Source organism: Lissotriton helveticus, chromosome 1_2, assembly GCF_964261635.1.
Source record: "Lissotriton helveticus chromosome 1_2, aLisHel1.1, whole genome shotgun sequence".
Classification (NCBI taxonomy): domain Eukaryota; kingdom Metazoa; phylum Chordata; class Amphibia; order Caudata; family Salamandridae; genus Lissotriton; species Lissotriton helveticus.
This window is the reverse complement of record NC_136058.1, coordinates 319,992,219-320,064,307: the sequence shown is the minus strand read 5'-3', so window position 1 is coordinate 320,064,307 and position 72,089 is coordinate 319,992,219. Positions and strand designations below refer to the sequence as shown.

Sequence of the window (72,089 nt, the reverse complement as noted above, 5' to 3'; positions counted from 1 at the left end):
GCCCCACTCCTTCTCAAACGTCTAACTGATCTTCTTAATTTATCTTTAAAAAGTGCTGCTTTTCCGATCATCTGAAAGGCAGCAAGAGTCAACCCCATCCCGAAAAAGCCTTCTATTGACCCGAAAGAACTCACTAACTATCAACCAATCTCTCTCCTCCCCTATTTCAGAAAGGTTTTAAAGTCCTTGGTCAATAAACAAATTACAACCTTTCTGGAGTCAAATAAATTACTGGACCATTCTCAATCGGGGTGCAGGGCTGCCCACAGCACCGAAACATCAATGATAGAGGTAGTTGACAGTATAAGCCTAGCCCAGGACAATGGGCAGTCAGCTAGGCTTGTCCTACTTGATCGGTCAGCGGCGTTTGATACCATATCCCACAGTACGCTGATACATCGACTGTGGGAGGAAGGGATCAGAGGGAATGCCCTAAACTGGTTCAGGAGTTACTTAACAGATCGAACCTCGAGGGTCCAAAGTGGCACCTTTGTTTCTAAAAGTCAGATGGTAGATAAAGGAGTCCCCCCCAGGGATCTATCCTTAGTCCCACTCTTTTTTATCTTTATGTGCCTCCCGCCCATGCATAGATGATCAGAACCTATGGGTTCGACACAGTGTCGTATGCTGACGACACACAAATATTGATCACCTTGGACACTGACCCATCTGACACAAAGCTCAGATTCATAAACTGCATGGCCTATATCAGTACCTGGATGCAAACAAATCACCTTCAATTAAACGCAAGCAATACTGAGATCATTCATTTCGAAAGGCTAATGAACACTGGTCTAAAGACTGGTGGCCTCAGAATCTTGGCCCCTGCCCTTCCCCCAAATATGTAGTTCGCAACTTGGGAATGATAATTGACAACAAATTGTTCATGAGAGACCATGTCAATCAGGTAGCAGGAATCTGCTATGGATTAATGTGGAGTCTACGCAAGGTTTTTGTTGTAATCTTCCTTTCCTCCTTTTTCCTTCCCTTGGTCCATCCCTGCCACCCCACTTCCCTATTTCCCCATTGACTCTCCCGCTAGAGTTCAACTTAGAATGTTGGGTATGCTCTGCAGTTGAGGAGAGTGGATGGCCAATTAAGATGTACTGAATCTTACCTCGGTTCTTGGGTGATTTGTACTTCCAACACTGGCGACTATCTACTGAGCAGGGGGCAGTTTTGGCCATTTCCCAGCCATAAACAATGTTCACGAAATAGAATCATCCTGATGCGCATGTTTATGGGCGTACCACACCTCACCCAATCCTGTGTCAGGAGTTTCCCCATTTTTCCCCGCAGAAGAAGGGAACCCAGCACAAAATGTAACCCCATTTGGTTGAGAGGTGGGCGGGCCGTGGGTTTTAACACCGAGGAGGGTTGAACGCCACCAAACCAAGTATAATAAGTGGTACGACAACAAATACAGAGTCATGGTGACATGGTGCAGGTCAAGAGGAGTGTAAAAGACTTGCACAACCAAAGCAAATTCTACCCTAGTCGGGTGTTCAAAACCTTAAAAAATGTGGTACTCTTGGAGAATGGATAATTCTGGAGTTGTGACAAGATTGCCAAATGTAACAGTGTTTTTCGTTAGGTAAATAACGGAGGTGTTCTGTAATCTTCCTTTGCTCCTTTTTTCCTTCCCTTGGTACATCTCTGCCACCCCTTTCCCTCTTTCCCCTTTGACTCTTCCGCTAGAGTTCAACTTAGAATGTTGGGTATGCTCTGCAGTTGAGGAGACTGGATGGCCAATAAAGATGTACTGAACCTTACCTCGGTTCTAGGGTGAATTGTACTTCCAACAGTTTTCCAATGGATTCCATCTGTATCAAGAAAACCGCTTGTGCAAGTTCCAATAATCAGTCGGCTTGATTATGGGAACGCTCTTATGGCCTCCATTAATGAAGAGCTTCTCACCAAACTTCAGGTACTACAAAACACTGCCGCCAGACTGGTTCTAAATCTACTGTCTCGATCTCCATCGGAGCCAAGTCTGAGAGCCCTCCACTGGCTTCCCATCAGGAAATACATTTGTTTTAAATCATCACCGTGGTTCATAAAATCATCTCTGGGAATGGGCCTAGTTATTTATCAAACAAACTCAAATGGTACCAGCCCAGTAGAACTCTGAGATCTAGAACCAAGTATCTCTCAACTCCACTCAGGATACGTACTTCCAGGTATGGTGGGAAATCCTTCCCACATCTTGCACCAACTCTGTGGAACGCTCTCCCCTTGCAACTACGCATGAACTCCAACAATCGCCAGTTTCGAAAAAATCTAAAAACTTGGCTATTCTGACCACTTTTTCTCCTCCACAGGTGTATTTTACCTTCTCTCCATGGTTTTGGCTAGCACTGCGAAAACCTTGGGTGATATGTGTGCTTAATAAAAATCCTATAACATAACAGGAGAGAACTGGGTAAAACTGAACAATGTCTTAATTTATCTCCAATCATTAAGAAGCATGTAAGGTCCATGAAGAGCTCTATCCATCTGGGCTTCATGGAACTATCTAGCGCTTTTGACAGTGTCAAGCGAGATAAATTATGGACTATGTTGGAAGGCATGGGTGTGGAAAAAGCATTAGTAACCCTACTCCGCAGTAGAGGGGGGAAAAAAACACACCCAACGATTTCTACGGAGTGAGTCAGGCAAGAATGCAACCTAGCCCCTTCCTGTTTTAAGTGATACAAATGGGTTGGAGGCTTTCTTATTAAGTAAGGAACTTGATTTTCCCAAAATTGTCAATAAACCTGTCCTGCCTTTATCTTATGCAGATAACGCAGTTTTATTAGCAAGAACAGCTGTCAGTTTGATGCTTTTACTGATTATTTAACCTCGCTTGATTTAAAAGTTAATTTTATCAAATCCTATACAATGGTAAATGGACCTAATACCACTAAAACCAAAACTTTTATTGTGCAGGTGTTGGAAATGGGATCCCCGGCTGGCCAGGGCTTTCGCCAAAGTCAGTCAGAGACCACCACACCCAAGTCAGGGCAAGGGAGTTACACGCCAAGATAACCCCTACTCACCCTCTAGGTAACGTGGCGCGAGCAGCAAGGCTAAACTTGGAGGCGATGTAAGTTAAGTATTTGCGCATGCACCCCAGCAACAACTCCCAGGGCCCATCACAAAGGAAACTCCACACAAGGTTATATAAAAATAGCCTTTGTATTACACCAAAACACATTAGATAAAACACACACTTTACAATGTGCCAGAGGCACGGGCAGAATTTACAAGGGATTATTTACAAGACAGGGCCACCTGGACCACTGTCAGGAATCAGAAGTAGCACTTTCAGAAATAGCACTTAGTACATAGAATATAGCACAAAATTAGCACACAACCAGTAATCACTGGTAACCAGGACCTCACTAGCACCACCTGTACTAGGGAGAAAACAACCACCTACACATCACAATACCTGTGGGGGTGGAAGCACATAACACATGATGCAATGCATAACATTCATTCAGAGGTGTAAGGGAGGAAAACACATGATGCATCACAATACATTCAGAGGTGCATAGAAAAGTACAATTGCGCCAAACTCACGTAAGTCACCCTCTGTGACTGTCCCTAGGCCCTCTGGCCTTGTTGGGGCTAGGACGCCCTGTGTCCAGTGTCAGGGTCCTAAACGTAGCAGTTGCCCACAAAGTGCTGGGCAACTGGCGCAACAATGTTTGAGCCTGCCAGGGCTCAAGAACAACAGTGGGGGCTCAAGAGCCTCTCTGGGCCCTTCACAACCACTTTGGCGCCTGGAGCCTCTCTCCGGGCCCTAAGAAATAAATGTGGCCCTCCAGAGCCTCACTGGGCTCTAAACACGAAATGCTGCCTTGGTGGAGCCCCTCACGGGGGACTCAACTGTGCAAATGCCCCCTGAGCCTCTCTGGGCTCCAAGTAAATCACAATGCCCTCCTTGAGCCTCTCTGGGCTCTGCAAAACAACTGGTGCCCCCGGGGCACCTCGTGGCTCCAAGAAAAATGCCCCTGAGCCTCGCAGGCTCCAACAACCAAATGCCGCCGTTATGAGCCTTTCTGGGCACTTGAAGCAAGACAGAGGCCCCCGTGAGCCTCCTCTGGGCTCAGAGAACAAAGAGCGAGGTCGCGCTGCCGAGGGGGGGGCGGACACCGACAATGTGTCCCGGCGCCCCTCCCGTGTCTGGTGCACTCACCGGCTTCTGCAGGCTGCGGGACTCTTCTCTGGTACTGCGGGCGGGGCTCTTCCTCTCCGGAGCCTCGCCGGTCAGCCTCAGTCTTCTCTGCTCCGGGCTTCCCTTCTCCGTGGAGCCCAGAGCACGACCAGGCCCGCCCCCGTCTTCCTGGGCTTTGCCTGACTTCCGGGTCGCGCTGCAACCAATAGCAGCGCGGCGCTGGGGGGAGTGGAGGCGGGACTTCCGGGTCGCCGTAGGCAGAGCGGCGGCCCGGGGGGGAGGCTTCACGATTCTGGGCAATGCCGGGTGGGCACCGGCTTCCAGTTAAAAATATGAAGCGAGGTGCCACTCGCTCGGCCGGCAACACAGCACGCAGGCCAAAAGCACCCAGAGCGCTCTCAAGCGCCACATGAAATTTAAAGCGCTCCCTGCGCTAAAATGGCAATTTCAAGCGCTATTAAGCGCTGGGTCACAGCAAAGCGCTCTCAAGCGCCAAAAGGCAATAAAAAGTGCTCCCAGGCGCTAGGGGCTAATAAGCCCAGCAGAAGTCCTCCTTGGTAGGCAGGGGGGGGGGGGCAAGGCTGGGCCAGGGGCCAGCTCACTGGCCCTCCAGGCAGGGAGGCAGTCCAAGTGGCGGTTCCTCCTGGCCCCAGCAGCAGCAGCCCCCTCAGGATCCTGGAAGAGAACAACTTCAGTGGGGACACAGCCCCATTTTTATACAGTGCATACCTTTGTTCAAGGGTGCAGAGTGGGGGCGGAACCAGTCGCAGCTGGTTCTTCGGTACTCTGTTTACCTCAACCACCCTCTCTATTCACTGGCAGGGCTTGGGTCATTAGACACACCACAGGGGGGCGGAGCCAGCATTGTGTGGGGAAAACCCAGCCCATCCAGGACACAGGTACACTCCTCCCACACATCACTCATGCTAATCTCCCACTCACCACCGGGCAGACCCATCCAGACTTCCTGGAGCCTGGCATGCCAGCCAGCTCCAGCCAATCACACGCCAGCACCCTCACCGCACACGTACAGCCATGTCTAGAAATGATACTTCCCCACTAGACACATACAAGCCGCACATACCGTTGCGCAGCATTCATTCTCACGAGTTCACACATACCAGACTCAAGCCTGTACACCCCACGCATCAGGAACTACCAGGGACACATACATTCCCCATGCATTCCTATGGGCGGGCAGGCCTAGCTCAGCACATGCACTCAGAGTGCGCACGCACTTTCCACTGGGACACAGTGAAAGTGCGCAGAATCCCAAAAATCAACATTGCCAGGTCACCATTTAAAGCAAAAAGTCTCGGGGTGAACCTGCCCTAAGGGCCAAAGTCCAACATAACCCCCTTCCAGCCAAAACGCAGGGGAGACCAATCACCACCGTGATGGACTTCCCTGCTTGGGGCGATAGAACACGGACGCAGGCCCGCAACTGCAGGGACACCCTCCTGTTCTACGCCACGGTGAACCCATGGGATTCCCTCTAAACACACTGTCTGGACCAACTGGGCTACCCCACTGGTACTCCCGAGCTGTCCGCGGCCAGGACCAGGCCCGGGGCCACCCAGGTGCCACTGGTCCATGCCAATTCGCAGAGCGGGGGGTAGTAACCCCTGGCAAATAGGAGCCATTCTCCACTCTTCCTGTCTGCAAGACAGGACTAGACTGCCACTGGTACTCCAGCCTAGAGCCTACAACCTCAGGCGGACCAGGAGTCTCAGGGAAGGCTCTCCTCCCCCTACCTCTTCTCCTAGGGTTCCTCCTCCCTCTGCGAGGGGTACCCCTAGAACGCCATTCCAACCCAGGGCTTATCCACTCAGGTTGCACCGGGGTCAGAGGTGGGCTCTCCCACCCTCTGCACCCCCTTCCAGAGGTCTGCCCTCTCCCACCTGGAGAAGTTCCTCTGGAAGAAGAACTGGTCAGGACACTGGTTACAGTCGTCCTACCCTTCAGGTCAGGCTGATCCTGAACCTGGCCTTCCAACCTCTGGTCTAAAACCTTCGGTGGAACAATTGCCTGGCACTCCAGGACTTCTGGGGACTCACACACAATCCCCCTGAGGCTGACACATGGCCCATGTGTCGTGTGACTGTCTGTCTGGCGCAGATCTCCCGCCCTCTGTCCACCTAACAGTGCGTGAAGATCCCCCAGACCAGAAGTGGTGTCACCATGGTCACTACACGGGAACCTAGCCCAACTGGGTAGTCCCTGACCCACTGGTCCAGCCACTGGGGAACTCCCCCAATCACTCCTCACTCTGGACTCCTGTACCCTCCCTACCGGAGCGGTACTGCCAGCATCTAGAACCACAGGAGCTCTGTTTACAGACACTCCAGGTCCTCTACTCACTAGGAGATCTTCCTCAAGTGGACTAACAGGACAGCCTAGGTCCCCAACCTGGTGTTCCCTCAAGAAACCACCCAGGTTCTGAGACAGGGCTTCGGGCCTCTGGGGGCTCTCAGCCACCCACTGACTCCTGCTCCACTGAGCCAGGCAGTCAGCCCCTCCACCCTTCTCACTATACTGGGACCTAGCTGGGCTACACTGAGCCTCTTCCACCACGCTGGGCTGGAAGATCCCTGACCCACTACTTTTGGAGTCACTCACCAATGACTCTACAGAACCTCTGGTCCCTTCCCAGCGGTCTGCTTCCTCTGCCAGCTCACATGGTTCAGACAATCCACACCCTAACAGGTGTTGGCGCAACCCTGGTGAACAACAACTGAGCAACTGCTCTCTGAGAAACATATCGAGCAATAGGTCCCAATCACATTTCGTGGGCTCCCGTACCCAATCACGCAGGGCTCCACAACAGTCATCTTCAAAGTCTTCCCAAGACTGATGAGACGGTTTCCTAAGGTTCCTAAACCTCAACCTATTCTCCTCCTCTGGGGAAACAGGAACCATACTCTGGGAACTGGGACTTTCTAGACTGAGATTTAAATAGCTGCCACCACTGGACCCAACCCTCCCTGGGGGATCCAGAAACTCAACACTGCGCGCAGGGGATAGTCTACCCTCCAGAGCTACTTCGCCTCTGGTGGAGGCCCTCTCAGCCTCCTCTATCCTTTCCTGCGCTAAGACCCTCTCGGTCTCTAGCTGTTGCTTCTTAACCTCCAGCTGTTGCTTTCTAATGCCCAGCTGTGCCATAGCCTGGGCATGCTCCAACCTGAGCCTCTCTAAAGCCAGCTGGTGCTCCCTTTCTCTCCTCCTATCTTCCAGCTCCTCTGGGGACAGGGAAAGGGATGAGGCGCTGCCTCCTACGCTGGACCCAGCAAGGGACTCCCTATCTATGGGGTCCTCACTATCTGCTGGCGTCCCTGTGCTATCACTTTCTTCCTCCTCCTCAGACTCTTCAGGGCTCCCCTCTGACCCACCACCCTCATGGTGTGAGACCCGGGCCCTCTCCTCACTGTGCTCACGCTCCCAGTCATCCTTCTGCCATTGGATCAGGTTACCCCTAAGTTGGGACTGGGTGTCTGACTCATTCACTGCAATGTCTCTCTCTTCGCAAAACTCTCTCAGTTCATGCAAAAACAGACCCCAGACATTAAAAGCAGACTCCATCTTGGCAAGATGCTCACAGACACGTGCAACACAAGGGACCTAGCAATCTGAAGTAAGAGTACACAATTCCAAAACTTCCACACTCTCCTTATCAAAGAGAACTCACTCATGCGTCCAGGAAAACACACCATTCATCCACACACACCCTCCCCTCGGATCGGTAAGGCAGTTTCTACCACCCCTGACTTCTCAACCTGACCAAAAGCGACACAGGTACCAAACTCTGGAAGCAGGGCGGGGGACAAATGTACTGAACACAATTATAAAATGACACTCTTCAGGAGAAGAAACAATGGAATTTCAAAAACAATCCCCTAAAATGTGGTCATCTAAAATGCAGAGTTTTGTGGTATGGCCAGTTACTACTAAGGTACAAGGCAAACACAAATCCTTATCCTTCCGCTGCTGCCAATGTTGGAAATGGGATCCCCGGCTGGCCAGGGCTTTCGCCAAAGTCAGTCAGAGACCACCACACCCAAGTCAGGGCAAGGGAGTTACACGCCAAGATAACCCCTACTCACCCTCTAGGTAACGTGGCGCGAGCAGCAAGGCTAAACTTGGAGGCGATGTAAGTTAAGTATTTGCGCATGCACCCCAGCAACAACTCCCAGGGCCCATCACAAAGGAAACTCCACACAAGGTTATATAAAAATAGCCTTTGTATTACACCAAAACACATTAGATAAAACACACACTTTACAATGTGCCAGAGGCACGGGCAGAATTTACAAGGGATTATTTACAAGACAGGGCCACCTGGACCACTGTCAGGAATCAGAAGTAGCACTTTCAGAAATAGCACTTAGTACATAGAATATAGCACAAAATTAGCACACAACCAGTAATCACTGGTAACCAGGACCTCACTAGCACCACCTGTACTAGGGAGAAAACAACCACCTACACATCACAATACCTGTGGGGGTGGAAGCACATAACACATGATGCAATGCATAACATTCATTCAGAGGTGTAAGGGAGGAAAACACATGATGCATCACAATACATTCAGAGGTGCATAGAAAAGTACAATTGCGCCAAACTCACGTAAGTCACCCTCTGTGACTGTCCCTAGGCCCTCTGGCCTTGTTGGGGCTAGGACGCCCTGTGTCCAGTGTCAGGGTCCTAAACGTAGCAGTTGCCCACAAAGTGCTGGGCAACTGGCGCAACAATGTTTGAGCCTGCCAGGGCTCAAGAACAACAGTGGGGGCTCAAGAGCCTCTCTGGGCCCTTCACAACCACTTTGGCGCCTGGAGCCTCTCTCCGGGCCCTAAGAAATAAATGTGGCCCTCCAGAGCCTCACTGGGCTCTAAACACGAAATGCTGCCTTGGTGGAGCCCCTCACGGGGGACTCAACTGTGCAAATGCCCCCTGAGCCTCTCTGGGCTCCAAGTAAATCACAATGCCCTCCTTGAGCCTCTCTGGGCTCTGCAAAACAACTGGTGCCCCCGGGGCACCTCGTGGCTCCAAGAAAAATGCCCCTGAGCCTCGCAGGCTCCAACAACCAAATGCCGCCGTTATGAGCCTTTCTGGGCTCTTGAAGCAAGACAGAGGCCCCCGTGAGCCTCCTCTGGGCTCAGAGAACAAAGAGCGAGGTCGCGCTGCCGAGGGGGGGGGCGGACACCGACAATGTGTCCCGGCGCCCCTCCCGTGTCTGGTGCACTCACCGGCTTCTGCAGGCTGCGGGACTCTTCTCTGGTACCGCGGGCGGGGCTCTTCCTCTCCGGGGCCTCGCCGGTCAGCCTCAGTCTTCTCTGCTCCGGGCTTCCCTTCTCCGTGGAGCCCAGAGCACGACCAGGCCCGCCCCCATCTTCCTGGGCTTTGCCTGACTTCCGGGTCGCGCTGCAACCAATAGCAGCGCGGCGCTGGGGGGAGTGGAGGCGGGACTTCCGGGTCGCCGTAGGCAGAGCGGCGGCCCGGGGGGGAGGCTTCACGATTCTGGGCAATGCCGGGTGGGCACCGGCTTCCAGTTAAAAATATGAAGCGAGGTGCCACTCGCTCGGCCGGCAACACAGCACGCAGGCCAAAAGCACCCAGAGCGCTCTCAAGCGCCACATGAAATTTAAAGCGCTCCCTGCGCTAAAATGGCAATTTCAAGCGCTATTAAGCGCTGGGTCACAGCAAAGCGCTCTCAAGCGCCAAAAGGCAATAAAAAGTGCTCCCAGGCGCTAGGGGCTAATAAGCCCAGCAGAAGTCCTCCTTGGTAGGCAGGGGGGGGGGGCAAGGCTGGGCCAGGGGCCAGCTCACTGGCCCTCCAGGCAGGGAGGCAGTCCAAGTGGCGGTTCCTCCTGGCCCCAGCAGCAGCAGCCCCCTCAGGATCCTGGAAGAGAACAACTTCAGTGGGGACACAGCCCCATTTTTATACAGTGCATTCCTTTGTTCAAGGGTGCAGAGTGGGGGCGGAACCAGTCGCAGCTGGTTCTTGAGTACTCTGTTTACCTCAACCACCCTCTCTATTCACTGGCAGGGCTTGGGTCATTAGACACACCACAGGGGGGCGGAGCCAGCATTGTGTGGGGAAAACCCAGCCCATCCAGGACACAGGTACACTCCTCCCACACATCACTCATGCTAATCTCCCACTCACCACCGGGCAGACCCATCCAGACTTCCTGGAGCCTGGCATGCCAGCCAGCTCCAGCCAATCACACGCCAGCACCCTCACCGCACACGTACAGCCATGTCTAGAAATGATACTTCCCCACTAGACACATACAAGCCGCACATACCGTTGCGCAGCATTCATTCTCACGAGTTCACACATACCAGACTCAAGCCTGTACACCCCACGCATCAGGAACTACCAGGGACACATACATTCCCCATGCATTCCTATGGGCGGGCAGGCCTAGCTCAGCACATGCACTCAGAGTGCGCACGCACTTTCCACTGGGACACAGTGAAAGTGCGCAGAATCCCAAAAATCAACATTGCCAGGTCACCATTTAAAGCAAAAAGTCTCGGGGTGAACCTGCCCTAAGGGCCAAAGTCCAACAGCAGGGAAAGATGGAAAAGGTCAGTAATTTCTCATACTTGGGCATTTTTTTTTAGCAACCAGTTGTGTCGGGAAGCACTTTTAACCTTAAGTACGCAGCAAACAAGTAGGGCGGCTAAGACATGGAACTCCCTCCCCATCCACCTTCGGCTGACCCAGGACCATCTCTCCTTCAGGAAGCAACTCAAGACCTGGCTTTTCGAGCAGTAACGGACCCCTCCCCCCCCAGCGCCTTGAGACCCTACCGGGTGTTTAGTGCGCTATACAAATTCTGTGATTGATTGGTGATGGATGCACGATTCAGTTTTGCTTGTAAATTGGGGCATAAGCCTATGAAGGAAATATTTACCCTTTATAGAGCCAAATATCTCTCTATTGGCACACTTGGAGCTGGGGTTTGGAGCTACGCTAAAAGCCAACAGCTTGTAGTAATCAAAAATAAAGTTATGAAAAGATTACACATGCTCTCTAAAGAACTCCTACCCTATTTTGCCCCACAGAACTTGGCATAGAATCTATAGAAGACCGCATAGGGCAGTCCCCCTTTGCTCCTATGGGCCAAGATATGGACCTCTGAGGATTTGATGTTTTCACGTGATGTAATTAAAGACTGCCTAAAATCAGACAATGTATTAAAGATTCCATGATTTCAATATCTAAGGAGGAAATAACATGAAATTGGTCTATAATACTTTTTTGAAAACCCTGAAGGAATTCCTCTGAATGCCAAAGGTATTATCAAGGAGGCGTACTGCTCCAGGGGCAATGGACTTATTAGTTACCAACATGACGATATGGGAGACCCCCCGTTTGCTTTCTGCCCCTGCACAATTTTATCTATATTTTTAGGGCTCGGCCTACGCACCACGAAGTGGGCGGAGCTTCGAGCTCCTAATGTTAAAGAAAAAAAAAGGTATCTCTAGGGCTCTGGCCAGACACATTCTTTAGTGTTTTCTGGCATCTGCCTAGTGATTCGTCTTCGCTGTGCTGTGTATTTAGTAGCGTTGACGTGATAGGCTGTAAGTAATTTACGCGTGCCCGATGTGGCATATTCTGTGCGAGAACGAGCACGGCAGAGTGATTAATCTTAATTAGGAGCTGTCAGAGTGCCCGTGTAATGCAATCCAGATGGTGCGAGCGCGTTCACCATTGCATTGCATGTATCATGCGCGCGTTTAACATTTACCTTTCGCGCACGGCAGTCCATTCAAGTTTACTCGGCTAATTTCAATGTTTGAATAGCTGAAATGCTTTTACCGAAATTTAAAATGTTTGTTTGGAATAAAAGGTTTACAGTTTTCAGCTAGCTTGCACCTCCTTGTTTGAACACGGAATGTAAAGCGAGTTTGTTTTAGAGCACTGATGTGAGGTGATACTTCAGGGTCGACGTGGTGGGTGCTTCGGGCTGGCTTGCCAGTTTGTTTATTTAAGTGGCTTACATGGTAAGTGGAATAACGAGGGAAGAACACGGTACCAGCTGTATATTTGACTGTCACTCTTAGCTGCGATAAAAATAAGTGGGAAAGTGCAATTTCGGATGATATTGAACATTCACTCATTTCAACGGGTGGCGAGTTCAGTAAGAGGTAAAGAGTGCGCTTTTCATGGCGGTGCAGAGTGGCGGTGCAGAGTGGCGGTGCAGAGTGGCGGTGCAGAGTGGCGGTGCAGTGGTGCAGAGTGGCGGTGCAGTGGTGCAGAGTGGCGGTGCAGAGTGGCGGTGCAGTGGTGCAGAGTGGCGGTGCAGTGGTGCAGAGTGGCGGTGCAGAGTGGCGGTGCAGAGTGGCGGTGCAGAGTGGCGGTGCAGAGTGGCGGTGCAGAGTGGCGGTGCAGAGTGGCAGTGCAGAGTGGCAGTGCAGAGTGGCGGTGCAGAGTGGCGGTGTGGTGGTGCAGAGCGGCGGTGCAGAGTGCAGAGTGGCGGTGCAGAGTGGCGGTGCAGAGTGGCGGTGCAGAGTGGCGGTGCAGAGTGGCGGTGCAGAGTGGCGGTGCAGAGTGGCGGTGCAGAGTGGCGGTGCAGAGTGGCGGTGCAGAGTGGCGGTGCAGAGTGGCGGTGCAGAGTGGCGGTGCAGAGTGGTGGTGTAGAGTGGCGGTGCAGTGGTGCAGAGTGGCGGTGCAGAGTCGCGGTGCAGAGTGGTGGTGCAGAGTGCAGAGTGGTGGTGCAGAGTGGCAGTGCAGAGTGGCGGTGCAGAGTGGCGGTGCAGAGTGGCGGTGCAGAGTGGCGGTGCAGAGTGGCGGTGCAGAGTGGCAGTGGCGGTGCAGAGTGGCGGTGCAGAGTGGCAGTGGCGGTGCAGAGTGCAGAGTGGTGGTGCAGAGTGGTGGTGCAGAGTGGCGGTGCAGAGTGGCGGTGCAGTGGTGCAGAGTGGCGGTGCAGAGTGGCGGTGCAGAGTGGCGGTGCAGTGCAGAGTGGTGGTGCAGTGATGCAGAGTGGCGGTGCAGAGTTGCGGTGCAGAGTGGTGGTGCAGAGTGCAGAGGGGTGGTGCAGAGTGGCAGTGCAGAGTGGCGGTGCAGAGTGGCAGTGCAGAGTGGCGGTGCAGAGTGGCGGTGCAGAGTGGCGGTGCAGAGTGCAGAGTGGCGGTGCAGAGTGGCAGTGGCGGTGCAGAGTGCAGAGTGGTGGTGCACAGTGGCGGTGCAGAGTGGCAGTGCGGTGGTGCAGAGTGGCAGTGCGGTGGTGCAGAGTGGCAGAGTGGCGGTGCAGAGTGGCAGTGCAGATTGGCAGTGCAGAGTGGCAGTGCAGAGTGGCAGTGCAGAGTGGCAGTGCAGAGTGGTGGTGCAGAGTGGCGGTGCAGAGTGGCAGTGCGGTGGTGCAGAGTGGCGGTGCAGAGTGGCGGTGCAGAGTGGCGGTGCAGAGTGGCGGTGCAGAGTGGCGGTGCAGAGTGGCGGTGCAGAGTGGCAGTGGCGGTGCAGAGTGGCGGTGTAGAGTGGCGGTGCAGAGTGGCGGTGCAGAGTGGCGGTGCAGAGTGGCGGTGCAGAGTGGCGGTGCAGAGTGGCGGTGCAGAGTGGCGGTGCAGAGTGGTGGTGCAGAGTGGCGGTGCGGAGTGCAGAGTGGTGGTGCAGAGTGGCGGTGCGGAGTGCAGAGTGGCGGTGCAGAGTGGCGGTGCAGAGTGCAGAGTGGCGGTGCAGAGTGGCGGTGCAGAGTGCAGAGTGGCGGTGCAGAGTGGCGGTGCAGAGTGCAGAGTGGTGGTGCAGAGTGGCGGTGCAGAGTGCAGAGTGGTGGTGCAGAGTGCAGAGTGGTGGTGCAGAGTGGCGGTGCAGAGTGCAGAGTGGTGGTGCAGAGTGGCAGTGCAGAGTGGCAGTGCAGAGTGGCAGTGCAGAGTGGCAGTGCAGAGTGGCAGTGCAGAGTGGCAGTGCAGAGCGGCAGTGCAGAGCGGCAGTGCAGAGCGGCAGTGCAGAGCGGCAGTGCAGAGTGGCAGTGCAGAGTGGCAGTGCAGAGTGGCAGTGCAGAGTGGCAGTGCAGAGTGGCGGTGCAGAGTGGCAGAGTGGCGGTGCAGAGTGGCGGTGCAGAGCGGTGCAGAGTGGCGGTGCAGAGTGGCGGTGCAGAGTGGCGGTGCAGAGTGCAGAGTGGTGGTGCAGAGTGGCGGTGCAGAGTGCAGAGTGGTGGTGCAGAGTGGCAGTGCAGAGTGGCAGTGCAGAGTGGCAGTGCAGAGTGGCAGTGCGGCGGTGCAGAGTGGCGGTGCAGAGTGGCGGTGCAGAGTGGCGGTGCAGAGTGGCGGTGCAGAGTGGCGGTGCAGAGTGGCGGTGCAGAGTGGCGGTGGCGGTGCAGAGTGGCGGTGCAGAGTGGCAGTGGCGGTGCAGAGTGGCGGTGTAGAGTGGCGGTGCAGAGTGGCGGTGCAGAGTGGCGGTGCAGAGTGGCGGTGCAGAGTGGCGGTGCAGAGTGGCGGTGCAGAGTGGTGGTGCAGAGTGGCGGTGCGGAGTGCAGAGTGGTGGTGCAGAGTGGCGGTGCAGAGTGCAGAGTGGTGGTGCAGAGTGGCAGTGCAGAGTGGCAGTGCGGCGGTGCAGAGTGGCAGTGCAGAGTGGCAGTGCGGCGGTGCAGAGTGGCGGTGCAGAGTGGCAGTGCGGCGGTGCAGAGTGGCGGTGCAGAGTGGCGGTGCAGAGTGGCGGTGCAGAGTGCAGAGTGGCGGTGCAGAGTGGCGGTGCAGAGTGCAGAGTGGTTGTGCAGAGTGGTTGTGCAGAGTGACGGTGCAGAGTGGCGGTGCAGAGTGGCGGTGCAGAGTGGCGGTGCAGAGTGCCTAAAACACATTGCCATTATCTCTAACTTAAAACAAACCCGAGCCCTAATGCATTCCTAATGCTTGTTCTACTAAGTCTCAGTTCCGATTTTATCTAACCAGTTTCCATTTATGCACTGTGCACTTTTTGCTGGCATTTCCTTGCCAAGGAGGGGGGTCAAACAAGCCTATGCCCTGCCCATGTGATAATACCTCAGTTCGAAGCACTGGGCACTTTATATTATTCTGCGCATTGTATAAAAATCGGAGAGAACTAGATCTCTGCTCCCATTACTAAGGAATACCCATGCTTGTATATTGATGGTTTTAAGTTTTTACAGTCTTTGGCTAAGGCTGAAATCTGTATTGCAGTAGCAATTGCGATCAGAAACCATTATGAGTAAAATCTGTATGGAGACTTTAACTTTTTATTGTGAATCTTGTATGTATTTGTAATCTTTTTAATTAGTAAATCCTTTTATGGTTCTCAGAGTCGAAATAAAGTTATTCTGGACTTGACTCAGAAAAGCCATATGTTCTTATCTCAAGAAGTTCCTGTGCAATATAACATATTGAAGTAGCCTGATCTGGACAAAAACAGTCAGGGGACTGGACTTGGCTGTTTCAGGGACACTTCCATGGTCAGACAGGTTTGCCTTAGCTGCACCTGCACTACATCCGTGTATGCTTAAATTTCACACACACCCTCCTCAAGGCACAGGAAATAATGCCAAAGAACTAGCACGCTACCCACTTCCCAATCCATGATGGCACTACTTAGTAGGAAACAGTGGAGTGGTGGAACCTCTCACTTCCTACACCCATAAAAACAAAGTGAAGTGAATACGTATTTACCAATTCTTTAAAAATGTAAATAGGCTAAAACCTCTTAAAACAATTACAGACTAGTCTCACAAAAAAGTATAAAATACATATTCACTCCTATGTAAGGCGAGAAAGTAAACATTCACACTTTAACAGCAAGTTGGTAAAACATTCAGCTCTATGTAGGAGACATCTTTATAGTGTCTGGCATTCTTTGTATAACTGGGTCATATCCGTCCAGACCTTGTTAATGTATTCAGCTCTTTCACTTGGAATATTTCCAGATTCTACCAGGTCTCACTACATCTAAAGAAAACTTTGCAGTTGCTAATGATCTCAATAAATGTCACCCTTTAATTGGTCTACCTTTTCTCGAAAAGGTGTTGGACAGTGGGGTCTTTTTACAGTTTTCGCTACACACCACAGACAATGATGTCCTTGAGAAGTGTAATTTAGATTTTTGCCAGGAGTGCAGCACTGAAGCAGCTCTATTTCAAAGAGTTGACAATGCTAGGATTCTTTGACGCAAGAAACTATGGCTTTCTCTCGGCCTTTGATCTCTCTGCAGAATTTTTCAGAGTCAATCAGTCCTTGTTGAACAACATCCTTAGACAGAAAGGTTATTGAGGGTTAAGTACTTAATGGTTCTCTTAGTACCCGATTAACTGGTACCAAGTTGTTAAAATTGTTATCGCTCTCTAGTGTGGTTCAATTACTACAAGGTGCACCTCCACCAAGGCTCCATCATTACCCTCACTAAAGTCAATCTCTAAAGGATGGAATGTTTAGGGGCCATCCTTAAAAACCAGAACCAATTTACTGATAACACTCCGTGAGATCTAAAAATTTCAAATCCAAGGACTGTTGAAGGCAGCAATCCAATTTGTTTCAGAATGCAAGAGCTAAGTCCGGTGCTTTTAACACTACCGTTGCCCCAGTGTGAAGTTAGAACTCAGTTCAGGTTAGCTTGTATCAAACAAAAACCAATGCACTCAGCCATTCCCAGCTATCTGGCAAAAAATCTGAAACTCTCGCATTTCTAATTCACTCCCGGCCTTCAAGAGATAAAGAACTATACCTCAAACTTCCTCTGGCAGTGTGAAACTCTTGCTTCTACCTATTCATCTATACACATATAAAAAGGAACTGAAGTTCTCCTGTTTAAGACAATTCCAAGACACGGCAGGCGTAATATTTTTAAAAGATGCAGCATTTCAAGATCTGGTACACACAGCTCATCTCACTCTCTCCAAAGCCATATTGTACAAGCAATCCAAGAAAACCCTGAACATGTCTTTTTTTTATGTAAGCTTTTCAATAGAAGAGGACCTGTTCCACAAAAAAGGGTGAAATACGAACCTTACTGCACAATGCAATCTAGGAACACAGTACAATACAATGAGTAAACACCACTATATGAACAGAACAACAAGAACGCTCAGCAGTGGTAGATCCAAGAATAACAAGCATTTGCAATGTAAATGTAAATGTACAGGAATTTATATAGCGCAAATCACCAAGCGGTTTCTAAGCGCTTGCTTAGGGAACCCGTCCTGGTATTCCCCTGTGAGATAACCCCAGCAGGGTATCCGCAAGGTGAAAGCCAGGCATCCCGCCGCGAGGGGCCGTTGTGGAGATTAAGGAAGCTATTGCCCAGAGTCGCAGAGTGTGAACCCGTGAATCGAGTAGGCACCGGAGCGAGAATTGTCGAGTCCATGGACATTTTAGGACTCAAGACCCCGCCGAGCCGGGAATTGAACCCTGGTCCCGGGCTGACCTCTGCTTCCAGGTCTGCCTCCTCTAACCAGTGAGCCACACTTCTCCAGCAATGCAACAGGTCTCGCATTAATTACGTTTGAGCTATTGGCATAGTTAAATATTGCAACACCAATTGCAACAAAAGCCTATAAATTGTAGGCCAAATAAAGGGTATTTATTGTAGCAATGGTGGCATGCTGCGCTTTAGCTGAATATGTTTAAAAGTAAAGTGCGCCATACTGCGATTGCTACAATAGTAAATTGTGGATGCGTTAACAATTGATGTGTGCACGGATGGCTGGTGGTGTGTGTGCCTGTAGAAATTGTGCACTGATGGCTGGTGGTGTGTGCCTGGTGGAAGGGTGCACTGCCGGCTGGTGGTGTGTGTGCCTGGTGGAAGTGTGCACTGACGGCTGGTGGTGTGTGCCTGGTTAAAGTGTGCACTGACGGCTGGTGGTGTGTGTGTGCCTGGTGAAAGCGTGCACTGACGGCTAGTGATGTGTGTGCCTGGCGAAAGTGTGCACTGACGGCTAGTGATGTGTGTGCCTGGCGAAAGTGTGCACTGACGCCTGGTGGTGTGTGCCTGGTGGAAGTGTGCACTGACGGCTGGTGCTTTTTGTGGCCAGTGAAAGCGTGCACTGACGACTGATGGTGTCTGTGCCTGGTGAAAGTGTGCACTGACGGTGTGGTTGTGTGTGTGGTCGTGTGTGTGTGTGTGTGTGTGTGTGTGTGTGTGTGTGTGTGTGGTTGTGGGTGTGTGTGTGGTTGTGGGTGTGTGTGTGTGGTTGTGGGTGTGTGTGTGTGGTTGTGGGTGTGTGTGTGTGGTTGTGGGTGTGTGTGTGTGGTTGTGGGTGTGTGTGGTTGTGGGTGTGTGTGTGGTTGTGGGTGTGTGTGGTTGTGGTTGTGGGTGTGTGTGTGTGTGTGTGTGTGTGTGTGTGTGTGTGTGTGGGTGTGTGTGTGTGGTTGTGTGTGTGGTTGTGTGTGTGTGGTTGTGTGTGTGTGTGTGTGTGTGGTTGTGGGTGTGTGTGGTTGTGGGTGTGGTTGTGGGTGTACAAGTCACATTGTTCACACGGAGCTCTGTATCTAAAGGACATGCAATTTGTACATGTGATTTTGAAAGTATCGTATCTCCGAGAGCAGCACCCACTTTTGTTTTTAGATACCTGCTTACAAGACAACACATATCTTCTTTACAAATTAAAGGAGGCCCTCCATACGAGGGAAAAACAATATAATTCTGTTTTTAAATGAGTGAAGGAAAAGCATGATTGGTTAACAACAAATAGGGCCCTCAAAGCAACGTGCAATAATTAAGGCGAAGAGACGGTCTCTAAGTTAACACCCGCAATAACCTCCGAGAAAGAGACTTGTGTAGACAAGGAAGAACCACCCACTTCTGAGAAACTCTAATTTGCCCTCTAGTAATTATTCCCGCTTGTGGAATCCAGGAGCTAGAGCAAAAATACACATCCTGGCCAATGATAAAGGTCAGCTTGCATGGCACTGGTTTGCAGTCTGCAACTAAGCACAGCATTTTCAATCAGAGTGAAACGGTAATTAGCTTGTGGCGTTTGGCTGCACACATGCACTGAGGCCTAAACAAAGCATCATTGTCTTCGGGTCTTTCAACAACTGTGTAATTAAATGCTTTGGAAAATAAAGCCACACAGGCTGCAAAAGGAAAAGTCGCGCCACCGACTTCACATGAGCCGCAGCTGCAATTATTACAGCTAGACTGCGCATCCTGCACGCGCCGCGGAAGAAAAGGAACGTCTCAGGAAGCCCAAAAGAGGGCGTCAGAGTAGCAGTTTACGATCACGATTTTTTTCATCGAATGCACCAGTCTACGGGCTAGCCTCTTTGAACGCGGACCCAGCTTTGCTAAGTGAATGGAGCTGATTTGCAGATCACACAATTTGGATGAGTGTAGACGTCGGGACTAGTCGTAGAAGCGCCGGGATCTTCGCCGGCCATTTAGCTCTAAACACAAGTTCAATACAGTCATTGTACATTCTGTTTTATTAATTTTGGGACTTTAATGCAAGCAAAGTTAACGGTCGACACCGGAGCAGTGTGTTCCAGCATGATGTATCGGCAGCGATACTCTTCTGTAACTGGCCGGCTGGTCAAAACCTACAATATCCCATAGCGTGCTGTTTAGGAGAGCGAAGATCAAAATCAGACGGAAAAAAAGCATTGGTCGCGCGCGCGCCTTGCGCTCAAAGTTAAAATAATAAAAGCTTTTAAAAGGAGTAGCCTTGCCTTTCTAATTGTTAGTTGCCAGCGCTAATTGTCCGGGGCTGTGCACTCAAGTGATCAACAGCTGTGCTGGTTTCCACTGAAGGAATGATTCTAAGGAGACACTTCTGCGCGTTTCGTTTAAGAGCGTCTCGTCGTAAAGTACTTCTCGGCATAGTTCAGCTTTGCACACGAAGGGAACATTTTCCAACCGTACAGCCGTTGTGTACTCGTTAGAAATAAGGCATTGCCTTTATAAATGAATAAACAGTAAATAAGGGAGATGCCTGCGTATCTCTCTCTAATTGCAGGTCAGGCTGCCTGGGAGCACAGGCCATCCAGAGTAAGCCAATACTTATTTTGTGGAGAGGGCTGTGAAATGTACAGAATAAGCGTGCACTTCAAAAGACAGGCTGTAGTGCTTAGTGGTGTCACTCGTACACCTGCATTTGATAGCGCTACGAGGCCTCCGTGTAGTATGCGCTTAACAAAACACTATTAATAATAATAATAATAATAATAATTTGATGAATATACATGGAAAACAAGCGATGCGCGCTCTGTGTTGGAGGAGGGCAATTAAAGGAAGGGGGCGGAGAGGAGCCTGTGAGAACTCATGGCAGAGATCAAAGGAAGGGTGGGAGGGACATTGGCGAGCGAGCATATGGGGGGGATGAGGGGGTGTGCAGCCTGGTGAGCTGAATGCGTGTGGCAGCAGAGGCGGAGCACGGCGAGTGTCTGGTGGCAAATGGAAGCTGTGCACAATGCGCTTGGTTGTGCTCACATGCACTGTACCCGATCCGCACTTTAGGTGCACTTTTGAAAGCCCTTACTTTAATCTTGCCAAAGCATCCCTAACGGGATGGCTTCAGCAAGACCTAAAAACTAACCTCTGTACTGTAAATCTTTTTTCCTGAACAGCGCTTAAACGTCACTAATGCCTGATCCATGCTATAGGAAACTATGAGAATGCAATAAATTTGAAAGACATGCAAGTCTATAAAACCAGCAATTCGTTCTTAAGTTGAAAGAGCACCTTTGAAAGGCCTTATGTCCCATGGCATGGAAAAATACTTAATAAATACTACTCTTCCATGTGCTACAACTTTATGTCAACTATTCTTCGATCCAACGTCTTTAAACCAAGACATGACAACTATATTTTTTTGTCAGCTGCCTGCAAAGCCTAGCAACCTCCAGGGCACGGCAGGGCCATTCTCATATCGGGTTTGAGGAGCAAGAAATGACCAATCAATAACCCTGCACGTCTGGACACCCATGCAAGAACTCCACCATCTGAAAAAAAAACCTTGGACAAATGGCTTTGAAATTCTCAATAAAACTGACATTGCAGGTGCAGAAATTGATGGAGTAATTTTACATTTTAATTGTATCCATAACCCAATGGAAATTATTTGATCTGTCTATGTATGTGACAGATAATCTCTGTTGTGGTGGAGTAACGACTGAGCTCAGAGGTTGAGGTAGCAAAAAAAAAACAGAAATACAATCCAATCCCATTTATAGAGCGCACAACTACCGAAGAGGAGGCATCCCGGTGCTAGCTAAATAGAACACCCAGACAAACAGCATAAAAAAGGCTAACAGATACCTATACAGGAATCAAAAACTTAAGGTGTTAAGGACTTTCTAAAAGTAGTTTCAGAAGGGCTGCTTCTCAGACCAAGAGGAAGTGTGTTCAGTGGCTTAGTTGCCAGGAAGAAACAATCTTTCTCCTCTTCTGACCCTGTGAATAAGGGGGATCTCAAAACGGCTCCTAAGGCAAAGAGGGACCCTGTGGCTGTAGGCCCTAAAGGCAAGGATAAGTGCTTTAAACTGGATCCTATTGCTGACAGGAGGCCAGTGATGGTCCCAATACCGAGACCCAAAGATGGATCCTGGGAATCAGCCTGGCAGCAGCATTCTGAAGTGTTTGAAGGCATTAAATCAGGAAGGCTGAGAGACGCAGCTATAGAGATTGTCGGAATAGTCCAACCCAGAGGTTAATGAGGCGTGGACGATTGTCTTGTGATGCCCTACGGGGAAAAGGTGCAGCATCCTTCTCAAAGACCAGTGGGTGTAGAAAAAATAGTGCCTTAACCTGGGGCTCAAAGGTCAGGTCGGAGTGGGGGATGCGTAGGTGGGGGTACACCCATCTCCGATGGCCACCAGAGGCTGGTTGACCGGGTGGACTTAATGCAGCAAAAGAGAACCTCGGTCTTGTCTGCGTTAAGACTCAGACAGCTTGAGTTCATCCAGTCCACCACAGATTTCAGGCAGAGTTTACAGGAGTCAAGGGGTGTGGACACATGTTCCTGGAAAGCTAGGAGGAGTGGAGTATCATCTACATACAGTATAGCTCCCACTCCCCAGGATTCAACTAACTTAGCCAGGGGCTCCAGATAAATATTTAAAAACAGAAGGGCTAATAGACAAGCCCTAAGAGACTCCACATTCTATGGGTTTAGCCTCAGAAGTGAAAGGGGCAAGGAAGAAAGCATGGGAGCGCCTGCTAATGAAAAGTTTAAGCCAATGTAGGGCTCGACCTCTGACACTGATCTTATCAAGTCCCTCCAGCAAAATAGCGTGAGAGACCGTGTCGAATGCCGAGGAAGGATCCAGAAGTATTACCATGACCACAGTGTTTAAATCAGGGTTAACTCTGATGTATTCCGAGACTTTATGTAGAGCAGTCTTGGGGCTGTATCCAGCATGGAAACTTGAATGAAAGTAATGTAGCAAGTGATTTGATTGCAGAAAGTTTGATAGCTGCCTATTTATTTTCTTCTCAAGAGGTTTAGCAACTGTGGGCAGAAGTGTAATGGGTCCAAAGTTGCTAAAGATATTGAAGTTGGCTAAAGTCCTCTTCAGTAGTGAGAGCAGAAGAGCATGTTTCCAGCTGAAGGGGACACACGCCTGGTCATGAGAATCACTGAGCAGCCTATTCAAACAGGGATTCACCCCCGGTGCAACAAGACTGAGGATGGCAGGGGTGAAGAGGGGAGCCTGACTTGCATCTTGCGACGCCAACTGCAGATTCCTCAAGAGAAATTGGGGCAAAGCTTTACAATAATAGGGTGGAAGAGGTGTGAGGTGATGCTTGGTTACTGGTACTCCATCAAGGAAATTGCTCATAAGTGGCTTGAATTTTCCTATGAATGAAGCCTTGGAGGCCCTCGCAAAGTTTCATAGAAGGAGTGAGGATGATTTTAGTTGCCTTGGTGGAAAGGAAAGAGTGGACTACTTTGAACAGTTCTCGCCGACGGTTCACAGCCTCTGAAATGGACTTCACAAGGAGTGGTTCCTGAGCCGACTAAATAGTCGCAAAGAAAGCAACCGAACAGTCCAGTTAACTACAATAGCAAATTCTAAAAATCTTACGGCAGAAACAGGAAATCACAAAGTTCAGCACAGGTTTGACCTTAAGAAAGTATGTATAGGAGCGTAGACATAACATATAAAGTATATTGCATGTGCCTATCTTAATATATGCTACATCGTAAATATACAGATTAGGAAACCAGTCCCCAACCACAGTTTATTTGCATATTATACAAATTCCTCCCAAAAGTTACCAGGAGTCCAGACACATCATTCCTGCACAACAGATGGGAATACAAAAGATTCTTGGTGCAATCAGAAACTGGTTTAATCTCAATCTTCACCACAAAGGCAGGTAAGAAAATATGATGCTTCTCAGTTTAACCTTAATGCACCTCAAAAGGTGACATTTCATCTAGCAGTGTATTCAAATTCACACCCAGCTGTCAGGCACAAAAATACAATATTGTGTGGAGAGAGAATAATGACAGTCTTCCTAAAGGGGACGTAAATAGCCCTACTTGGATGCTTATCAAAGGTAAGGCAAACCTCGGGGTCCATGACAAGAACAGCAGGGAGGCAGTGGGCATCCTTGTTTGGTCTCCTTAGCATGGGTTAATAAACATACAAAATTGGAACAAATACAAAGCAGTGTAGATACTGATTATGTGTACCTACCAGGAAATGCATATTATCACGGATGTCCTGGCAGCTCAGAATCTGGGAAAGAAATAATTAATCATCCAGCAGACCCACAACAGAAGAAAACAGCAGAATTAGCCCAATTAAGTGCTACTATCAACCTATGCAATGTAGGTCTGCCAGAACAAAAAGCCCAATTGATCGGCATTACTAACTTGAGCAGCTGTGACATACTAAATATGACTTTCTCCAGTATTGTCATTTAGGTTAATCAGGTTACAGGTGTAGTAAAAGCCCCATGACTTAAATAGATTCAGCAATAAGAGACAATTCTAAGGTGGACTGGTGCACTACACTATCCTGTAGGACCCCATATTGTAGTACACAGATTATGAATTAGCATAATTACAAAGTCTCCTGGAACCCAGGGTATTGAAAGGAAAGGTCCTTCCATAACATCCATGGAACCAGGTCAGGAAATGGATTTGGAAGATTTGATTGATCAAAAGTACAATATGCACAGTGTGTCACAGTACAGAGCAAACGCCAATTTAGCATGCTTGATTGACCACTGCTATATTCCATCTATGTTCTTACATTCGCTAATGGTACCTAGATCCATTTCAGACATTCACAGCCATGACACGCTCTATCATCTTAGACCCTACCCAGCAGCAAGTACGACCACAGGAACTCCACCTTCTTAGCAGCAGCAGCTGAAATATATAGAAGTCTTACCCATGCTCTCAGTTTTTTACCAATTTGGTTGAAAATCTAAATTATCCAAGGTGCCCCACAATCTTCAGTAACCTTGCCTCGTGCACCAACATGAACCTCTTGTTTCCTCTGCCATTTAATCCCCTTACTCCTGCGACTCCCTAGCACACATTACAACACAGGAGCGGTGACCTCATTCGTGAACTTTAATTTATCAACTCTCAAAAGATAGTGCGCAGGGTTAAATTAAATTACATGTGCCGTTAATAGAATATTAATGCACTTCCCGCGCTGAATAGTGTGTCATTGAAACAGAGGTGTTGCTATAGATCTAGGTCACACTTCGAAATAAAGAAGCTTGCCTTAGTCAATCCTTTGCAAGGAGCCAGGTCTTAACCCATGTCTTTGAAGGAGATTAAGAGCTACTTTTTATGAGGCCCCCAGGAAAAGGTTTCATCTGGTCACAAGTACTGCATTTATAATCCTACAAATCAAAATGATTGTAATAAACCATGCAATACCTTTTTAGTGACAGTCTACTCATCCTTTCCAGATCATTCCTTCCCATGAAAGCGTGTATCTCTGAAAGGGACCTCTCAACATGGGCGCTGGAAACTGGAAGGGCAATAATACTTAACACACACGCAGCCAGCTCAGGCCACTGTTGTCGTTTTGCCAACCAATATTCATGCACCTGTAGATGGTCATACTCAGGTACGCCCTCTGCAACATATTCATTAAACTGATGGCATATACATTCTCTGCTATCAAAACAATCAAAAATAAACTTATATTTTTCAAAGTTCGGAGGCATATCTCCCTTATGGCAGGGGTCAAGAACTTGCACAGAGTACCACAATGAGGCTTCGTTCACTTCGAAAGACATGGTTGCTGATGGGAGATTACGACACATGATCACCTGCCATTTATCATGCAATGTTGAATAATATATCCGGAACGTTTCTTCAACAGATCTTTGTTGCCCAAGTGGCAGACACTCTAGCAATGCACAGGTCACATAACCAAAGTCATTGAAAGCGTCCCCCAACTTCTCCTCAAGTAAAAGTTTGACTTCCACACCAACCGCGTTGTAAACTTGGTAGATGTATGTGTTTTCACACTCTAATGATTTTATTATGTCATGTAATGCAGGCATGTTCTCTTGTAAAAACCGGAGAGTGCAGTAGACTGTATTTTTTTTAATATCATTATCTATGTGAGCCCGAAGAAAGTCACACTTCTTGCCAGCAGAATCACTTAGGACAAATTCTGTAAATGGTCGCCACATGGATAGTATTGCATGGACTGCATCCAGCAGTGAGAATGACCAGCGTGAGGACACAGTTGGGATCACTTTCCCAGTCATGCCATACAAAGTGCAAAACGAGAAGTATTTTTGTTTTAGCTTGAAATCATATCGAAAAAGTGTACCAGCATGTACTACAAAGTCAACTGTGCTCCTCATTAGTTCTGAAGAAGTTAAAGCTGCTTTCAACACACCATCCAGTAAGCGGCAAGGATCTCGCACTTGGATAGCCTTGAAATCAGGCATACTATTTCCTAGATCGTCACATAACTTTTTCATATAAGTAGCAGAATCTCTGCCAATACACACAACATCACTCCAGCTCTTGTGAAACCTCTCAAGCGCCTTCTGGAGCAATGCTGAAATTGATAATGCGTTGCAAGTCTCTACAACATCCAGGTCAGCCATAACAGTACGACGAACACATCCATTTTCTGCATCACAAAATGTGAATAGGACTGCCACCGCTGGATCCCCGTGCATCTCTGCAGTCTCATCAACTGTGACAGAAATTTTTACGCCATCAGAGATTAATGCAGCAATGTGTTCAAGATCTGTTTGAAAAACCTCTGGTAGGTATTTGCAGTACATTTCAGAACATGTAGGTATTGTTTCTCCTGCCTGAGCAAATTTGCGGAAGAGATCTCCGATAGGACCATCGGCCTGATTCAAACTGGTTCCCGACTGCACTAAAGCACGAGTAAATTCATGTGCTAAGTCTTTTTCTTCGTGTTCTCTTTTAAAACAGGTCATCTCTGCCACAGGTACCTGGCCAGGATCATCATCAGAACTGTACATGATTTTCAATTTCAAGTGGTTCTTTGATGAAAGATGATCTTTGATTCTGCTTGCAGTCTTTCCAGATATAATTGGAACAGACACTCGGCAATACTTGCACATTAACAGTTTTCTTCCAGTTGCCTCTTCCACTGACAAATCTGGATTTACTCTCACATAATCTTCGGCATTCTTGATTCTGCGAGGGCTATTCTGGGTCCGGCTGGGAAAACAAAAATAGTAAATTAGTTTTCCTAAGATTTGACTGAATTTTGTGCTCGCTTTCTTTCCCTCATTTTTGACTCACCAAGCCCCATAAACTACCATCAACTCTCATAAGATCGCATGGACTGCTCCTCAGCATTATTTTACTTGCAATTGGAAGTACCCACAAGAAGACACATACATTTAGGGTCCTTTAGTTCACATACTGGTGGTAGAAGAGGTTCATCAGACATATGTATGAGCAACAGCTGTGACAATCTTGGTTTGCCAAGTATTTAAGCCCATAATCATCAACTGCTGTCTCACCCTGAACCCTTATTCAAACCACGTCCTGTAGACACCTCCTGCAAAAACATTCACTAGAAGAGAAGAAAAACAAATATGCTTACCTCCGGTGCGTTCCTGGAGACAACTTCCAGTGGGTCTTTGATGCCAGATGATCTGTAATACGGCTTGCAGTCTTCCCAGTTATTATTGGGATACGCACTCTGCAAAGCTTGCAGATTAACAATTTTCTTCCATTCACCTCTTCCACTGCCAAATCTTTGTGTTCTCTTACATAGTCCTCGGCGAGCTTGACTCTGCGGGGCATTGTGCTGTGTTGTCTAAGGGAACTACAAAAATACCTTAAATGGGTTGCGGGTTTATGTTTATATCGTTTTCCTCACTGCCCCAGAAACACTACCAGTAAGCCTTGCATACGGCAGGGTGTTGCTTTCTGGTTGATCTTTGAGAAGCAACGTTTTACTTATTGCAGTTCATAAATAGGTACAGAATGGGTAAAACAGGTCGATGTACCAGTGAAGTCGGAGACTGTATTTGTTTACAAATTGTTTCATTTTACATATACGCATGCAGAAAACAACCCACAACATACTTGCTTCCCACCAACCCGCACGGCACACATTTTATCCCATAATAAACAACTCTCCCGATCCTCCAGCATTTTTACTGAACTCTTACACACAAAAAAACAATTACAAACCTACAAATGTACCTTCGGTTAATTCAGTCTGCCATAAATATTTCTTCACAGGCAGCACTAGCCTATTAGCTTTCAATCACCTGCAGAAGGAATAAAAACAGAGTTCGACATATTAATCAAAGAGGAGATTTATGTGCATAATGGACATCTGAATCAAAGTCCGATATGTCAATCATTTAAAGGAAAAAACTTCAAATAGAATGGCACCATTTTGTGAAGCCTACATTTCAATGAAAATATTTCCTTCTGAAACTTGCCACCTTCTCCAGCTACTTTCCAGTAATAGAGCAGTTGCACGCTAGAACGGCCCTTGAGTGATTCAAAGAAAGAAAGGCTTCTAACAGAACAAGCATTGGCAAAGGCAACAGGTTTTGACTATAGAACATCTATTGTCTTTGTCAATAGTTTTTTACATGGTCGACAGCAGTTGACCTGCTGTGCAACATGGCTTAGTTAAAAAAAAATAAGCTATGGCGTGGCCAGCGTTTTTTATTTACTTTAAGCCATGGTACACAGTAGCTGCTGTGCAATGTGCAAAGAAATTTGATAAAGCTAATAGACTTAGCATAGGCAAAACCTATTCACACTGCCAGTGCTCGTTCTATGTGCTATTACAAAGAACTGCGGTAATCTTCCACAAGATGGAAAACAAGTGGTGCCTCAAGTACCAGTCATATGCATTTTGTACATTTCCAGTTTTGTGAAACGTGATCTGCTGTAGTGGTGCACAAAACCCATCTTGGTTTAAATGTTTTTTAAGATACCCTATTCATGAATTAAAAACGCCCGTTTAAGACCAGAACCTATTTTCAGCTGTGATGACAAACACGCAGCAACCAAAAGATTCTGCGGGAATATACGATGGGTAAATGTAGATCTAAGGCCATTTGCCAATCAGTCAACAGAAGGGCAATCTGTTTGACAACTCCATCTCTACAGAACGCAGCATCTATGAGTAAATAAAAGGACCGAAATGACATGCTCCAGGGTGTCCTTTCATCAGTGGGGCTTGGATGGGCAAATGGGAGCACTGCACACGCAGACTCAAGATGGGGACAAAATGGCCTTCAGATGTTCCTACATTCCCTAAAGGAAGAAACATGCAAGCCAAGTGCAGATGAAAGTCAAGACACATTTTTTTCTTGCTGTACACCTCAACATAAATGCATGTAGTTGGGTGTCACACATGCCTGTACAAATGCAGGCGTAGAGACAGTCTGCAAACAGTGCACTCTGATGGAGTGCTACACTTCAAAATAAAATAAGTAACTTTGCAAGCGTGCGGACACTGGCCACGGGACGAGGTACTTGGCCCAGGCTTCTACCCAGGACCACGGATGCGACGTTCATCAGCAAACTAAACAAGTGATGCAGGTGCCTTCGAGGGAGCCAGTCAATGGTAAGTAAAGTGAGGAGGAAGCAACATGGGAGCCAGTCAATGGTAAGTAAAGTGAGGAGGAAGCAACATGGGAGCCAGCCAATGGTAAGTAAAGTGAGGAGGAAGCAACATGGGAGCCAGCCAATGGTAAGTAAAGTGAGGAGGAAGCAACATGGGAGCCAGCCAATGGTAAGTAAAGTGATGAAGAAGCCATGTGGGAGCTAGCCAATGGAAAGTATAGGTAAAAAAGGAGAGGGTTCTAAGCCCCTTTTAAGACTTGTTTAAATACAAAAGATTATGCTTATGGTCCACAGCAGTCAGTACTTCCCAGCAGTGTTGCCTGATGATCAACTGCAACAAACAAGGAGAAGATCGATGGAATTAATCTCAGCCACTGGTAACTGGATTTGCATATGGCTAAGTGTAATCTGAGGTGACGGGCAGCCTGGGATGCAGTGGGTAATGACTGGTGGCTCAGATTAATTCAAACATTCTGTCCATCACTATTTTGTATTCTTCAGTGCTACTTTAGAAGATACAGGGGATAGGCCTTCAATTTGAATCTCTACAGCATCCAATGTATGACTACAGCAAGGAAAATCAGCGTTTATCAATTTGAACCAATATGAGCAAGTACCAGCCCAGCGGTGTTTGCTAGAATCAGTTGTGGCGAAGACAAGCATAAACACTTGGAGCGAACATCTACTGTAGGCATCAACAGCAAAACTACTGGCTGAAGATATTGTTATAAAATATTAAATCCCTCAAACAATCCATCTAGGCATGGCTTTGTTTAGGTAAGTGGTCAGCGAATGAGTTAGCGCTGTGCGTATTTTGTCTGCAAGAAGGGCGTTAGCAAAAGAGTTTAATACTGTAATAAGCAGGGTCTCCATGCTATTGAAACCACTATAGAGGTAGCTTGAATTTGTGAATGGTCTGGGTCTTGTCAAAGTGAGGAATATTTCTGCAGGTAAGCCTTTGGTGAAGAAGCAGGGGTGGAGCCTGCAGGAGGTACCAAGGCTGGGTGTGCGTTTCTAAGTTATTTCTATAAATGTGTTTCAAGGTTTGCAAAGTGTGGTTAAGACAGTGCAAGTGGAAGGTGCGGCTAGGAATCTTTTCATAGCACTAAGTCGTTTGCAGAAATATGACTGTTCAAGGCTAACTGCAGTTGAGTTACAAATACACATCTTGATTTGAAGGCTTCAGAAATAATAATAACTGTCCAAATGATCCATATTGTTAATTTGAAAATGCAGTAGAAGACCTGCAGTGGTGGTATCAGCGATTATGGATCTTCTGAAGGACAAAAAAAGTTTTACATACGGATGGAAAAAACTCAATTGATAACCCTGCTAGACTACTTCTACCTCCCATATGACCTGAATTTTCAACAGCCAGTTTGCAGTGAAGTACTTCAATCAACTACTTAGTGGGAGAGGGTTTGCATACGATCACCTAGATTGTCATGCATTTGGTGGTGGAGTGTTTATTAGAGCGCAGACTGAAACAGAGACTTGTCAGACATAGGGGTTTTCAAACTACTGACCCTGACTCTAAAGGGCTAGACATTCTTTGATGTGGCAGGATGAATAGCCTTTTGAAACCATATCCTCTCAGTGGAACAACACATACTGCTCGAATGACCGTCTTGATTTTGGGGTTGTGGCACTCAGATGCCACTAGGGAAATGATGTTGAAGAAGCATACTACACAGCACAAGCTAGATTAATCACATAACTATAATCCACCAAAAGAATGCTCCAGACTATGAAAAGTCATAAGACAGCTAGTCTGATTTTGGTACATGCCATACAGTCCTCACTGGAATTAGACATAGGCCATATGGGAGAAGAGTCTGAAGCCATGGCAGTTCCATTTTTCCAACTGCCAAGAGTTCCTTTAAACAACCTATTTTGAGACTGTAATCCATTTTCCATTATTGCGCCTTTAACTGCCATCTTTAGACTCTTAAGCAGAGCACACCCTCTGGGGACAAGTAACCAGCAGTAAACCACGCAATCTCAATGTTTTGATAATTGCATCTCCTCTGAAGGACGCACTGTTCATGTTTCATTTGTGTGCATATTTTCCTAATTGGTGGGTTCTGACTGGATACATTAATTACAAGTAGCAGGGGTCAAAGGCGGTGATGGAGCTTTCTCTGACTAGAAAAATGGTAGTCACCAGAGTGGATGCATTTGCATGCTATTAAATACCCCCAAAATGAGTTTGTATTACTTGCCATCAATGGAGACGGGGCACAGAACGAGCTGGTGAATACTGGCTTGTTTTACTACTGGTGTGTTCTTGAACGCTGACTTAATAAGCTGATAGTATTCTTCACGGACACTGGGCTGCTGAGCGAGTAATAAAGAAACATGGGTCTTGGTTCGCAGCAGGGAAGTGCTTCCGATGGAGATCAAAGGAAATTGGCTTTTGAGAGAATTTTTTAATAGCACCAAGTGGCCAAGTGCAGCCCAGTCATACAGGCTGCTAGAAAGTGGAAACTGCCCTAGTAGCAAATCAGTGTGCCCAGCCATGACCGGGGTATAATCAGTCACTGCTTCTAGTAGATCCAAAGCTCAAGAGCTGCATAATCTAGCTGCTAATGAACGAGCATAGAAATGCCACAGAGGGAAGCTTGTTCATGTCGAACAGGAACAAGAGTGTAGCATACAGAAATCATTATCTAATTTGTATGTCTACAGATTACGGATCAAGGTATGATGGCATGCCAGAGTTCTCATAAGTAGACAAGGCCCAGCCTCTATTCCTGCTAAACGCCTCAACCCACCAAAAGCCATCACAATATCTTCACCTATTACGTACATCTTCCCATCACATATACCGATCATCCTCCTGTCACTTACTGTCTCCCAACCTTTTCTGCTACTAACCCTCATCATAGACCCCCTGCTAAAATCCAAGCTTCCTAATACAGATCCCACTCCTATCTCGGTCCTTCTCTTCCTCTATTTTCCCCCCTCTGGTTTATGGCACCATCCCCTCTAGACACCAAAGGCTCACCGCTCTTCAGTAAATCAACCCCACCTATTCCTGTGAGCTACGCACTACTAGTACCATCTACTGTGTTGCAGGTCCTGTGTTTGATCCCTCCTTTTATGTACTAATTTCAACCACTCTGTCATGCATCTCAAATCTTTCCTGTTATGCCTCCTATTTTCTGCTCCCTACTCATCTGCCACCTATACCACTTCACCGCCTAGTCCCTCTCCGCTCCTAATATCCATTGGCGGTCACACATCATTTGCCCCAAGTCAGCCGGACAACTATCTCAACTTTGCCCCTCATTCTTAGTTGATCAATTCACATCCCTCTCCTGGCTTGTAGAGGTCTCCTCCCATCAGCCCAGTGTGAACACTCATTTCTTGTGTAATCGGTCACTCCTTTCTGTCACCCACTTTTTACCTTGTCATCCTATTACAGTTAACTTGGCTCTCGTCATCTACATCCTGTCTAGTTGTACAAATAGCAGCAGTTTGATAGCTTTCACATTTCTTCGAGTTCCAGTACCCTTCCCTTGCCCCCCACTTTGCATGAATAGTCTGTGCAAGGTAATCATACTTTCCCCATGCTGTTGCTCAACGCCATCTTTTATCAGCACCAGGCAATTCCCCGGTAGGCTGCCAGGGGTGGCAGGCCGGTTTTGTTGCTGGATGGGATGGGGGCTGTTTTTTTGTACACTGTACAGTAGTCACTTAATCACTACTGTCTGTCTGTTCTGTACTCTGCTGCGTGACTGCGTCACCCTTGCTCCGTGTGGAGAAAAGCACAATTTATGAAATGTATTAATCTCTGCTGGTCAGTGCTGGATAAATATTGCATTGGAGGCAGAGCAGCTGTGCCATTTTAGGAGGTGGGTTGGGTCACGCGCGCAGATGTCTCCACCACCACGTCTGTGAGGCCTGCTCTTAGTCGCAGTTCACCCACCATAGGGGGGGGGGGGCCGGGTGCGGCTGTTGGTGGTGACACATGCGCATTAGGGGTTAGCAATAAAAAGTGCAGGTGAACCCCTTATTCCAGAACCCAGCAGCAGAGTCAGACAGTGAAGACGAGAGGCCCTCTGTCGCCACCCCATAATTAAATTATTTCTAGCCCCCCAGGCCCTGCCTGTCCCAGTGTCCGTCCCTGGCTGCTGCAACTGTTTGCCAGTGCCGCCCGCCGCCAGGTAAATGTGGTTTGCAAATGCACAGCAGAAGGTGCAGTAGGAGCGCGGGGTCAACGGGTAGGACCGAAGTACATGTAAGCAACCGCGGGAGGGGCAGAGCAGTCTCTTGCCTGCTCTCGTGAGAGTCACATGCCAGGCTTGGATCTCAGTTTCTGACTCCAAGGCACAACCTTTGATCAACCTGGTACTCCCTGATCTGGATTTTTCATTTGCTCTGGTACAGACAAACCTGAGCTCGGTGAACACGACATATGGGCAACTGTGTGCATTGTTATCGAAAGTCCTATAACGTTCATTTTGATAAAGTGAACATTTTATTTACCAGAGAAATAGGTTCATATATGTATCAGAATATTAGCTCTCTTCCTGCCCCACGAGAACATGCCGTGAGTGGCAGGGATTCTGACCGACCATAGTGGAGAACTCGGAGCTCCAGCTGGATCTGTTCCAGGCACCGGAGACCACGGGAACAGGTGTATGCTGCATTTCACGCAGTTTTTTTGCATCAATTTCCTTCGATCCAGCCTGTTAGTCAATTGTAAACTGAGAAACTGTTTTAAAAATTACGAAAGTTGACGGAGACAGGTATACTAGCAAGGCCTCTTTAGTAAGTCAATTACTAAAGAGGATTGCAAGTCGAGGGAAAAGTAAACAAATGTAACATACCAAAGGCTTTCACTGATAACAGACACTTTACAACCTGAATTTGTAAGTTAAAGCAACATCTGTGGTGTCCACAAATCCTTGGCTATGGAAGCTGGGTTTAACTGAAATGCAATCCAAGCGCGTTGGAAACTAATATTATTGGTAATAATTGTGTGTTGAATTCAGATAGCTGTATTATGCTGTCATTATCATCTGATCAATTCCTTATCACATATTACATAAACCCACGAGGCAAGTCATTTGATCTCCCAGAAAATAAAGAGAAAACAACACATCAAGCCATTCTCATTTGCAAATGAATGGGTCTTGACAGACTGGGCCATGACAGCTAAAGAAACAGTACAGATGGATGTAAGAAATTCTCAAAAATGTAACGTGTGCATTATTTCTGTGAATTCTGCCATCTTAAATGATACCTTTAATTATTAATATACTCTCTTGAAAAGTAAGCAATGTTCTCGTTTAGAATGATAGGCGTTTCTCGGGTGATGTTTGCACTAAACAGAGTATGATCTGTGTTTAGGAGTTCTGCGTCTTAATTTCATACCGCTGCATAATTATTTGTCATTCAGCTGAATACCAGAGGGCCACCACAGTGGGACAGGAAGCGTGCATTTATGTTTGTATTAGCTCCATAATCCATTGTAATTTATGGGGGGGGGGGGGGGGAGGCAGCTTATTGGAGAGATAATTTCAGAGCATGTCTGCGCATTTTTATTGTTTGCCATTGCCTTTGTAACATGACATTTCATCAGGAATGCTGTTTATGTGCTGTGAACAACATAGCGCTAAAAGGAGGTGGCTTTTTCTGCACAGCCTGCCGCATCAGCATCGCCCCATTTCTGGCCCCCGAGTGTGGATTTATTTGTGAGCAGGCCTGCCTGCTTGGGTTCCTTCCTTCCTCCTTCCACGGCTCACCACGGGCCGCCCGTCGCCCCCAGCAGTGCAACACTGACCTCAGGCTCAAACCCTGATGGGCTCAGCTGCTCAGGTCAGCTTCTGTAAAAATTATGGGTTTTCTTTTCGTCAGGGTCAGCCGTCAGGTGTTGTCTGTTGTTCGTGTGTGTGTCCGAGTCGATACTCGGACTCCGAGCAGGGCCAGGACAGCTGAAATGTTCCCAGCCAGCAGGCAGGATACATGTCGTGACTTGTGTGCTCCCTTTGGTGGTTCTGTGCTGTGCTGCTCGACTCTTGGGAGCTGTAACAGGGACAAAGATTGGGGTCAGCAAGTCAGCTTAAAATATATTTTTCAGCACTAGACCCAACTTGGAGCTTGTACTGAAAAATATATTTTAAGCAGACAACAGGGCTTTCTAGTGTGTTTTGTTTTTTACACAAGTGTTTTGTTTTCCACTGGTCACTGGTGCTGCCACTTGCACTTGCAACGTCCCTAGTAAATTACTTGGTTTACTAGTAGGCCAGGATAGTGCACCCACTCACGAGTTGACTAGTGCCCAATACCACTTGGTGATTTTATGGAGTGATGCAAGGCAAATTTTTTTCATGAGATTCATTTAACAGGGTACATTTGACTAAATCTCCACTTTGGAAGCAGAGGTCTGCATCCCATACAGCAACAAGTTTCCTTACTCTAAGTCTCTGAAAAAGTAAAGTCCACATTTGTAAAGCGCACAATCACCCGTAAGGGTCTCTAGGCGCTGGGGGCCGTCGGGAAGATTAAGCGAGCTATTGCCCAGAGTCACATGGTGCTGGGCTAACCTGCCGCCGGAGCCGGGGATCGAACCGTGGTCCCCAGATTCCAGCGTCAGTCGCCCTGGCCGCGGCGCCACACCTCTCCCTAGTAGTGGTTGCTCACTGTGCTTGCTCGCTACACACCATATGGGGGGCTGGTCTCATTTTTACTTTGTTCTCTATGATACACTACTTGTGTCTATTTTTGTGCTCTCTGAATGAATTCCTATGGGTATATATGACTGGGTGGGTAACCTGGTGCTCTTTAAGGTCATGATCTACTATTTACTGCGCTTTGAAAGTTGATACAATTGAATATGCAATGAAAAATGTGTCTCCTCGCCCCCCTATTATTTTCACTCTATCTTAGTGACATGCCTCAATACTTCCAGCAAGTACATAATTATCCACCAAAGATAGCCTCCCATAATATACATACACTGTTATATGCAGATGATATTATCATACTAGACCTAACCCCATTCGGTCTACAAAACAATCTTCAGGCACTGCATAAATATACGAAGGAAAAGTACTTAATTCCTAACATCACTAAAACAAAAATAGTCTCGTTTTCGGGGAGGAAAAAGAGCCCGAAATATTGCTGGACCCTTGGGGGAGAAAAGGCGGAAGAGGTGAAGGAATATACCTATTTAGGCAGAATTTTCTCCAATACTCTACAAAATCGGCCACAGATTGTGAACCTGATCAGGAAATCTGATGTACCTGCGGGAGCTCTTTTAAGATTATACGCAGCCTCGGGACACAGGCACTTCTCTTCCCTGCTTAAGGTGTACAGTGTCAAGATACCACCAGTTCTATCATATGCCCTGGAATATATTCCTATAAATCAATGGAGCTTCCTAGACCTAAAAGAAGGGAAAATACTACTGAGATTAATGAAGGTGTCTCAGGCTGTCCCAGTTCAAGCTCTTCGCCTCGAGTTTTCACTAGCCAGCTCTTATTCTCAAGGAATCGCTAATATTATCAGGTGGGCGTACAATCTCCTACATGCGGAGGAAGGAACTCTTAGATCCCTGCTCAAAACTGAGACCTTTGACCGAGACTCGTCTAAACATGTATTTTCCAAGAACATGTCAATAGCTTTTAAGCTAGCAGAGATTAACACCGATTTGCTGCAAGCCTGGACACCAGCCCAGTTGAAGCTCTTTTTAAAACATTACACTTCAAGATTTAGCTTTGAACTAGACTCCTCGCATTGCTCTAAACTAAATGTGTATAAGAATTTTATTGAATTAATAACATTCCAGAAACCTCAGCAATATATCGCTTTTAATCTTAATCATGGCGTTAGAAGAGCGATCGTTCTGCTCCGGTTTGGCATATTACCAGTCAAAACCGTAACATCTAAATGGCACTTAAAGGAAAGCTCGATATGTAACTTGTGTAATGGCGGAGAGCAGGATCTAGAGCATTTAATGTTTGTATGCCCAAATCCAAAAGTGGTAATGGCAAGGAAAAAGTTTTTGCAAGCTATATACGTCAAATGTAAAATTAACGTAGCAAAGGAACTGATCGTTTTATGCAAATTTCCCCCAAATGAATTTGTCTGTCATAAATTTTACACATTTTTAAAATCCTTTTTTAACTTTGTACTAACATGAGACATTTTAAATGGTGTAAACATTGAATTTTATGCTTAAAATATTTGTGGTCCTCAGTTGAGTACCAAAGCAAATAAAAATAAATAAACTTAATGAAAAATGTGCTGTAAAATTCACCATTTTCGTCTGTCGTTTTCCAAATTTTTCTTGGGGGGCGGGTTTGGCGGGGGGAGAACCCCCCAAAACCTCCCTAGTGGCGGTCGGGCTCGGTCACTGTGCTCGCTCGATACGTGCCTGACGGGGGCTGGTCTGCCAAAATTTGCCAGGGCTGCTTTCAGTTCCCAGTCCGGCCCTGGGCACGGCAGACACACCGAGTTGCTGTTGATTGGGTAGGAACTAGACACGATAAATTTATCAGTGAAAGAAACACTGAAAAGGTGTAAACCGAACCTTTTTTTTTTTTAAGCGGCATTAGATATTGGTAGGTTTATGCAAACTTAACTTACTGACCATTGTTTGTGTGTCACTGTTGGCGAAATTATTTTGTATTGCTGTTTAACGGCAACAATATAAATATTTTAAAGCAATCTTTCATCTGTCCAGATGCACTACCATCCTTATTACCATATCCCCTGTACCGTTTGCTCCCCACCTTTTCTTTTGTTATTGGCAAAAAGTCTAAGAGAATTCAAAACACACCGCAGAAATCTAGTAATTTGCAGGTCATGACTTCAGATTTGTCTAATAAACTCAATATTCCATTCTTTCAAGGTTTCTAAGCGGAGTACCATTAAACACTGTAAAAGGAATACTTGTTATCTATAGTTCTTACAGGTGGCTTAAGTGTGACAGCAAGCCTTTGATAAAATAAGTTGTCATCATTTCCGGTTATTAAACTGTTGCAGACCCACCTCTGGTCACATATGACCAACAACGGCTTTCTTTACATCTCACCAATTGTCTCCTCTGTGCACTTTTGTTAATTCCTCTTATCACACAAAGTCACTCCAGCATGGTTCATACCTCCATTATGCCCCTCTATAAACCATTTTATTACCATGACTCATTGTCAGGCCACTTCAGTGGGATGTCTAGCCAGAGATTGCGTCATCAATGCAAGTACTGCTATCAATGATACTCTCCCACTCTCTTTTTCTGTCAGTCGTCTAGAGTCTCTCAGTGTCATTTAACTGCCTCCTCTATGAGTCACTCCACCGTCCTGTCAGCATCTGTCTGTTGCACACACCATCAAGCTCTGCTGTCACTGTCTTCTCTCTCAATCTTAATTAGGCTCTATCTCTCGCTGTCCAGTGTGTAAGGTGAGTCAGTGGTCACAGCAGGGGCCCACCAGCACTCATTGTTGGGGACTGCAACTAATGTTATCATCGGAATTTCACCCCGAACAAAAGAAAGGCAGAAAATGAGGATAGAAAAAGGAAGATGGAAAAACAGTGACAAAGAGATAAAGGAGCCAAAAATAACCTGAAATCCTGAGATAAAGAGACAGGAAGTATAGGGTGGTGAATAAATGAGGCATGAACTGGGATCAAGACTATGCAGCCTTAGTCTCTGGCAACCTCATAATTCATCAGTGACCACAGCGGGCTACTCAGCAATAGCTTGGGCCCCAGTACTTAGTAAGCACTATGGGCCTTATGTACCGAGAATAATTTGGTAAAATTGGTAGCATTTTGTGCACAGACTTTTACCACACGTATTCATACTTTACGAACAGACATAGGCATTTAGAGGGTTGGCAAAAAAAAAAATCTGAATCGTAGAGGGTTGTAGCTAAATCTACCTCATGAGGTTTGAGCAGGCAGTGCGCAGATTTGTTAGGCTGCTAATTTTAAATTGACTAAATAACTTGTGAATTGGGCATTTTGAATAGGATTTTATAATATCTATTAGCATCTTAACACTGGAAAGAGGCACACTCGCACTCACGGCTCCTCTCTTTCCGCGCCCGGTCCTGCAGCATTTTTCATATTCCTGGCTGCAGGTCGGTCGTGGCTCCTCCCCCCTCTCGTTTCCGCTACGGGGGGCCTCAATAAAACAAGCTGGACACTCGGCCGCGAGGTTTGAGCAGGCAGAGTGCAGATTTGTTAGGCTGCTAATTTAAAATTTACTAAATAACTTGCAAATTGGGCATTTTGAATAGGATTTTATTGTATCTATTAGCATCTTAACACTGGAAAGAGGCACACTCGCACTCACGGCTCCACTCCTGCCACGCCCGTTCCTGCCGCATGTTGCACATTCCTGGCTGCAGGTCGGTCGTGGCTCCTCCCCCCCTCGTTTCTGCTACCAGGGGCCTCAATAAAAACAAGTTGGACGCTCGGCAGCGCGCAGCGGGTGCGCCGAAGGCAAGCCCGTCTGCGCCCGGAGAGCGACCAGCGCCAGAACACCTGCATCTTTTGTTAAAATATATCCCTGTAACAAGCTGGTCGCTCTTAACACTGGTGAGTGTCCCAAACCAACTCTTTTGATAGACAGAGACAGTTATAATCTAAGAGGGTGCAACGCGTGTGGTTTGGGAATTCTAGACAAACCAGCCAAAAGCTGTCTGCACAGAGGGAAAGGGAATAGAGAGAGGTCTGCCAGGAACATGATTACCAATATTTGTACCAGTAGGGGATTACAAGGTCAGGATATCGTATCGGGTCTAGCCTTACCGCATTCCCTGGACCAACATAGTAACATGGCGAGTCAATTAGAGGTATTCTACTAAATACCAGATCCATAAGCAAACAAATACGAAGTGGAATGCCTGATCCAAATAGCAAACCCGGATCTTGTGAAACCTGGGCAAATGAGTCATCGGAACCAGATTGGAACGTGACAGTTCCTCTAGGTTACCCAGTTTCACATATGGATAGGGCTGAAACAAAAGGAGGAGGGATAGCCATTATCTATCGATCTTGTTTTTCAGTTCGGATTTCGCCACAGTCCTCGCTACAGGCCGAGGCACTGTCCTTTAACATTAGAAATAAGAACGTCAAACTTTTCCAGGGGCTACTAATTTACCGACCACCTGGGGTCAGACCGCCTTTCTCTAGCTTGCTCCAGACGTTTCTGGAATCTTGCTTGGACACTCCAACATTTACGGTATTTTGGGATTTTAACTTCCATCTGGAGGCTAATAATAACCTGGATACATCTCACTTGTTGGACATTCTTGCAAGCTATGGTTTGAGTCAGCTTGTAGCAGAACCGACACATGTGGCTGGCCATACGTTGGATGGCATTTTTACCTACAACGAACATCTTAAGATAGTTAGCAGGCAACCTTTATCATCTCGGCAATACATTTCTGTATCAACCATTCCCCTATTATTAGGGGTCGTAGGGAAAGGTCAGGTACATTTTAATTTCGTCCTTGAAAATCCATCCAAAAGGGAGATTTGGCTACCGCACTGGCAAATAATCCCCCGGTGGTGACTCTTGACCCTAATACCTCAGCCGAAAACTTTGACAGCTGGCTTAGCTCAGCAGTAAATGTCTTAGCCCCGGAAACCACCAAACAACTCCATAATAAACGTGTTAGCTCACCCTGGTACACGACTGAGCTACGGCTAATTAAAATAACTTGTAGACACAGGGAGCGTATTTGGAGATCAGATTATAATGCTGATCATAAAAAAAGACTATAATTGCGCCTTAGAAAATTATAAGGCAGCCATAAAATCTGCCAATCAGTCTACTTCACGGAAAAAATCCTGGAGGCAAAAAAACTGCTCTACGGAGCTGTTTAAAACAGTGACAGCGTTATCAAAATGTCGGGTGACAGAGCATTTTTGCCGGACCAAAATTTTGTGGAACAGATGGCCGTGTTCTTTCAGAAGAAAGTCCAAGTGATATATGATGGGCTATCCACTGCTGCTTGTGTTTCAAAAACGAACAGTGTAGATTCCGTGGATCTCCTGGCATCTCTGCCAAGGTTGTCATTTTTCCACACTGGAGAAGGCTACAGTGGCCAACCTGTTAAATACTAAATCAGGTTCAAGTTTGGACCCATGTCCCCCTTATATAATACATCTGGTATCGGAAGAAGTAAGTTCCATCTTGACTCCTTTATTAAATTCGATCATTACTTCTGGGGAGTTTCCCTCCTTGTGGAAAAAGGCATGCATTAGGCCTATCATAAAAAAGGCTTCCATAGACCCCCTCAGAGCTAAAACATTATCGCCCAATCTACTGTCTTACATTACTATCAAAAATCTTGGAGAAAGCCATGAATCTAGAACCGATAGAATACCTTGATACTAGTAACATTCTTGACTCCACACAGCATGGTTTTCGCTCGCGGCACTCCACTGAGTCAGCTCTAATCATGGCCACAGAGGAGATCCGTAAAGTGATGGATGGGGGAGGCAGAGCCGCACTCATCCTGTTAGATCTGACGGCAGTTTTTGATACTGTAAATCATGCAGTATTGCTGCGTCGATTAAGAGAAGCAGGTATAGAAGAAGTGGCTCTGACCCTACTAACATAGTTTCTAACCTCACGAGAACAACAAATCCACTGGAATGTTCTGCAATCTGGAATTTTCCATCTCCCATGTGGAGTCCCTCAGGGCTCGGCATTGTCTCCAACATTATTTAATCTAGAAGTCAGTCCGCTGGCTCGGGTAATCAACGAGCATGGGATAATGTTGGTGTCGTACGCTGACGACACTCAACTGGTGGTCTCTGTGACACAAAATGTGGGGCTTACAGCTGAGAGATTTCGGAATTGCCTCACAGGTGTAATGACCTGGATGAATTTAAACTTTTTAAAGATTGGGCGTGGCTGACCGAGCAGCGAGATGGCCGCTGAATAAGCGAGCTCCGCCGACTGCAACATAAATCCTGTATTTATCCTGCTAGACCTCAAGGGCAAGTTGAAATATCTGCACGACGTGGCTGAGGATAGTGAGAGGAACCGGCAGATACCCGTCATCACACTGCAGCGTGTGAGGATTGCGGGTGCTGTGCACCGGTCACGGATGCAGGGGCGAGGCGGTGGCGGACACTGAGGGAAGCGATATCCTGCCCAGGTGCCTGCACACCGGATTGACAGGGGCGGCGGACCCGGACCGGACGTGCGGTACAGGACCTGAGATCTTCCTGCCTGTGGCCAATAATGCACAAAGTGCGTGCTGCCTGAACTGTAAGTTGAAACGCCGGAGCTGACTGAGTGGAGAGTGGCGCCATCGTTAATCGGGAAGGTCTGTCTGCCCGAGACCTGTGCTCCCTCCCACATTGCATGGTACATCGCTGCGCTGATGGCCTGAGACTTGCCCAGCCCTCTGCAGTGCCCCCGCGGCATGGTGCCTTTTTTGCGCATACGGCAGTGACACGATCCACGCGCGCCAGGGGGTACGTTGCCATATGCCGCAACACATTTCTGTTGGCCCGAGCTGATTGACCCAAAATGGCGGCCGGCGGCGCGAAGGTGCGATCGGCGGCCGGGCAATGTTGGGAAGGCTTTGAGCGGGGCCTGGTGGAGAAAGCTACGCTGGCCGCGCCGCCCGCTGCCACTCTAATCCTTGTGCCGACGCCGAGGTCCGTTTGTGAGGCCTGTGGACTTGCTTAGCCTGCATGAGCCGTCTGCTGTGCCCACTGTAGACGATTTATAACTGACTGTGCTTCTGGGTCTCCTGCAAGAGCTGCAGCGCTACATAAGGGGTCGAATACTCAACGTTCATAACGGCTGGGTCCAGGGCGACAACATCCACCTGACCACTGTGCTCGTGCTGCCAGGTTGCGCCCTGTGGACCGGATACTCAGTCTCGCCTGACATTCCCTGTGAGTAACCCCAGGACACTGCGACTAGGCTGTTGTGGACACTACGCTGGTGCATCGGCTGAACGGGTAAGATGGGCAAGGGGACAGCCGCGCCTCACCTTTGAGCAGAAGCGCCAAACCAAGCAGCCAAGTCAGGACTCTGGTGATGCTGAGTCAGGGGCAAATGGCGACAAACTGGATATTGATGTGAAGACACTGTTGGTGGAGGTTAGATCTAGCCTGCGGAGTATTGATACGAAGTTGGACTCCATGGCCGCCCAGCTGGATTCGGTAAGGGCGCAGGTCAGCACACATGAGACAAGACTTTATTGCCTGGAAAACCCCCATACTGAGTGCTGCGAATTCCAACAAGACGCAAAAGCGCGACTCACTAATATGGAGAAACAACTTGAAGATTTGCGTGCCAAAGCCGACGATCTCGAAGCGCGTTCTCGGAGATGCAACGTGCGGATCACGGGAATCCCGGAAACTACGGCGATCGGGAAAATGGAGGTCTTTGTCACTGAAAAAAAACACAGGGTGGAGAAGGGCCTAAGGGGAATTAGTTTATAGACCTAGAGGTATCTTGTCCCCCAACTATACATTTAAACACAAGGAAGATACCGCAGGTCTCTCGTTGATCCAAACTCCATGCAGAGCCTATGAAGTGTTCTACAGAAGTACCTGGAACTCTAAGATTCCTATCATACAGGAGACACACAAAAAGAAGAAATGAGTGTTGAGATTCAGTTCAGAATAGGGACCCAATTCAGAAAAAGAATAAGAACCCTTGAAAAGTACCCATCAGCCCACTCAGTAGTGGAACTTCGTCATCTGGGATTTTTTGGTTTCAAAAATGGTGTCCAATAAGCCCTTCCTCAGATAGACCTTGAGGCTAGCTTAGGACCCAATGGTTGAACCCTCAACCAGAGAAGATGACATAGTTTAAAGGCTGAAAGGGCTTAGTTGTAGTGCTCGGAAAAAGTGAGAAAAGAAAAAAAGGTAATCTAAGTGATTAAAAATACCTAACTTGATGTCAAATAAGGAAACTTTATTGGGTGTGCCCATCAAGATGGTATAGTTAAAAGCAGAGTGAAATAGCAGAGAAAATTTTTGCTATTTACTATAGATGTTAACATCAATAGCAAAAATTTTCTCTGCTATTTCACTCTGCTTTTAACTATACCATCTTGATGGGCACACCCAATAAAGTTTCCTTATTTGACATCAAGTTAGGTATTTTTAATCACTTAGATTACCTTTTTTTCTTTTCTCACTTTTTCCGAGCACTACAACTAAGCCCTTTCAGCCTTTAAACTATGTCATCTTCTCTGGTTGAGGGTTCAACCATTGGGTCCTAAGCTAGCCTCAAGGTCTATCTGAGGAAGGGCTTATTGGACACCATTTTTGAAACCAAAAAATCCCAGATGACGAAGTTCCACTACTGAGTGGGCTGATGGGTACTTTTCAAGGGTTCTTATTCTTTTTCTGAATTGGGTCCCTATTCTGAACTGAATCTCAACACTCATTTCTTCTTTTTGTGTGTCTCCTGTATGATAGGAATCTTAGAGTTCCAGGTACTTCTGTAGAACACTTCATAGGCTCTGCATGGAGTTTGGGTCTTTGTCACTGACCTGTTGCATGAACTATTCGACCCTCGCCTCTCGTCTGTGTTTACTGTGGAAAGGGCGCACAGGGCATTGGGCAAGAAACCGCCGGTTGGTGCACCACCGAGACCGATCCTCGTAAAGCTGCTGAACTACCAGGACAGAGACCTCATACTCCGACTGGCGAGAGAGAAAGGTAAAATTACACACAAAGGTAATAATCTCTCTTTCTACCCTGACTTCACGCCCCTGGTGCAAGCAGCAAGGAAAGAATTCATGCCGGCGAAGCATCTGCTGCTGCAGGCGGGCCTCCTGTACTCCCTCCTATATCCAGCAAAGCTGCGAGTTTTCCATGGGGGGACAGCTAACTACTTTATTGATGCTCACTCCGCCCTTAAATTTGCGAAGCACATCTGTGGCTCCAAAGCGAGGAAGAAGACGGCGCCAGATGGAGATGCGGAGGCGAGACTGAGTGACAATGACTAACCGCTAATGTCCCACTGAAGTTGAGTTTTTTGGGGGAAACACCCTGTTGATTGATTGGGTGTGATGTTTTACTATGTGCCTCGCCCGGCGTTGCTATATCCCACTGCTGCTTAGTTGCTACCATTTGCTAGGAATTGTGCTGTGCTGCACCTATGCCGGGTGCCTCTCCAGCTACGCCACTGTAGACATAGCCACCTTTTGTGTATTAGTGCCTTGGATCTTACTTTAATTATTGCAGTCACCCTGTGTGAACGGGGTTGTATGCTCGAGATGCCTAACCCCCGAGGGGTGTCTCCCACTGTTCACTTGTTCGTTTGTGTGGTTGCCTTGTGCGATTTGGAGGGGAAATTATCACAACCTGATTGGGGGTTGGTGTGGGTGGAGGGTGGGTTGGGGGACGGAGTGGTTTGGCTGTAAGTAGGAGCTCCAGGGATAAATGGTCTATTACTGCAACATATGGTCGCAATGTGGTAGGGCTGGATGGTGATAACCGTAACTCTGAAATGGGCAAATGGGTGTCACTAAGGTGCTAACATGGAACATTAGGGGCTTACAAGACAGCAGGAAGGCAAGACTTTTGCACTGCTATCTGCAAAGACACAACATCGACATATGCTTTTTACAGGAGACTCATTTGAACACATCGCCATCACCCAGACTCAAACATGCTAGATGGGGCTCTGTATACTCTGCCATATTTTCAAACTATGCCCGGGGGGTGGCAATATTTATAAAGAAGGGCCTAGACTGGAGGGAACACTTGCTGGATTGCGACACGGAGGGTCGTTATGTGGTGTTACATGGGACTCTTATGGGCAGACAAGTGGTACTAGCGGCTATTTACGGCCCAAATGTAGACGACCCAGAGTTTTTCAGGAAGCTGTGGGCCCAGATTACGTTGATGCACTGCCCTACGATCATCTGGGCGGGGACTTTAATGTGGTGCTTAATGATACCCTGGATCGAAAAGGTGCCCCTAGACCTCCACACCCGCACACAAGCAAGGCCCTCAATGACATACTCGAGGAGGGTTCGCTGATAGACATTTGGAGGGCGCGACACGCCATGGATAGGGAGGGCACGTGCATTTCCAGTCACCATGGGGCCTGGTCTAGGCTAGACTTTTGGCTGGTCACTTCGGATGTTGCTGCTTGGACAGTGAATGTGGTGGGAGTGGTCCGCTCACCCCGACCCGTGCCTTTTCCTGGCGCCTACCGCCGCACGCCTTACGGGATGCTGCCTTCACTGAGGAAATTAGGGCGGATATAATTGGTTACTTTGATAATAATGTTGGGTCAGTGTCTACTGAATCGATACTATGGGATGCATTAGTGGTGATTAGGGGGCAGTGCATAGCACGTCAGGCTGATGTTCTTAAAGCTATTAGAGGTACCCTCAGCAAGCTGGAACAAGATCTTAAAGAACTTGACAAATTATTTTGTGACAACCCCGCTCCTGAACTTGCGACACAGATCAAAGCCAAGCTATTGGACTACAACGAGGAAGCGCTGCGCGAGCTTAAATTTTTAGGCAAACAGGCAGAGGCGCGCAGATATGGCGAAGGGGATAGGCCCAGCAAGACACTAGCCAGGCTAATTTCTACCATGGCGACGCCAGCCCACGTGCACACCATTATTAACCCCGAAGGTGACGTGGTTATAGGCCAAGAGGAGGTTCTCTCAACTTTTGCCACATTCTATTCCAAATTATATGAATCAACGCATGTGCAACCTCGGGATATGCTCGAATCCTATTTAGACTCCATTGCCCTAGTCTGGTTTAACGATGCCCACCGCAAATATATGGACCTTCCGGTGACGGTCCAGGACGTCGCTAAAGTTATCAAAGGTCTGCCCTTGAATAAAGCCACAGGCCCTGACGGGTTGACCACGGCCTTCTACAAAGCTTATGTGGATGAGCTGGCACCTAGGTTGCATGCTGTCTTCATAGAAACTAGTGGAGGGAACATTGAAGGACTCTATGAGAGAGGCCCTTATAGTCACGCTTTTAAAGCCAGACAAGGACAGCACACCCCTTGATTCTTACAGACCCTTGTCTCTAATAAATGTTGATGTGAAGATATATGAGAAAATCATTGCGGACCGCCTTTTACCACTGCTCCCACTGGTGGCCCTCCCTGACCAGTCGGGGTTCATACCGGGCCGAGCAACCTCACATAATTTGCGGACTGTCTTCTCAGTATTGCACTACCTCCATCCAGACGTGCAGGACGCAGCGATATTTTTAGATGCCACTAAGGCCTTTCATTCTCTTGAATGGCCTCATCTCTTTCGAATACTGGAACGCATGGGATTCAGCCCAATGTTCATAGCGCTGATTCGTCCACTATACACGGCATCTAGGGCGAGAGTGAGGGTGAACGGCCTAATATCTGCCCTATTTTCTATCTCCCGAGGCACAAGACAGGGCTGCCCTTTATCCCCACTCCTATTTGCTATTGCAATGGAGCCGCTGGCGGCGGCAGCACCACACTGCACGTGGGATAGGTTTTAGCACCCGCAGCCTATTGATTTCATTGTATGCAGACGACGTGACCCTGTATGTCTCAAAACCGGCTGAAAACTTGAACCCGTTACTCCGCGAATTTGTAAAGTTCGCTGGACTGTCAGGCATTGCAATAAATTGGGCCAAGTCGGTCATCTTCCCGTTGACTGACAACACCCCTGAGGTGCATCCTGCCTTCCCATTACGCTGGGAAGCGGATGAAGTTAAATATTTGGGAGTGTGGATTAGCCGGAAACTTCAAGACATCTGGACCCTAAATTTTGGCAAGGCGGTCGCTAGGCTGGAGGAGAAGGTTGCCATATGGACAAAATTGCCGCTATCTCTTGCAGGCAGAATTGCCCTAGTAAAGATGGTGGTTTTGCCAAAATTCTTATATCTCTTTGTTAATGTTCCAATCCCCTTGACGAAGCACTTTTTCACCTGCCTGTGCTCCCAACTATTGACATTAATATGGACAGGCGGTCAAGCAAGACTGTCTTGGGCGCTCTTGACGTTGCCATTGCGACAGGGTGGAATGGGGGCGCCGGACATGCACCTGTATGCCCTGTGCGCGCAGGCTCAGTTTGCACACTTTTGGGCCTAACCTACTCCCTATCAGCCACATGTGGCGGTGGAGATAGACTCAGTGGCTCCGCTCCCACTCAGTGTCGCCTTATATCACAAAACTCCGAGGCCATCGCTTGATGTGGATACGGCTAACATGCTGCGCTGGGCATGGCAGGAACTGCGCAAACGTGCGGGGCTCTCTATCCTATACGCGCCGGCAGTCCCTCTTGGGCAGAACCCACTGATACCATGCCTAGCAGACTGCAAAGGAGACATCTCCCTGGCAGGTGACAAATTTCAGACATTTGCTGATCTTTATCCAAATGGCATGTTCCGCGACATACAGTTGACGGAGGATGACCCTGCCCTTTCCTTCGCGGACAGGATCTTGTATCATAAGCTGAAATCTTCCTGTAAGGCCTTCGGTGACCGCTTCCCTGAGGAACCTCCACCACTCCAAGCTCTCCAAAACGTACTAGCAAGAGCCTCCCCGAAGAAGCTGGTATCACGCTTATATAACGCAATGCAGGAGCAGTCCCCCCTTGTCACTTCCAACTCTATGCAGCTGTGGAATGCTGAACTTGACCCGCAGCTCACTGAGGATCAATGGGCCTTTTGCTGTAGGCAGTTATTGGACCTTTCCCCTAATTACAAACTCAGGTTGATTCACTTCAAATTCTTACATCGGTTTTACCGCACTCCCGTTTCCCTGCATCGCATGGGTCTAAGAGAGGATAGCAGGTGTTGGAAGTGTGGCGCAGAGGATGCCTCCTTCCTCCATGTTGCGTGGAGCTGCCCAACCCTCCATGGTTATTGGACGTCGATCTTCGATGCAATAAATCAGATTCTTAAGAGAGCCGACATGCCTTCCCCGCTGCTGGGCCTATTGGGGGGGGGGTGTGATGGACACGGTACCCAAATGTCGCAAGCTACATGCCCTCTTGCTATTATATGCCAAGCGCCAGGTGGCCCTCCGCTGGGGGCGCAGAACCCTTCCCAACTTTGCAGACTGGTTGTCTGACGTGACATATGGCCATACTCAACTTGGATCGTACTGGGAATCAATGCCGACTGCCTCTCGCCCTCGAGACATCTGGGAACCATTTCTCCAATGGGTGCGTAATAGAGATGAGTCGATGTCTCCTGGATCTGCTGGCACGTCATAGATTGGTATTACCGGAGGGCGTGGTGTGGTTCTGGGCACAGAGAGGAGGCTGTCGCTTCTACTGAGCAGGTCACTGTTAGAACTCACATATTGTCTACTGTATCTGTGTTTGTGTCGCTTTCTCGGTCTTATGAATTTGTGGGACGCCCCTTGGTCTCCTGATACAATCATAACTATGTCTTGATTACTAGCCGTCATACCGGCCACTTGTCCACTGCTGACCTAACCTTTTGTACTATGTTTCTGCTGTTCAAAATTTGATGCACATGCTTCATTCTTGGGGTACTACCGACAGCCTATGTTGTTATACGGTTTTTTAAAAACATGCATCCTTGTAATTGTAACTGCGATTGTACGAGCTTTGCTGACTGTACTGCATACGCTATTTGTATACAATGCAATCTGCTATGTGCGTTTCCATTTTTCAAATAATAAACAGAATTAAAAAAAAAAAAATTACAACTTTTTAAAAGATAAATACAGAAAAAACTGAGGTCCTTGAGTTTGGGCAACTACCCTCGGTATGGAGCCAAGCCTGGTGGCCGCCTGAAGCAGGCACCTGTCCAGTCCCCGTGCCTAAGGTTAGGAACTTAGGATTTGTGTTTGACAAGGACCTTAAACTTGCCTCACAAATAAATCAAGTTTCCTCATCATGCTTTTTCACCTTAAAATTTACGGAAAATTCTGCCCTTTATTCCACTGTCACTCCGAAAAAAACAGTGGTCGGAGCCCTGGTTCAGTCTAGAATCGATTATTGTAACGCCCTATACTTAGGAGTTCGTAAGGGACAGACCAAAAAACTTCAGTCGCCCCAGAATGCAGCGGCTCGGGTTTTACTCGGCCTACCCAAGTATCACCCAACATATGCGGTGATTAAGGAGTTACACTGACTTCCAGTCCATCAGAGAGTAAACTTTAAAGCCCGATGCTTATTGCACAAGGCTATATATGGAGGAGGGGCTGGGGATATTCAAACTTTGTTTTCAATGTACCAGCCCCAACACTCTCTCAGGTCAGCCAACACAGGATTGGTTTGTGTCCTAAGAACTTAAGAGTTAGATGGGGAGGAACGGGTTTCTCCTATCAAGCGTCCTTCTTATGGAACTCCCTCCCCGTGACAATCAGGTTAGAATCCAATAGGGCTGTTTTTAGAAAATTTATAAAGACTTCGCTCTTCTCAAGGCATTAAGATCTGTAGCTGTCTGCACTATACTCACTCAGCGCCAAGACGCTGCGGCATAAGGGCACTTTATAAGTACCTCAGTCAGTCAGAATATTAATGAGGTGGGTCTCAAACTGTGACGCACTGATTTGTTGCCATCAGAGGGATTGTGGCCAGCTTGGTTCAGCAGACCACCATTTCGGAGTTTGCTTTTGAATAAAGAAATGTTTTAGTTTTTTTAAAAAGCAGCACATTTTCCTCAAAAAGAAAATGGGATGCGTTTAAAACCAAAAAAAATCTAGTTACACAAAACATTCTTTTAAAAAAAAAAAAATTACGAGGAGACAGTAGTCTTATGGACCACTGCCTGCTGCTAAAAAATGTTTTGTCTACAGTAACAAAGGGGTCCTTCCAGTTTGCAAATGCGTTACCTCCTCCTGGAAGGCGGTGGTAAATTGTTAATGTTCTGCAACCGAATTTCATTCACAAGATATAAAAAACGTACCATAAGAAATTGGTATTTGGAAGGGACTCCCATAAAATGCCCTTCCGAATACTGATGTGTAATTTTTTCCTGAACCCATTTAATGATTCGTAAAACCTTTCTGAATCATAAAATGGGCTTGGAACATATGGGGGGGAGAGTGTTTTAGCATTCGCAAGCCCTCTGAATTACTAAATCACAGGATTTGTGAATGTTAAAACCTTAGTACAGGAGTCTCTATATGCTCTATTTTCTACTAGACTATCTTGTTTCAACTCCCTTTGATTCTTATCCCATTGCAAATGACAGTCTGGAATGCTTATTTGAATTACAGTTTGCAGCATACTTCAGAGCAAGAGTTAACTCAAAGAACCAGAAGGCTGCTTTCCTCTCTTATGTGGGGGAAGCTTACACATCAGTTTCCAGGGCCAGAGAGCGCATTAGGGGATCATCATCTTTATCAGCGTTTTTCTGTTTCTCCAGTCGGCTCTGCAAACCCAGGAACACAAAGCGCACACTAATACCCAAGACCAGTGAAGAGTAGCTATGGGGAAGTTGAAAAACTCGGCCTTTGGACATTGCTTTTGTTTTCACAAGAGACTTTAACTGATGCAAAAGACGAGAAGATTTATAACCGAGCGTGCAATGCTTCTAATCTGGTTGGATCACGTGTTTGAAAGAAACAACAGAGCATTGAATCAACATGTACTAAACCCTGGTAGAATCTTGACCTGCACAGCACTGAAACTATAGCAAAAGCTAGTCTGCCCTCTGTGTTTTTGTATATAATCAGCCCTGCTAAGTACCACACATGAGGGGTTTGGCTAACATTTTAGTGTGGTAGGCCTGGTCTGCCCCTAGTTAGAAGAGGTTTCCGTAATCTAGTCTGAATAACTGTCCTTTGTGCTGAAAAAGGGACCATCCAAATGATCTTTTCCAACCATTTCAAGACTGCACTGCAAGTCAAGGCTTCTTGAGCAACCTGATGTTTTGTCAACCACTTGGTATCCAGCCAGAAACCTAAATTCTTTACCTTGTAGACTGTTTCAGGAAGAACACCTAAGGTCTTGGGCCATAACTGTTGACCCTAAAGTAAGCGGTTCTTACCCAGCACCAATACATCGGTCTTGTCGCCATTAAGTTTTGATGGGATAGTGTTCATCTTGTGGAGATCAGAACCAGGCAGGAGTTCAAGGCCCCATAGTTGTTATCATCTGCTGAGGACTAACAGAAGATAATTGGAGTATCAGTCAGTCAGTCAGTCAAAATACTTTATTGCGATAACTTAATATCATATAAAGACAATGGCAAAATACATGTTAGACAAAATACATGTACGAAAAATTCATGCTAAAAACCATTAAAATACAATGAAAGATAAAAACCACAATACATTTTACAATTCGAATCAGTGTGAAATGCAAAGTGCAAAGTGCTCAAGGTTAAAAACAACTATTAAAAAGGAAAAACCCCAGTAGGACAAACATAACAGGGACCAAGTGTGCCCTGAATCTAAACCATGATATGATTACCAAGTGCCATATTAAGATACATAGTCTATGTTACTTAAGGAGGTAGCCACGCTTTTTAATCTAATGTTCCTGCTCCTAATAGCACTCACCAGGAAACTAGCCACATAAAACATAATCCTGGGAGTCTGTAGAAGCTGTAAGAAAATAAGAGCAGGTTTTACTTGAATAAATCCCTCCTTCTTAAGAATTGGCACTAAAAACTTTCTCCTAGCAACAATGTAGTGACTACAAAACATTACAAAGTGCATTGTATTTTGTTCGGAGAAATGGTCACAAAGTAAAGTCCACATTTGTAAAGTGCACAATCACCCGTAAGGGTCTCTAGGCGCTGGGGGCCGTCGGGAAAATTAAGCGAGCTATTGCCCAGAGTCACATGGTGCTGGGCTAACCTGCCGCCGGAGCCGGGGATCGAACCGTGGTCCCCAGATTCCAGCGTCAGTCGCCCTGGCCGCGGCGCCACACCTCTTCCACTGCACAAGAGCATGGTAACCCCTTGTCTGGGGTACACCAAACAGGATAAAAACCAAGGTTAAAATGGATCATGTTAAAACGAAAGCGAGTTAAAATAAACCTGTGGTAAGGGTGAGTCACAACGTTCAAATAATTTTCTGGGCCGTCAGGTATGGATAATATTAGGCTAGCCCTAACGCTGGTTTTTTTTAGCTCACACTCTTCTCTCTCCAGAGATAGAAGCGCTCTCATAGCGCATTTTGTGAGTGCAATGTCTTTAGATGTTATAGAAACTGTATCAAAATAAAGCTCAGGCCTCCCCAACCTGGAAAAATGTTCCTTGATGTAAGTCAGCCACTTGATATTGTTGGCTTTGTCCAGACACAAACAGTCTTTCATAATAATATGGTTTAAGGGGATTTCCTTATTAAGCCACAACCTCAGCCATGCTACTAAAGGTGCTGTTTTTATCAGGTCTGTGATGTAGCCTTCCCCTAATTCCATATGAACAGTGTAGGACGGGGTAGATTGTGGAACACCAAGGAGAGATCTAAAAAATTTATTTTCCATGATTTGTAAGGGATCCAGCCCCCTATATCCCCAAATAGAGCTACCATAGGTTGCCACCGAGATGCATTTAGCCTTATAAATTTTCAATATTGCTATAATTGGCCTAGCCCCAAGTTTTTTGTAGAACCCCCGAAGGGCTGCAGAAGTTCTTGCTAGGGCTATGACTCTGTTCTTGACCTGGGGACCCCAATTACCCCTCTCATCAAATGTGATTCCCAAGTAGGGGAAGGCAGTAACTCGAGCAAGCTTCTCCTGCCCACAAAGAAAAGTTTTATGGCATTTTTTCCTTGCTACACTTCCCATGAGCATAACTTGAGATTTTGTTGTATTTATTTTCAGATCTAATGAGGCCATGAAAATTTCAAAGGCATCCAGGAGGCGCTGGAGACCCACCCCAGTACGCGCAAGAAGGACCGCGTCATCCGCGTAGAGGAGGACAGGGATCCCCTGTTCTCCTGCCCGCGGGATGTCTGGGGTCACGTCCCTAAGGGCCGGCTCCAAGGCATTTACATATAAAGTGAACAAAAGGGGAGCTAAGATGCACCCTTGTCTTACACCTTTCTCAGAGGCAAAGGCTTCAGTGCACCTACCTCTCGTGGTAACTCTAATTTTTGCAGTAAGGCCCGAATGCAAATCAGCCAAAAGATTAACTATGGACCTATCCAGACCCATATCCAGTAATTTTACCCAGAGCTTTGATCTATTGACCAGGTCAAAAGCAGAGGAGATGTCCATGAAACCAAGGTACATGGACCCCTCCTTAGCCCTGGTATATTTCTCAATCAGCAGGTGGAGATTAAGACATTGGTCCTGGGTGCTTCTTTTTGGTCTAAACCCATATTGCACATTTGTGAGAATACTGTTCTCAGTGGCCCACTCATCTAATTTTACTAGGATGACTCTTCCTAAGATCTTGACTGAGGAGTCAATCAATGAGATTGGTCTGTAACATGCAGGGTCCTGCCTGTTTCCCTTTTTGAACACTGGGATAATTATAGATGTTTTCCACGATTTAGGTATATTATCATGGCCTAAAGCATTAAATACCCTGCAAAGTAGTCTAGACCAGAAGTTAGGGAAGCATTTAAAGGCGTCCGCAGGTACCCCGTCGGGACCTGGGGCCTTTTTCTTTATAGTGCAGTCTATTGCATGTAAAACTTCCGATACCTCAAAGTGCAATTGGGTCCCAGTGGCTTTAATGTCATTCTCCGGAGCCCCATGATCTCCACTGGTGTAGCTGGAATATATGTCACTAAAATGTTTAATCCAGCCTTCGTCAGTTATATTTGTTTCAAGGGGGGAATTCTCCTCCCCTGTAAATAGGGGTTGGTTGACAATCTTCCAGAATTCTCCACTATTTTTCAATATTGCTGGATCTTGGAGCTGGTTCCAGGCTTCATCTTTGAGCTCTTTTTTCCTGTCTGCTATGGCTTTTTTGTACCTGGCTCTGCAAATAGTGATAGATTCTCTGTCTTTTGGGACCGCCTTTAAAGCATTTAGTAGTGCAGAATGTGCTTTTGAGCATTTATGATCAAACCATCTTATAGTAGACACTGTCTTAGGTTTAGGACCGATAGACAGTCGGTGGTTACTCTTACTATAAATACTACCAAAGGCAAGTATCACTTCCGTGTTTTCAGCCTCGCTAGAGAGACACACCCCAATCTCGTGCTCAGCATCAGCGAGTACCTCTTGTACAAAGGGTTCAGGGATAATGCTATCCCATTTTAATCTACTTCCCTGATCTTTCAGTTTAAGTGCTTGTGTACTAATACAGGGGCCATATTTGCGCCTTATGAGACCAGTGATTACCAAGTCCAAGGAGACAGGATTATGATCACTGAAGGCAGAAACCACAGTTTTATACATTAAAACCTGATCTAAAAAGCGCGGTGAAATAAATATATAATCAATAATTGAGCCATTGTCTGTTCCCTTAAATGTAGGGAGTCTAGCCCCCCCTTCCCCACTCCCAGACTCATATAGATTCCATCTTGCCAAAAAGTTCTCTAAACATTCCCCCTGTTTGTTATGTTCAAGATGGATAGGTGTACAGTTCGGGGGGGATTCTGCTTCATCGCAAACACACATTAATAAACACGGGTGTATGTTGAAATCACCCAAGAAAATGATTTCAAAAGAATAAACATTTTCACTATAGACTGACAAAAAGTGATCCAATCTATCTAAACTATATAAAGTACAGTCAGATGCATTGGAATTATAAAAATTTATAAATAAAATGTTGGAAGTTTCTGGCGACGTAAGTTCAACTATTAAACATTGTTCGGAGCCCGAATCACATTTCTTTAATCGACCATTTATGTCTAATTTAAAGAGGCTTAACAAGCCTCCCTTGGCTCTTCCAGCAACGCTAGCTACTGCAGGGATAAAAAAATGACTATAGCCATCTAAAAAGAAACTGTTATTTATATCCCAGGTTTCCTGCAAAGCAATTACGTCAAACCTAGTCATAAAATCTATACATGCCACGTTACCTACTTTAGACTTAATTCCTGCGATATTCCAGGTAAACATGCTAAATGTTTCTACTCGTTTCTCTTCCTGGTTTCTATATGCAGGCGAAAGTCAATCATTTTGGTCCAAAAAGGATAGGGGAGCATAACGATTAGACAGCAATAAGGGTTGAGCAAAAGTATTTTGATAAACTGGGTGAGGTGGGTGATATTCAGTATTTCGAAAGTGATCTTGGCCCCATCTATTATTCATGTCCCTATTATTATCCCACCCAAATGCAGGGGTCCTGGGGTAGGTGACATTCTGTTGTTCTCCATAGAAAAACTTTAAAGTTAATGGGACAACAGTACCCTGCCTGCGGTGGGGCGGGAGTAAGTTAGAGAGGATATTGGGTAGGACGCCTGCGTGTGAAAAGCTCACTGCCACACAATCCCCTTTAAATTTTTTGGGGCGATTTCCCAGCCAGGGAACCCTTTTTGCGGTCTTAATCTCTTGAGCCAATTGCTGCCCCCCCCCGGCTAGTCTCACATTAGTTGTAAACCATTGTAATGCCTTATTTGACAGAGATGCGGAAGATTCTACTATGCCTGGTTCTAAGGGGGGAACATTTGCAAGTACTAGAACAACAGGTGAAGCTTCAACTATAAATTGTAAAGGGTCAGTTGTCTGGGCTTGCACTAAGGGGATTTCAACTGTTAAAGGACCATCCCCATTACCAGCTGATTCGTTGGTGTTTGGTAGCGATGACTGTGTAGGGGGATTATTAAGTAGCAGATCCTCTATTCCTTCACCATCATCGTCTGAGTGCTCTCCAATGTTATTGCCCATATTTGCAACCAGCGTGGTAATATTTTGAACTCCCTCCACTAACTTATACTGCTGCCCTCCTAGCTTTTTAACCTCTGTTTGTAGTTTGTCTATCTTAGCTACTAGAGGTTTAACAATAGCTTTAATTTTACTTTCAATCAGCTCAGCAATTTTTACAAACAAATCATCTTCAACATTGTATTTGACTCTCCCCTCTCCATTCTCCTTTGTTTTATCCTTTGGGGTATTTGCCCTCTTCCTCCTTGCTCCCGACCTTAGCCCTGTTCGTTTTGGCTGAGCTTTAGCACCAAAACGTTCTGGCCGGGGGGCGTAGTCAGATAGAGACTGGTCCTCATCTGAGGGACAAGACTGTGCCTCCAGTTCCAAGTCACTGGCTATATTGTTCACTGGGTCCGCAAAAAGTGCCTCGGGGGCTGGCACTATGTTCTCAGTTTGATTGCAGCTACCCTGGTTAACAATAAGATCTGGACGAGCCTCCGGATCAGTTTCCAGGGATATAATATCATCAGTGGGAAGAAGTGTACTAGGGGGTCAAACATTGTAGGTCTGGTGACTGACTCAACCCCAAAGATTCTCTTCTCTGAACATTTATTTTTTTCACTGTTTGAACCAGATAATTTTCCATGGTATTTGTAGCGATGACCGCACCTCGTTTTGACATCCTGCAGCTTGGCCAGGGAACAGGAAACAGGGAACAGTCTCCACTATGTAATGTGAAAATAAAGCCACAAAGTTGCCTTACTTGGTTGGTGGTCCTGTTTTACCTCAAACGTCCAACAGCGTTTCTGGCCCTGGTCCTGTCGCCTCCTGCCGCTGAGGGCCGTAGAGGGCCCGCCCTTTGCCCGGGCTTAGCCCCGGGCGTCCCGCTCGCGTCCCGCGACGCGGGGGTGTCTGGTGTTTTATGGCGCCTGCGGCGCTCTCCCTCCGCGTCAATTCCGCGCCGCCGCAAGGCCTGCCGGGTGTTGTGGTTCCCGGGGCGGCGGCGCGATGCTTGAGGGCAGAGTGACTCTCGGCGGTGGCGGCTTGTCGTCCTTGGTGCCCCTGGCAGTATCGGCGTGGCAGGTAAGTTCTATGGTCTCCCCCGCTCTGCCGGGGTGTCTGGTGTTTTATGGCGCCTGCGGCGCTCTCCCTCCGCGTCAATTCCGCGCCGCCGCAAGGCCTGCCGGGTGTTGTGGTTCCCGGGGCGGCGGCGCGATGCTTGAGGGCAGAGTGACTCTCGGCGGTGGCGGCTTGTCGTCCTTGGTGCCCCTGGCAGTATCGGCGTGGCAGGTAAGTTCTATGGTCTCCCCTGTATCATCTGTGTACGAGAACAGGAAAAAGCCACAGCTTTCCACCAAGTCTGCTAATGGACGGAAGTAGAGAATAAATAAGATCAGACTTACGGCTGATCCCCGAGGGACTCCTAAGGTAAGAGCAAGTGGACTAAACTTTGCGCTGGCCGAGAAAACTTAGAAGGTGTGATCTTCCAGAAAGAAGGTTATCTACAATACAGCCTTACCTTGGAGACCCCAGTTCAACAGTCTCTCCAGAAGGACGGACTGTGACACCGTATTGAAGGCTGTGCTGAGGTTGAGTAGGATTAGTAAATGCACTGCACCAGAGAGCCACAAAATTGAACCCTGGTTGGTGCAGTGGGAATAGTGACTTGTGTATGTTTAGTGCTACGAGGTCCCAGTCTGCGACGGAAAGCGCAGTGATATGCAAGTCATTATTTTAAACTTTCATTACACACAGGAAAAGATTGGCTACTACAAAATGCGCCCAAAAGTTAAAGAAAAAAAAATGCTTCCAAAATATAGATTTTAGCATTTCTTTTTTATAACGGTCTTTGAAAAGTACGCATTCCACAGCTTAGCTTAGTAGCTCCTTACACTACCTCTCAAAAAGAATAAGTATATGTCATTCGTGAAGCTTCAAGTGATTCCATTAATTAAAGCCAATACAGGCTTCAAAGCACCATTTACATTTGGAGATTGACCAGTTGCGGTAATTTACATTTCTTTCAGGGAAGCAGGTACCCTGGCATGAAGGCTCGTTGACCTGTTTGCCTCTCCCTCGATTTCACAGCACAGGAGACTTTCTGTCATAAACCTACAGCTGAAGCAGTTCAACTGTCGGAATTAACCATCCCGGAACAATAGTCTCTTCACAAAACGTTGGGGAACTGTTCTTCTTAAATTAAATAACTATGGGCAGGTCGCACCCTTCAGATACCCCCACTTTGACCATTATTTGCAATGCACATCCAGTTTTCATAGCTGTGCAATCATTGATATGCAATAAATATAGCATAGCAGAAATAGCATCTGCAACACCCATGGCCCAGATAGAACGGAAAGTTAGAGTAGCAAAGTTGTTGCTTTAAGAAGCTGCATATTTTTTATTTATATTATCATGTACATTTTAAAGTTATCACATTATTGTCAGGCATGAATAAAAACAAGCATTTGCAATGCAATAGGTCTCGCATCAGGAAAGTTTGAGCTATTGGTATTGTAAATGACCATTTTCTTACTTATGTGTTGGTTTTGAAAATAGCAAAATTAATAGCTTTGTCATTTACAATGCCAATAGTTTTAACTTTCGCAAATGTGACACCTATACCATTTGTAATGCAATATTTGTTGTATTTACGTGACTTAGATGTATTGATATTACAAATAAAAATGGATTCTTTTTTTAATAATTAATACTTAAATAAAAGTTATTGTAATTTATAATGGCAATAGCTTAATAGCTTAAACTTTTCTAAATAACTTTTGTGAAGATTATGTTCAGTGTATTTTATTGTGACAAAATCCAAGAACAGAAGTGAAATATCAACATCTTTTTGTGACATTTGTAATAAAGCTTGAAACATTGAGAGAACATATTTGAATCAGTTGTTGTTGACTAGTTGCACAGATTGATGCTGTGGTGGCTCTGAATGATTTGGCGGCGACGAGTGATGCTGTGGCGGACAGTGATGCTGTGGGAACGCATAGTGATGCTGTGGTGCCCCTAAGTGATGCTGTGGTGATGCGAAAGATAGATAGAGGGAGGGCGAGGGAGGGCGAGAGATAGAGCGAGGGCGAGAGATAGAGCGAGGGCGAGAGATAGAGCGAGGGCGAGAGATAGAGCGAGGGCGAGAGATAGAGCGAGGGCGAGAGATAGAGCGAGGGCGAGAGATAGAGCGAGGGCGAGAGATAGAGCGAGGGCGAGAGATAGAGCGAGGGCGAGAGATAGAGCGAGGGCGAGAGATAGAGCGAGGGCGAGAGATAGAGCGAGGGCGAGAGATAGAGCGAGGGCGAGAGATAGAGCGAGGGCGAGAGATAGAGCGAGGGCGAGAGATAGAGCGAGGGCGAGAGATAGAGCGAGGGCGAGAGATAGAGCGAGGGCGAGAGATAGAGCGAGGGCGAGAGATAGAGCGAGGGCGAGAGATAGAGCGAGGGCGAGAGATAGAGCGAGGGATGGAGTGTGGGGCGGGGGAGGGATGGAGTGTGGGGCGGGGGAGGGATGGAGTGTGGGGCGGGGGAGGGATGGAGTGTGGGGCGGGGAGGGATGGATGAATGGAGTCAGGGGAATGGATGGATGGAGTGGGGAGTTGGATGGATGGAGTGGGGGTTGGATGGATGGATGGAGTGGGGGTTGGATGGATGGATGGAGTGGGGGTTGGATGGATGGATGGAGTGGGGGTTGGATGGATGGATGGAGTGGGGGTTGGATGGATGGATGGAGTGGGGGTTGGATGGATGGATGGAGTGGGGGTTGGATGGATGGATGGAGTGGGGGGTTGGATGGATGGAGTGGGGGGTTGGATGGATGGAGTGGGGGGTTGGATGGATGGAGTGGGGGGTTGGATGGATGGAGTGGGGGGTTGGATGGATGGATGGAGTGGGGGGTTGGATGGATGGATGGAGTGGGGGGTTGGATGGATGGAGTGGGGGGTTGGATGGAGTGGGGGGTTGGATGGAGTGGGGGGGTGGATGGAGTGGGGGGAATGGATGGAGTGGGGGGAATGGATGGAGTGGGGGGAATGGATGGAGTGGGGGGAATGGATGGAGTGGGGGGAATGGATGGAGTGAGGGGAATGGATGGAGTGGGGGGAATGGATGGATGGAGTGGGGGGAATGGATGGATGGAGTGGGGGGAATGGATGGATGGAGTGGAGGGAATGGATGGATGGAGTGGAGGGAATGGATGGATGGAGTGGAGGGAATGGATGGATGGAGTGGAGGGAATGGATGGATGGAGTGGAATGGATGGAGTGGAATGGATGGATGGATGGATGGAGTGGGGGAATGGATGGATGATGGAGTGGGGGAATGGATGGATGATGGAGTGGGGGAATGGATGGATGATGGAGTGGGGGAATGGATGGATGATGGAGTGGGGGGGTGGATGGATGAAGTGGGGGGGTCGATGGAGTGGGGGGGTGGATGGATGGGAATGTATCCAATATTAAGTATTAAGGAGTACTGTGGTTGATTTCCTCGGTGGCACCATTCATCGCTGGGGAATGGAGCCAGACAGGAGCTGTAACTAAAATGGAGAAGCCCTGGAATGTCCTTGTTATTGAACCCTCTCATTAACTCCGGGCCCTGACATATCCACATGTATGAATACTGCTGCTGCCTAACTGTGATTTGTAGGCCCGTGGCACATTTTGGTTACAACCTACATCCAAATAAATACATTTTTGCAACCCCTGGCTTTCATGCTCGCATGCCCCTGCATGAACACTGTGGGGTTTCTTAGCATGCGATTCTTTGGGGGCAGATCTCAGAGAATCTTCTCCTGCTAAAAGCCTCAGTACAAACTCCACAATGGGCGTGGTACGAACTCTCTAGATGATCCACGTAAAACAAGCAGAAAAGATGCTCTTAAGATAAGCGTAATGGCATGTTGAAAAGCTGTTTATTTTACAGCAGATACATGCATCTGTTAACGTTCACATGCAATGATCTGTTCGGAATAAAGCAACAAGGGTGGGGTAGTAAAATGAGCAGCAACACACAGGAGACCGGGCGGGAGTAAAAAGCAGAGGCGTGAGAGGAGGAAGGGAGGGACTGGTGGTGACTCAAGTAAATACCCAGCGGAGGGGGTGAGGGTGGTTTCGGTGGGGAGGTTGTACTAGATCGGACGGCCTGGGAAAATGCAATCATATATAAGGTACATTGCCCATGCCACGCTAGCAGACGTGTGTGTGCTCACACAACCAGAGCTTTCAGCCAGGATTTAACAGCAGCGCAGGAACTTCTGTGAAGTGCTCGGTAAATAATAAGTGAGGATTGACGTTCACGCGCTTCCACAGCTGAGGCAGTGTTCTTTCCTTGCAGGAAGTTTACTCTGACAGCAGTGCGCTTTAAAGACCCAGAAGCTGTACTAGGGAAGAGGCCACTCCAAAACCGCTGGTAACATTTGGGCTCGATCTTTAAATGCACAGTAAATGAAAGGAGATAAAGCATGATTTACAAGCATCGTAGGGACCACCTAAAACAAGCTTCTCTGCAGTGGCCGCAGGCTGCCAGTGGGAGGGTACGAGCATATGGCGGGGTAGTCTGGTGCGAGGCGTGGGGGGAGGGGGAGCAGGCATATGGGGTGTGAGTGAGGCCAAGCGCGTGCCTGGGGAAGCTTCACGCTCCAGTACACAACATGCATTGTGAGAAATCCGATTGTTCAGGAGAGTTTGGTCACATGTAATAGGTTCAAAGCAATAAATTGCTCGACCTAACAAGATTTATGAGCATTATATGTTTTCATTTAGCATCTAGAGAGACAAAAAGGGATATAAGTGGTGCACGGGGAGGAAAGAGGCAAAAAAATTAGAGGGCAAGATGAGAAGTGAGAAAGACTAACAAAAACAAAAAGTGGTGGGGGAGAACTAAGGGTAGAGAGACTGCGTGGACTAAGAAGAGTTGCAGTTGATTAGATAGCTGCAGAAGGAGCTAGAAGTAAGAAAGTAACTATAACTGGAACGATGAGAGAGAAAGAAAAAGGAGGGAAGTGTGGGAAAGAAGAGAAAATGAAGAGGAAGATTAAATTAAGGAAATGGGTTGACAGAAGTGGGAAGGAGAGACAAAGGAGGGGATTGAGGGCAGGCGATAGTGAGGAAACGAGTGAGCACATGAGGGAGAGGGGATGAAGAAACAAAAAAGAATTACCGAGATAGAAGAGAGGAATGAACAGGAGGGAGGAAAAGAGGTAATGAAACATAGAAAGATGATGGTTGAACAAAGGAATACGTAAAAGGTAATAAAGGTCCAGACAAGATGGAGGATAAAGAAAGGGTAGAAAGAATGAGGAGAAATGCAATTGTGACCGATGAGCGAGTGATGAAAACAGAGCAGTATAGGAGAAAAAACGGATGGCATGCAAAATGGAAGTGACAATGGGTGAGGGAAGTGTGAAAACCAAGGCGAAGGTTGAAGAGAGGAGGCAAGAGAAAGGGTACTATGAGTTTCCTGGTCTGTAAAAGGGAAACAGCCGATGTGCCCCAAACACTAACTTGGCATCATTGTGATCTATCAGTCTAAAGACTGGAGTTAAAAGTAGGTTATCAATGCGAACTCCCCAATTCTTTTTAAAGAGGCACTACATTTGCAGAAGAAATGGTGAGGTTGGAATTCCTAAACCCTACTATTAACATAACCTGTGTACTTTCAGTATCAGGCTGGCAGTTTAGTCACGGATGGTCCAGGAGAGAATATGTTGGTCCCCGATGCTCTGAACAACCTCTGGGATATTACCCTTTGCTTGTATCTCGATAAACTAGGATGCAACAGAATAGGCTCTCAGTTTAAGCAATGAAGGCTCTATGCATCCGTGTCCTTTCTCGCATGCCACGAGTTTTGTAGCTTTTAAGGTCCCTTTCAAAACACTGCACAAATGAAAAAGGTTTAATTCTTACAGACCAATACATTTTGATATGGACGCAACTGCCTTTTCTACTCTCAATAAAGTGTCACTCAAAGTGACTTATAAAAAAACCTGTTAATGTCACACATAAACACACTCCACACATCTGAATGTCACACATAAGCAAATTGAAAACTTGCCAATTCTGTATAATAATAATCACCATCAACAAAGACAAAGCAAACAGATTTTTATACAAAACGCGAGCACGATAAAACTGGAAAAAAATGCGCTATCAGCCGGTATGTCTAATTAGTCATAAAAGAGAAATAACCAGGATGGGAAGTAGAAATCATGTAACAGACGGGGGGGCATCCTACCTCACCCAGATACAGCACTAGCTTCAGCCCGCAGGAAACCGTGATCCTTCTTCCTGTAAATAGCGGTACAACCTCGGGTGTGTTCATCGCCTGTTCCAAAAACAAAATACCTGCGACCCCTTTACCTTCCTCTTCCGATTCCGGGGCAGGCCACCTGAGGCACAAACATTCCCCCCCACGCTGCAAACTACAGAAACAACAACACAGGAAGGCAGACCCAGTTAAAGTGGAAGTAGAAATAGGACTGGGCCAGCAGGACCATGGCGGCCATCTTAGAACGGTAACTACCAAAAGCCAGACTGGAACTTTGCTTCTTTTTACACAGTGGCCTTCTGTGGTCGATGTTCTGTCTGACAAATCATATTCAAAGTCCTTGCTTAAACATCTTATATGAGATACAATAAAAACAAGCATTTACAATGCAACGGTTTCGCCTTTGTAAAAGTTAGAGCTATTGGCATTGTAAATGACAATTTTTTTATTTATGTGTTGGTTTTGAAAACAGATAAATAAATGGCATTGTCATTTACAATGCCAATAGCTTAATCTCTTGCAAATGCGAGACCTATTGCATTTGCACCCACACGCACAGAGAGAAACATGTGCAAAAGCGTGCATGCCTACAAAATAAAGTGGTTGAGTAACTGCACTTTTTTTTTAAGTTTGTCATGTTGCACAGGGCCTTTTTGATGCCTACTGGCTTAGCCAATTATTATCTCCTGCAATTCAATAATTAAGGTGGATTCGTTAAAGTCAATTCAACCTAAAAAGAGTCACATTGCAATCAAGTTTCAGGTAATCATCAACTTTCTAAGCGAAATATATGTTCTTTCTCCGTTAATGCAATGTATACATGGGAGATACTGGGTGAAAGAAATGTTGCCCACTGCGTTGGCCTTCAGCCTACAAAACCCAGACTGGCTTCCCGGGAAATTAAATCTGACCAAACTCAAAAGGATGCTGATGCGTAGGAAACGCAGACAAACAATGAACCGCGCCAGGGCATGAACTTCAACTTAATCTCAGATGTAGGTCTATTTTCTGCAATGCCAGTCTAAACTGTATTTACAAAGCACTGACTGTCTACCCAGAAGGGGCAAATGCTTCATTTATTCTACAAAACGATTTTCGAATAAAAAAAACGGGGGGAAATAAAGAAATGTAGATTTGTCTTTATGACCATAAAACAAAACAGCGTTATTAACCAATGACGAGTTTACTGAAACAGGTAGTTGTAATGCTTTAAGAGTAATTAAAACTGTTAATTAGTCACGTGATCCCTCGTGGAAGACAGTCCTACAAACACCTTACTGAAGACCTACAACAGTAGTTTTTAAGCAATGTGCATGCATGGCACTGCAGTGCACGAGAAACCACTGCTCCATTAAACACCAACCTCAATAGTACACTAGATGGCCTACCAAGACCTCAGTTTCTTTTCAAAATAGGGTGACAATGACGGAGTAATCTGAACTCGAGCAAGCTGTGTGGAGACCAAGAAATACAAATGAATTACAATAAACAAAAGGGTCTGTAACCCATATACGTACACTTGGGGCCGAGACCACTTTCCTGAAGATTGAAGGTAGTTTTTCATTAAGCCCACAGGGAGGAAAGAACAAAAATCACTTCAGAAACAGACGTCAACAGCTAACTATTTCTGCGAGTAGTTTGGCAAATCCTGGCCTGTCAGCCACGTGACCTAGACCAGTCTCCTTTGCGTGGGAGAAGCCTGGAAGCAGCGTAGGGGGGCGTCCGAACAACGCTCCCCTGCAGCCGGCATCATTAGTGATCCAAACAAACACCGGTAAAACCAATAAGTCTCTCCTCGGGGACCGACCGGCTTTGCCAATGGTTTCAAGCCATACTGCACGCATCCCCGAAGCTTTGCATTGAAAATGAAAGGGTCATTTTGCATATGTGCGCCGACTAAATTAAGCAAGTGCTTTCTTCCCGCTTTAATTATTCAAGTTGCGCCTGTAAACAAAACGAAAAAACGAAACAGCACAATCCTTTAAACGACAGCATTCACCCGTTCAGGTTGCATAAGAAATAAGAATTTCAAATGGAACCTCCTGTGTGTGCCAAACACTTTAGTTTTTGTACGACAACTGCGTAAGTCAAAAAGAAAATACAAACAAGTCAGGTCCCGGGCCGTGCTGTGATTGGCTGACGTCACGGGGGTGTCCCGGGCCGGCAGCCAATCACAGCGCGGCCCGGGAAATGATGTCATGGGGGTGTCCCGGGCCGGCAGCCAATGACAGCGCGGCCCGGGACAAAGGGGCGGGACTTAAAAAAAGTCCCAGAAACGCCCCCGAATCGCGTTTTCACGAGAAAGCGTGATTGGCAGCCTCTGTCTCCCAATGGCTAGCCTCCATTTATGGAGCTAGCCAATGGGAGACAGAGGCTGAACCAAAGTACATATGTAGAATCATGAGGTTTCGCAGTGGGCGGGGCAACTGCTACGCAGTTGCCAACGCCCAGGGCGAAACCTAAAAATAGTACACGCAGTGGGAGGCCCTCATCAATCATTTCTAGGTGTTTGTTCAAGATTGTTTTTAAAGTTCATTCCTGTGTGTAAAATTCCTTTCCAGTGCTGATATTATACGTTTTTTTACAAAATTACAGTATACATTTGTAAAGAGCGGGAGGAGGCGGTAAATAGGTTTAAACTTATTTTATTAAATAAGTAGCATAAGACCCACAGGTGCTAGAGTCTAGGCATCTCTTCAGCTCAGCTCCAACCGCTTCACTGAAGTAGAATCTAGACCCACAACAATAGCATTCTAAATTACATAGTCAGGAATCTAAATGATGTAAAGAACTATAGAACTAAATAATAATAAAAGAACTACAAAAGAAATAGAAGACATATACCACATGTTCCTTTTCCAACAAAATAAAACAAGAAACAAAATTTAGTCTAAAACATAATCACAAAATTTCTTAGGCAATTTTACATTCCTTTTGGATGAAATAGGAACATCATGAACAGAAGAGCTCATAGAGCCATCATTCCCATGAACAGTGTCAGCAACCACAGAAGAAGGCAAACATGCATTGTCAGGAACAGAATCAAAACATTTTCTAGCATTGTCATCAGAATGAACAGATTCAGAAACAGAATCAAAACATTTCCCAGCCCTGTCATTGTCATTAGGATGAACAAAATCATTAAAAGAGACACAATCTCCCATTTTAGCAAAGAAACGTTCCTGACCTGGTTTGAAAGCAATCACCGAACTTTTGCTCCACCAACCCTTGTCCTTTAGCAAAACAGTAGAATTGGTGACATCCTCTACTTGAAATGGTTCTGAGAACTTTGACATACCCTTGTGTGTAAAGGATGGTTTAACAATTCTTACCCAGTCACCAATTGCTATATTTTTGTTCTTACAATGATGAGACAAATCATGATAAGCCTTTCCAGACAAGCGAGCTGAAACCAAATTGTCCCTGGCTTTAACAATGGAATCCTCTAAACTGATTTTATCAGTCTTCACATTACTAACAAAAGGCATAAATACGCATCTAGGTTTTCTGCCTCTCATTAAAAAATAAGGAGAAACTCCAGTGCAAGAATTAGGAGTCAAGTGATAACTCCATATCTTCTCCTTTAAAAACTCAAGAACATCAAGTTTGCTCTCCAAAGCAGCTTGAATGCCCTCCTTAAAGAATCTGTTAGCTCTCTCCACCTGACCATTGGAGCGAGGACTATACAGAGGAGCTCTAACAGCAGTAACAACAAATCTGTTAAAAAAAACTTGCATCTTACTAGAGACAAATTGGACACCATTATCAGACATCAAAGAAACAGGTGCCCCCTCAATCCTAAAAATGCTGTCCAAAAAGCGCAAAACTTCATCAGTAGTAGGATGTTCTACAAAAGAAAAATAAATCCATTTAGAAAACTCATCAATTAAAACAATTAGAAATCTCATTTCCCTACCCAAACACTCAAAAGGTCCGGAAAAATCAATAGAAAGCCTTTGCCAAGGACCTGTAGGACCATTACCTAAAGACAATGGTTCAGAAGCAACTTTCCAGTGCTTATCAGAATTTACGCAAACCGAACAGTTATCAATAAATCTCTCAACAGAGGCATCTAAACCAGGCCACCAGTAATGGCACTTCAACAATTTCTTTGTTCCAGACACACCAGGATGCCCAGAATGTGCTAAACAAATGATCCTATCTCTAAGACTAGCTGGTGGAATAAACAAATCTTGTCTTAACAAAATGCCATTTTCAATAGACAATTCCTCAGACACCTGTGCAAAACTCCTCAAAGGTAATTCTAAACTCTTCACAGAAGGCCAACCGTTGGTAACATAAAATGTAACCTTCTCCAAAACACTGTCTTTGGCTAGATGATAATTCCATTCTTTCTCATCAACACCAAAACCACAAGATTCTATAGCATCAATAGAAGCTACCACACATTCGTGCAGATCCATAACTTCATCACTGGAATCATCCACTGGTGGTAACCTGGATAAACAGTCAGCAGTGACATTTTTCCCTCCAGGAATGTGCTGAATCACAAAATTGAACTCCTGTAGTCTCGCAATTAGCCTAACTAATCTGGATGAAGCATTACCACTTCTCACTCCATCCATCATATAGACAAGTGGTTTATGATCAGTTACCAAAGTAAAAGGTCTTCCCCACAAAAAATTCTTAAATTTTTCAACAGCCCACACACAGGCTAGGGCCTCCTTCTCAATAGTACTGTAGTGAACTTCTGCACCCCTAATACCTCTAGAGATGAAAGAAATAACTCGTTCTCTACCTTCAACAATCTGAGTGAACACCGCACCCAAACCAATGGTACTGGCATCAACAGTCACAAACGAATCACCTTCCGGGTCAAAAGTATTTAGTCCAGGTACCTTAGCTATAAGATTAACAACCTTCACAAAAGCAGAATCATGAATGTCTGTCCAAACAAACTTGGCCCCTTTCTTTAGCAATAGTCTAAGTGGCTCCATGTTGTACTCTATGTTGTCCTGCCTCTGGCTGTGGAACATGGAATCTGGAATCATGCATTACATGCAGTAAGTTCCAGATTCCCTTCATTCCGACTAGGCGGTTGCTGAGGCAGGAGGTTATGTACTTTGTTCAAAGCTCGAATAAATCCTGCCTTTCTTCACTTACCTGGCCTCCGGTGTCCGATTCCTCTACAATATTTTGGCGACGATCCTGCGAACCCCGCTTCCTGCTGCCTGCCCTCTGTCATCGCGCCTTCCCTGCGGCTGGTGCTGGACTCGAAGTGCTGCTGGTGCTCCTTCTACGACTCGGCGCTCATCCCTGAACTTTCCCGCTGCTGTTCTTATGGTGCCGTGAGTCTGCTCTTGTTTTCCGACGTTTTGGGGAAAGAAATTAATTTTGCCAGTTAACGGTCAGTTGAGGCCTTTCCCGAGCCTCGTTGCTAGGCACCGCAAGGCATCGCGCGCACCTTCACTCGCGCTGTGGCTCCTTGGTCGTGCGCGCATCACGTCATTACGTCTCCACGTCTCTCAACAGCACGCACGGCGGCCATTTTCAACAGTTTTCAATTTGCCAACCACGACGTGCAAATTTTTGCCAACCACGTCGCAAAGTCTTGATTTAACCGTTCCAACTACAACTGGAAGTTAAAGGACACGGTGTAGGATAATTTTTTCATCAGTCTTCACGTTTTATATTTAGAAGTGGCAAAACATCTACTAATTTTATAAAAATTGGGAAAATGGAATAAAAAAAAAAATATATATATATATTTTTTTTTTTCACTTGTTTCATTACCTTTCAAGTTTATAAATTAAAACCCACACTTCTACAAGGAACTAGTTCATCCTATTTACATTACATTGACCTGCCTACTTATTTATTGATTTTACAACTTTTCCTGCCTCAGCCTAATTCCGCACTGATTACCTTACAGTTCCTTATTACTATGGCCACGACAGCGAATTCCACCATTGCACCTCCTCCCCCATTTCTGGCCGAGGGAGATACACCTATCTTAGAATGGGAAGAATGGATTGGTGTCTTTGAAAATTATCTTGAAGCCATTGATGGCCTTAGATTTCCCTTGTCTCGAAAAAAAGCAATCTTACTAAACTCTCTAGGCAAGGGAGGTCAACATGCATTCAAGTTTCTACCTGAATTACGTGGTGCAGATGGTGAGCTGGTTGATAATCCATATATGGAAGCGAAAATGAGACTTGAGAAGTACTTCGGAAAGAAGGTGAACATTGTCATGCAGAGACACAAGTTTTATACTATGCCTCAAAAAGATAAAGAATCCGTTGACCAAATGGTTACACGACTTAGAGAACTTTCGTTGAAGTGTGATTTTGGACCCATGACTGATCAGATGATCAGAGATCAGTTAATCGTCCAATGCAAGAACAAAAGGATGCAACAAAAACTTTGGGCTGCGAAAAATCCAAGCTTAACGGAAGCCATAGCAATTGCAAAGGTAGTGGAAGAAGCCGACAAGTGCATGGAAGAAATGCACAGTTTGGATGTGAAGAAGGATGATTCCATATATGTCGTGAACAAAATGGATAAGGATCTCGCTTCCACGGACGTCAAGTCTAAAAACTTTGTTTCAAGTGATGTTAAACCCAAATTCTCGAATTTTAGACAGAGAAACAGAAATTCTATTTCGGTTGGAAAAAGTAAATTTATGGGTTGTTTTCGCTGCGGTAGCATGGCTCACGCAGCCGATTTTGCAGGTTGTTTTGCCAGAGACAAAACCTGTATGAAATGTGGAAGGAAGGGCCATATCAGCAAGGCCTGCAGGTCACCTTCTATTAATAAGGTTGCTTTTGTTGATGATGACTATGTTCCTAATGAAATGTCTTTATGCATTGAAGGTTGTGATGATGTGGGAACATGCCTTTGCGTTGGTCTTCAGAGGCCAAAAGCCAATTTTGTTGTAAATGGGGCTACCATAACGTTACTTGTTGATCCGGGATCTATGCACTCCATATTTCCTATGTCTTTATTCAAAAAACACTGGCCCGATGTGACACTTCATGTGAGTGACATCATTCCCAAAGGGTACAGTGGACAGATTATCAACATTATGGGCGTTATGGATGCTTCATTTGAATTTAAAGGCAGATGTTCTTCTGGTTAAGTATATATTTCAGATGACGGTCCGGCAATTTTAGGCTGGATACAACAGTACGATTTACACATTATTTTAGACCCGCGTTCAGCAGAAAGTGTCTTAGTAATTGATGAATTCCACAGTATTGATGTCATTTTAGATAAATTTCCTGATGTTTTTCGCACAGATTTGGGCAAGTTGGGTGGTTACATGCATGTTATAAAGCTTAAGAAGGATGCCTCTCCTGTAAGACACGCTCTCAGGAGAATACCCATTGCCATTCGTAAGGAAGTGAAGGATATGTTGGATGACATGCAAAAGCAGGATATTATAGAGCCTGTAGAAGTTTCGGAGTGGCTTTCGCCTGTGGTGGTCACAAAAAAAAAGATGGAAAACTGCGTTTTTGTGTGGACCATAGGTCCCTTAACCAGAATATTGTGGTGGATAAGTTCCCGCTCCCTAACATTTCTGAGATGGTACTGTTAATGGACAAGGCGAAATTCTTTAGTAAACTGGACCTCCGCTCAGCATACCACCAAGTGGTTCTTCATCCTAAATCCAGGGAACTTACTGCCTTTGTCACTGTTGAGGGAGTATTCCAATTTAAAAGATTACCCTTTGGGTTGGCTTCCGCAGCCAGTGTGTTTCAGCGCATGATGCATTCCTTATTTGGAAGCTTAAAGCAAGTTCATTATTTTCAGGACGATGTGTTGGTAACAGGGATTAATGAATCTGAACACAACGATAATCTAGCCAAGGTGTTGCATATCTTTTCTGATGCGGGCCTCACCCTTAGAAAAGATAAATGCCAATTCCTGTTAACAGAAATAGATTATCTAGGATACACTATATCACATTCAGGTGTCAAACCCAAGGAAGACTTATTAAAAGCCATCAGGTGTGCTCCCCTTCCCTCAAACAAAGAACAATTGAAATCATTTCT

At 46.6% G+C, this 72,089-nt stretch overlaps 1 protein-coding gene across 7 annotated transcripts; it reads right to left on the bottom strand.

Moving 5' to 3' along the window:
* Positions 1-23,383: 23,383 nt before the first annotated feature.
* On the bottom strand, positions 23,384-64,260 carry LOC144802589 (uncharacterized). 7 transcript variants are annotated; one of them, XM_078671823.1, is made up of 5 exons: positions 64,042-64,208; positions 52,074-52,190; positions 27,733-27,812; positions 27,137-27,361; positions 23,384-26,745 (listed from the first exon to the last, which is right to left on the bottom strand). In XM_078671823.1, exons 4-5 carry the CDS (start codon positions 27,337-27,339, stop codon positions 24,924-24,926), a joined length of 2,025 nt encoding a protein of 674 aa, XP_078527949.1. In that variant the 5' UTR covers positions 27,340-27,361; positions 27,733-27,812; positions 52,074-52,190; positions 64,042-64,208; the 3' UTR covers positions 23,384-24,923. The 7 variants fall into 7 exon arrangements, with proteins under 7 accessions (XP_078527949.1, XP_078527946.1, XP_078527947.1 ...); XM_078671820.1 differs by having other exon boundaries at positions 27,745-27,812; XM_078671821.1 differs by having other exon boundaries at positions 27,745-27,812; positions 64,047-64,208.
* Positions 64,261-72,089: the final 7,829 nt, after the last annotated feature.

Excerpts from the sequence above, each read along its gene's own strand:
- LOC144802589 (XM_078671822.1), bottom strand. The coding sequence starts at position 27,339 with ATGCCCCGCAGAGTCAAGCTCGCCGAGGACTATGTAAGAGAACACAAA. Across the intron at positions 26,746-27,136 it reads TCTCCAGGAACGCACCGGAG|CCGGACCCAGAATAGCCCTC; the intron begins GTAAGCATATTT and ends TTGTTTTCCCAG.